This window comes from Oncorhynchus tshawytscha, linkage group LG21, assembly GCF_018296145.1.
Source record: "Oncorhynchus tshawytscha isolate Ot180627B linkage group LG21, Otsh_v2.0, whole genome shotgun sequence".
Taxonomy (NCBI): domain Eukaryota; kingdom Metazoa; phylum Chordata; class Actinopteri; order Salmoniformes; family Salmonidae; genus Oncorhynchus; species Oncorhynchus tshawytscha.
In genome coordinates, this window is record NC_056449.1 from 28,323,012 (window position 1) to 28,394,228 (window position 71,217).

The 71,217-nt window shown below is 42.9% G+C and overlaps 4 protein-coding genes across 7 annotated transcripts in view; 1 reads left to right on the top strand and 3 right to left on the bottom strand.

Moving 5' to 3' along the window:
* Positions 1-3,027: 3,027 nt before the first annotated feature.
* Positions 3,028-25,943, bottom strand: LOC112220545 (MORC family CW-type zinc finger protein 3). Of its 2 annotated transcripts, none has more exons than XM_042303296.1 (16): positions 25,674-25,943; positions 25,450-25,522; positions 18,627-18,759; positions 18,014-18,234; positions 17,615-17,762; positions 16,864-17,026; positions 16,277-16,405; positions 15,949-16,068; positions 15,594-15,697; positions 15,315-15,461; positions 15,049-15,165; positions 10,070-10,147; positions 5,459-5,770; positions 4,100-4,622; positions 3,712-3,881; positions 3,028-3,596 (listed from the first exon to the last, which is right to left on the bottom strand). In XM_042303296.1, exons 1-16 carry the CDS (start codon positions 25,749-25,751, stop codon positions 3,437-3,439), a joined length of 2,676 nt encoding a protein of 891 aa, XP_042159230.1. In that variant the 5' UTR covers positions 25,752-25,943; the 3' UTR covers positions 3,028-3,436. The 2 variants fall into 2 exon arrangements, with proteins under 2 accessions (XP_042159230.1, XP_042159229.1); XM_042303295.1 differs by having other exon boundaries at positions 4,100-4,625.
* Positions 25,070-36,082, top strand: LOC112221134 (synaptonemal complex central element protein 3). 3 transcript variants are annotated; one of them, XM_042303300.1, is made up of 4 exons: positions 33,593-33,790; positions 34,054-34,118; positions 34,634-34,742; positions 34,962-36,082. In XM_042303300.1, the coding sequence occupies exons 3-4, from the start codon at positions 34,634-34,636 to the stop codon at positions 35,132-35,134; spliced, it is 282 nt and encodes a 93-aa protein (XP_042159234.1). In that variant the 5' UTR covers positions 33,593-33,790; positions 34,054-34,118; the 3' UTR covers positions 35,135-36,082. The 3 variants fall into 3 exon arrangements, with proteins under 3 accessions (XP_042159231.1, XP_042159233.1, XP_042159234.1); XM_042303297.1 differs by lacking the exons at positions 33,593-33,790; positions 34,054-34,118 and adding an exon at positions 25,070-25,354; XM_042303299.1 differs by lacking the exon at positions 34,054-34,118 and having other exon boundaries at positions 33,395-33,790.
* Positions 36,083-65,197: 29,115 nt separating this feature from the next.
* LOC112220667 (protein Wnt-8a-like) lies at positions 65,198-67,410 on the bottom strand. Its single transcript, XM_024382499.1, has 5 exons — positions 67,381-67,410; positions 66,918-67,056; positions 66,357-66,482; positions 66,110-66,252; positions 65,198-65,927 (listed from the first exon to the last, which is right to left on the bottom strand). The coding sequence occupies exons 1-5, from the start codon at positions 67,393-67,395 to the stop codon at positions 65,370-65,372; spliced, it is 981 nt and encodes a 326-aa protein (XP_024238267.1). The 5' UTR covers positions 67,396-67,410; the 3' UTR covers positions 65,198-65,369.
* Positions 67,411-67,986: 576 nt separating this feature from the next.
* LOC112220666 (protein Wnt-8a-like) overlaps positions 67,987-71,217 on the bottom strand; it is a 5,646-nt gene continuing 2,415 nt past the window's right edge. The window contains exons 4-7 of the mRNA XM_024382498.2: positions 70,849-70,984; positions 70,514-70,639; positions 70,083-70,225; positions 67,987-69,114 (exon numbers count right to left, since the gene is read on the bottom strand). Of these exons, the coding sequence (XP_024238266.2) occupies positions 68,539-69,114; positions 70,083-70,225; positions 70,514-70,639; positions 70,849-70,984 (981 nt within the window). The 3' untranslated portion in view covers positions 67,987-68,538. The remainder of the gene's footprint in view (positions 69,115-70,082; positions 70,226-70,513; positions 70,640-70,848; positions 70,985-71,217) is intronic.

Here is a 71,217-nt window from a genome sequence, read left to right on the forward strand (position 1 = left end):
TCAGTGGCTAACTGCAAGCATTGCAAAGCAATCATTAGCATGCTATTCAGTGGAGTGGCTGTGTGGTCCCAAGTCTAAGATTAAGGGTCTCTTTTCCAAGTTTAAAATTAAAGTGAGCACAGCACAACAAGGCGAGTCCAAAAAGGTATTGTATGCTGCTGCATAAAGGATGCCAGGGAGATATGTATACTATAGCTAAGAAAGTAATACTAAGTGTATGTTGTGCAGTAAACTGTTAGTAGCCCATGTGCCTCACCCTAATAATTTGGACTAGTTTCACCTCTTAATTTCACTTACTGTCCTGACTTGGTGGTGCACATGTAGCATTTAACCTGTTTTTGAGAAATGTAATCATCGAATATTGTAATAGTTTCATTGTCTGCTTATATGCCCCCTTTATTTATCCTACTGTTCTGACTTGGTGTACAGGGAGAACACTAAGAACGGTCCATGTTCTGAATTCTGCCACTGTACATATCAAAAGTGCTGAACAAATAGTTATATTGACGTCAGTCCTAGCTCGCTCATTAATGTTTTAATCGAAATTATGGATTGCCTCTTATCCGCTTGTCGTCCCCTTATGCCATAGCTTGTACATCTCAATTGCCAGTAGAAACCATATTTGTTTAAGCGAGTCAGTCATATCAGCTGTTTATTTAAAGGCAGTAAATGAGGCTGAATGAACTGCTTCATTTGCCAGACAAGACAGTGGTAAGGTGTTGGGACTACTGCTGGGATTCTGCTGTTAGGGCCTACGTAAAGCTGTCCTAATAGTTTGTGGGCCTCACCGGTCACCGTTATAGTGCAATTAATGTATTGTTTAGTGGCATTCCTGGCATGCAGCCCACTTGGTTTATTTTGCCCCAACAAGATTTACATTCTAAAATCATCACTGGTGAGTTGGGAATGGTGAAGTTAAACATGTCTGTTTCAGAGCTCCTCACAGTAAAAGAGAGTAAAAATGATGGCCACTCTGCCTCCTTGTGGTCAATATTGTCTACTGCAGAATTTGATGAACTTGTGAGCTACTTTTCATTGATGGAATTCAAACACACTTGACAACTTGCTTCAGACAAGAGGGGTAAGGTGTTTAGAACAAAAATGTTGCATGTTCCACTCAAGTCAGACAAAAGATCACACAATTCTGATATCTGATTGATTTTCTTTAAAAAAGATATCCAAGCAAAGAAACAGTAAAACATTGTAACGACAGGGCTGGTTAAGTTCAGGCTTACAGTATTTTGAATTTTTCATGGCACATTCAGATATTAAAATGACAAAACAATTAAACATATTAAAAACAAAATCAATGATTAAACACACACAGTAATATGCTTCTCTCACACAAGCCATGGTCTCTGAATGACACAAGGATAATTGAAGCAGAGACCGCTGCTTACCAATATGGATCCTTCCCATATGATGAAGGTAAAACTTACAGCATAGTAAGCTGATCGGAGGACAGTATTACAACTTTTCAACAACATCTCACACTCAGTGAGTACAGTACACATCTGAACTGTGGCAGGGTCAACTGGAGATAAAGTATTTACAATGTGACAGTCAGTAGGGCTATTGGAGGGTCATCCGTTACAATGTAAGTCAGTGTGTGGATAATGTGCTGTGGACATTGCACCATAGACAGGGGTTCCAGGTTGGTATGAGCAAAGATTCAACATGTTACCTACAGTACTGTCCGTGGCCAAAAGTTTTGAGAATTACAAATATTAATTCAAAGTCTGCTGCCTCAGTGTCTTTAGATATTTTTGTCAGATGTTACTATGGAATACTGAAGTATAATTACAAGCATAAATCTCATAAGTTTCATAAGTGTCAAAGGCTTTTATTGACAATTACATGAATTTGATGCAAAGAGTCAATATTTTCAGTGTTGACCCTTCTTTTTCAAGACCTCTGCAATCTGCCCTGGCATGCTGTCAATTCACTTCTGGGCCACATCCTGACTGATGGCAGCCCATTCTTGCATAATCAATGCATAATCACCCGCCTCTTGAGGATTGACCACAAATTCTCAATGGGATTAAGTTCTGGGGAGTTTCCTGGCCACGGACCAAAAATATCTATGTTTTGCTCCCCAAGCCACTTAGTTATCACTTTTGCCTTATGGCAAGGTGCTCCATCATGCTGGAAAAGGCATTGTTCGTCACCAAACTGTTCTTGGATGGTTGGGAGAAGTTGCTCTCAGAGGGTGTGTTGGTACCATTCTTTATTCATGGCTGTGTTCTTAGGCAAAATTGTGGTAACCCTTGGCTGAGATGCAACCCCACACATGAATAGTCTCAGGATGCATTACCGTTGGCATGACACAGGTCTGATGGTAGCGCTCACCTTGTCATCTCCGGACAAGCTTTTTTCTGGATGCCCCAAACAATCGGAAAGGGGATTCATCAAAGAAAATGACTTTACCCCAGTCCTCAGCAGTCCAATCCCTGTACCTTTTGCAGAATATCAGTCTGTCCCTGATGTTTTTCCTGAAGAGAAGTGGCTTCTTTGCTGCCCTTCTTGACACCAGGCCATCCTCCAAAAGTCTTTGCCTCACTGTGCGTACAGATGCACTCACACCTGCCTGCTGCCATTCCTGAGCAAGCTCTGTACTGGTGGTGCCCTGATCCCGCAGCTGAATCAACTTTAGGAGACGGACCTGGCGCTTGCTGGACTTTCTTGGGCGCCCTTCACAACAATTGAACCGCTCTCCTTGAAGTTCTTGATGATCAGATAAACGGTTGATTTAGGTGCAATCTTACTGGCAGCAATATCCTTGCCTGTGAAGCCCTTTTTGTGCAAAGAAATTATGACGGCACGTGTTTCCTTGCAGGTTACCATGGTTGACAGAGGAAGAACAATGACAGAGGAAGAACAACTCACACCTGTGTTAACGAGATAGTCACTGACATGATGTCAGCTGGTCCTTTTCTGGCAGGGCTGAAATGCAGTGGAAATGTTTTTGGGGGATTCAGTTCATTTGCATGTCAAAGAAGGACTTTGCAATTAATTGCAAATCATCTGATCACTCTTCATAACATTCTGGAGTATATGCAAATTGCCATCATACAAAATGAGGCAGCAGACTTTGTGAAAATAAATGTGTGTCATTCTCAACTTTTGGCCACGACTGTAGACTGGTGAGAATAAGTACTAATGCAGAGTGTGTTTCTAGCGGTCAGAGAGTGAGTTTCTAGCGGTCAGAGAGTGAGTTCCTAGAGCACTGAGAGTGAGTTCCTAGAGCACTGAGAGTGAGTTCCTAGAGCACTGAGAGTGAGTTCCTAGAGCACTGAGAGTGAGTTCCTAGAGCACTGAGAGTGAGTTCCTAGAGCACTGAGAGTGAGTTCCTAGAGCACTGAGAGTGAGTTCCTAGAGCACCGAGAGTGAGTTTCTAGAGCACCGAGAGTGGGTTCTAGAGCACTGAGAGTGGGTTCTAGAGTGGAGACAGTGAGTTGGCATCTATGATCTGCTGCAGGATGCTGTCTACGTCTGGCGTGTCCAGGCTGATGCCCTGCAGGTCCAGGTGGGGTAGGATGGCTGACAGCAGAGCCACCACGTTCCCTCGGATTTTGTGGAGATTCTCCAGCACAATGCTGGGGAATACAGAGAGTAGAAAGTTAAAGAGAATGCAAAGCTAGAGAGCCGATGGATTGTGTGTGTATTTCTGTCTTTCTGTGTGTGTTTCTGTCTCTGTGTGGGTAAACACACCGGGAGCTCTGGTCCCTGGTCACTGGGCTGTCAGTCTGTCTCAGCCTGCTCTGGGGGTCAGCCTTCTCCCTCCTCAGTCTGCCCAGCTCAGGCTGTTCTCTCTGGGGCTGGATGCCATCCACAACCAGCCCTGGAACCCCAGGGCCACTGGGGGACACGGAGCTCTCACACTGTAGAGAAACGAGAGGGAATGGGATAGAGTTCTCTATAAAAGTTTAAATTCAGAAAAATGTACAGCTAGAATACAAGTTTAAACCAATAAGAAGGCTTGGAAATAACCATTTTATAATGTTCTTCATGTATCCTAATGGGGAGAGTACGTCTTTTGATTTCCCTAATCTTGTAAAACAATCAGACCTTTAGGAAATTCACAGTTAAACCTACTTACCTCCATTTGGTCCAGTTTGGTTACCATGGCCACCGGTGTCTCCACCCCCACCCCAGCAGCTGCCTTATCCCCAGAGGGAGCCTCTGTCATCACCATGTTGTCTGGCGTCGCTGGGAGTGCAGTGGACCCCAGTATCCTCCTCAGCCTCTGAGCCTCCTTCTCCAGTCCAGCCAGTCTCTGGACCAGGGCTCCCCTGTCTGATCCAGCCCCCTCAAGGGTCAGAGCCCGGGGCCAGGGGCCCTCCGGACGACTCAGGGGGGACACCACCACCGTCTGGGCTGAGGGGAGGGAGGGAGGCCAGGCAAGGCTGGAGCTGGGCTGAGCAGGGCCTACTCTGGTGGCCCCCAGTAGTGCCTTCTCCCCCTTGGTCTTCTCTGTCTGCCCAGTCAGTGTCTGTGGTTCATTGACGTCTTTCCTAGGTTGTTGCACCTCTTGGACCTCGTCGGCGAACGGGTGTGGCTCCGCCCATGGTTGTGGTCTCTTGTCCATGTCCCTGGGCGGCCATATTGACTTACGCTTGTTTCTGCTGAGAGAAAGAGAGACTGAGTGTGTGTTTGTATCGATCTATATTTGTTTTGTGTGTGTGTGTGTGTATTTGTACAGGTAACTGCCAAAATAAAGGAGACACTTGAATAAATTAGTGATACAAATTATATTGAAAGCAGGTGCTTCCACAAATGTATGTTTCCTGTGTTAATTAAGCAATTAACATCCCATCATGCTTATTTTACCTTTATTTAACCAGGCAAGTCAGTTAAGAACAAGTTCTTATTTTCAATGACGGCCTAGGAACAGTGGGTTAACTGGTCTAGGAACAGTGGGTTAACTGGTCTAGGAACAGTGGGTTAACTGCCTGTTCAGGGGCAGAACGACAGATTTGTACCTTGTCAGCTCGGGGGTTTGAACTTGCAACCTTGCGGTTACTAGTACAACGCTCTAACCACTAGGCTACCCTGCCGCACCAGGCAGGGTAGCCTAGTGGTTAGAGCGTCATGTATAATGTATAAAAATTCTCAGTTGACTACCACGGCTAGAAGAGATCTCAGTGACTTTGAAAGAGGAGTCTCAACGGAGCATAGGCCGTTTAAAGGGCGTGTCTGTGTGTTTTTCAGTCACCAGATCTCAACACAAATGAACACATATGGAAGATTCTGGAGTAGCGACAGACGTTTTTCACCACCATCAACCAAACACCAAATAATGGAACTTCTTGTGGAAGAATGACATCACATCCCTCCAATAGAGTTCCAGATACTCGTAGAATCTGTGCCACGGTGCATTGAAGGTGTTCTGGCTTGTGGTGGTCCAACACCCTATTAAGACACTTTATTTTGGTATTTCCATTATTTTGGCAGTTACCTGTATGTGCGTTTGCATGCGCGTGTGGGTGCGCATGTGTCTGACCCAGACATGGACTGTGCCATGTTGTCCTCCTCATCCTCCAAAGTGGCCACCAGTGTATCCACTGTCTTATTCAGCTCACTGTCCTCAGTCTCCTCTGTGAGCAGAGAAAGGGGGGCATCAGGGGGTAGGGGGCGGAGGAGGACCGGCTCAGATAGAGGGAGGGGTGTATCAGGGGGTAGGGGGCGGAGAAGGACCGGTTCAGACAGGCCTTGGGGGAGGACATGGTGCTTCCGCGGACGGCCTCGTTTTCTGACCAGGCCTTGGTCCCTTTTTAGACACAGAGTGGAAACAGAAGTGAATGGAACAACCGAACTACAGGGCTGAGTACAGTATAGATAAGCATAGTAGAGTAGGCCTAAAGTCTGTTATAAATATAAGGAAAAAAATTCAACTGAAGGAGGAAGTCGGGTCTGCTCTGACACTGTGGTTTTGACCACACCGGATCTCTCACACTTATGCTGAGAATCACAAATGTAAAACTCAGACGGCAAACCACAAACTGACATGCACACAGAGTGCAAATACATGACATTGAATGCACACATGCGTAGCCACACACACAAGCACACCCATGCACACAGACATTAAACAAAGTGCCAGTGCAGACGTTAACTGGCTGTGCATCTGGAGTTGAGGGATGGAGTGAAGAGGATGGTGGAAAGAGAGAGGAGGGTGGACAAGAGAGAGGAGGGTGGACAAGAGAGAGGAGGGTGGAAAGAGAGAGGAGGGTGGAAAGAGAGAGTAGGGTGGAAAAGAGAGTAGGGTGGAAAGAGAGAGTAAGGTGGAGAAGAGAGTAGGGTGGAGGAGAGAGTAAGGTGGAAAAGAGAGTAGGGTGGAGGAGAGAGTAAGGTGGAAAAGAGAGTAGGGTGGAGGAGAGAGTAAGGTGGAAAAGAGAGTAGGGTGGAGGAGAGAGTAAGGTGGAAAAGAGAGTCGGGTGGGGCTGGGAGATAATGGCCAAAATAAGGCCAAAGTATGACGGTATTTTATGTTTTGATTAATAAAAGTTCTACATTTGCTTTATGAGTAGTGCATGACCCTAGGGTGGCAACACATACATTCTAAATTATTTCAATGGGTCTTTCTCCTTTCTGATTGGTTTATACTGTTCAATTCAACTTCAACCTAATTGTTATTATTTCCTGCATTTCCATCAATTTCAGCATTTCCTGCACTCATTTGAGATAATTTCCACACTGCCACGATATGGGCAAAAATACTTGGCCTTATTTTTAACCAAATGTTGCAATTGCAATTTAGATCAAAACACTTGGTTGAACTTTTGGAATCATGGAAATAGAATGATTTTTATAATTCTATAGTTCGAATATAAATAATAGTGGGCACTTTGAATCCAATGTAGTTTGACATGACTACGAATGAAAATGGCATGGACGAGTTATTGTGACAGGGTAGGACCAAGGTGATGTTCAGTGTTTCCTAGGGGACCCTATAATCTTTGGCTACATTAAATATTTATTCATATAGCCAACATATTCATGCTTCACCTATTCCTCTTTGATTTAGAAGATACTTTTGCCCAAACAACATGCTGATTTAAGCCTCTACTAGTACTGGTATCAGGCTGTATTAGCTAGCTACGTTTGCTCTGACTCAGTACTTTTATTCGCTAGTTAGCTAGCCAACTAACTAGAAGATTAGCATTAGTGGCTAACACAATTCAGCTTAACTTGTTAAGAAAATACAAACTACCTGTTTGCAGATGTAAGAAACACAAACTAATATTGTATTATAGAACACTTGTGGATTTCTATTAAGATCAAAGTGGAAACAACATCGTAGTTATCAACATTGACCATGCAGACTGAACGAAAATGTCTCGTGGTCAAGCAACAACAAATGCGCTCCTTGAGTGACAGGGGGAGGCACTAGGTCTGTGTGGAAAGCGGAATGGAGAGAGGGAGGGAGAGGGATGACTCAAGTAGCGGCGTAAACTATAAAAATGGACGTTACACACCGCGTATCACATTTAACAAACCAAACATTAAAATGAGAGTAGAGGAGAGAGTAGAGGTGAGAGTAAGGTAGGGTGAAAGAGAGAGTAGGGTGAAGGAAAGAGTAGGTTAGACATGAGAGTAGGGTGAAGGAGGGAGTAGGGTAGGGTGGACATGAGAGTAGGGGCGGGTGGACTTGAGAGTAGGGTGAAGGAGAGCGTAGGGTAGGTTAGACATGAGAGTAGGGTGAAGGAAAGAGTAGGGGCAGGTGGACTTGAGAGTAGGGTGAAGGAGAGAGTAGGTTAGACATGAGAGTAGGGTGAAGTAGAGAGTAGGGGTGGGTAGACATGAGAGTAGGGTGAAGGAAAGAGTAGGGGCGGGTGGACATGAGAGTAGGGTGAAGGAGAGAGTAGGGTGAAGGAGAGCGTAGGGTAGGGAGGACATGAGAGTAGGGTGAAGGAGAGAGTAGGGACGGGTGGACATGAGAGTAGGGTGAAGGAGAGAGTAGGGTAGGGTGGACATGAGAGTAGGGTGAAGGAGAGAGTAGGGGCGGGTGGACATGAGAGTAGGGTGAAGGAGAGCGTAGGGGCGGGTGGACATGAGAGTAGGGTGAAGGAGAGCGTAGGGTAGGGTGGACATGAGAGTAGGGTGAAGGAGAGCGTAGGGTAGGGTGGACATGAGAGTAGGGTAAAGGAAAGACTAGGGTGAAGGTGAGAGTAGGGTGGACATGAGAATAGGGTGAAGGAAAGAGTAGGGGCGGGTGGACATGAGTAGGGTAGGGTGGACATGAGAGTAGGGTAAAGGAAAGACTAGGGTGAAGGAGAGAGTAGGGGCGGGTAGACATGAGAGTAGGGTGAAGGAGAGAGTAGGGTGAAAGAGAGAGTAGGGTGAAAGAGAGAGTAGGTTAGACATGAGAGTAGGGTGAAGGAGAGCGTTGGGTAGGGTGGACATGAGAGTAGGGTGAAGGAGAGAGTAGGGTAGGGTGGACATGAGAGTAGGGTGAAGGAGAGAGTAGGGTAGGGTGGACATGAGAGTAGGGTGAAGGAGAGCGTAGGGTAGGGTGGACATGAGAGTAGGGTGAAGGAGAGAGTAGGGTAGGGTGGACATGAGAGTAGGGTGAAGGAGAGCGTAGGGTAGGGTGGACATGAGAGTAGGGTGAAGGAGAGCGTAGGGTAGGGTGGACATGAGAGTAGGGGCAGGTGGACTTGAGACTAGGGTGAAGGAGAGCGTAGGGTGGACATGAGAGTAGGGTGAAGGAGAGAGTAGGGGCGGGTGGACATGAGAGTAGGGTGAAGGAGAGCGTAGGGTGGACATGAGAGAAGGGTAGGGTGGAAGAGAGGGTGAAGGAGAGCGTAGGGTAGGGTGGACATGAGAGTAGGGTGAAGGAGAGAGTAGGGTAGGGTGGACATGAGAGTAGGGTGAAGGAGAGCGTAGGGTAGGGTGGACATGAGAGTAGGGTGAAGGAGAGCGTAGGGTAGGGTGGACATGAGAGTAGGGTGAAGGAGAGCGTAGGGTAGGGTGGACATGAGAGTAGGGTAAGGAGAGCGTAGGGTAGGGTGGACATGAGAGTAGGGGCAGGTGGACTTGAGAGTAGGGTGAAGGAGAGCGTAGGGTAGGTTAGACATGAGAGTAGGGTGAAGGAAAGAGTAGGGGCAGGTGGACATGAGAGTAGGGTGAAGGAGAGAGTAGGTTAGACATGAGAGTAGGGTGAAGGAAAGAGTAGGGGCGGGTGGACATGAGAGTAGGGTGAAGGAGAGAGTAGGGTGAAGGAGAGCGTAGGTTAGACATGAGAGTAGGGTGAAGGAAAGAGTAGGGTAGGGTGGACATGAGAGTAGGGTGAAGGAGAGAGTAGGGTAGGGTGGACATGAGAGTAGGGTGAAGGAGAGCGTAGGGTAGGGTGGACATGAGAGTAGGGTGAAGGAGAGCGTAGGGTAGGGTGGACATGAGAGTAGGGTGAAAGAGAGCGTAGGGTAGGGTGGACATGAGAGTAGGGTGAAGGAGAGAGTAGGGTAGGGTGGACATGAGAGTAGGGTGAAGGAGAGCGTAGGGTAGGGTGGACATGAGAGTAGGGTGAAGGAGAGCGTAGGGTAGGGTGGACATGAGAGTAGGGTGAAGGAGAGAGCAGGGTAGGGTGAAGGAGAGAGCAGGGTAGGGTGAAGGAGAGAGCAGGGTAGGGTGAAGGAGAGAGCAGGGCGGGTGGACATGAGAGTAGGGTGAAGGAGAGAGTAGGTGCGGGTGGACATGAGAGTAGGGTAGGGTAGACATGAGAGTAGGGTGAAGGAGAGAGTAGGTTAGACATGAGAGTAGGGTGAAGGAGAGCGTAGGGTAGGGTGGACATGAGAGTAGGGTAGGGTGGACATGAGAGTAGGGTGAAGGAAAGAGTAGGGTGAAGGAAAGAGTAGGTTAGACATGAGAGTAGGGTGAAGGAGAGCGTAGGGTAGGGTGGACATGAGAGTAGGGTGAAGGAGAGCGTAGGGTAGGGTGGACATGAGAGTAGGGTGAAGGAGAGCGTAGGGTAGGGTGGACATGAGAGTAGGGTAGGGTGGACATGAGCGTAGGGTGAAGGAGCGAGTAGGGTGAAGGAGAGAGTAGGGGCGGGTGGTAAAATATTTACTTCTTGTAGGTCTTCTTCGGGTAGCTTGGCGTTAACTCTGCTTCACTCTGCTCGGCTTCCTCTGGCAAAGAGCAGCTCCTGAAATACACACCACAGGTCAGGTGAGGAAGTTCTGAAATACACACCACAGGTCAGGTAACGAAGTACAGTTGATGAGAACAAAGACCACCTCACATGCAAACACACTCATGAAAACTTGAACGCATGCACACTCATTGACTCCATTTCTCTGTCTCTCTGTCTCTCACCCCATCTCCCTCCCTCTCACCCCTGTCTCAGTCTGTGTCAATTCAATTAAATGTTTTTTTTGGGCATGGGAAACATACAGTGTAGAGGTCAACCGATTAATCGGAATGGCCGATTAATTAGGGCCGATTTCAAGTTTTCATAACAATCGGAAATCTGTATTTTTGGGCGCTGATTTGCTGATCTTTTTTTTAATGATCGATTTTTTTTTATATACCTTTATTTAACTAGGCAAGTCAGTTAAGAACACATTCTTATTTTCAATGACGGCCTAGGAACGGTGGTTTAACTGCCTTGTTCAGGGGCAGAATGACAGATTTTCACCTTGTCATCTCGGGGGATCCAATCTTGCAACCCTACAGTTAACTAGACCAACGCAATAACGACCTGTCTCTCTCTCGTTGCACTCCACAAGGAGACTGCCTGTTATGGGAATGCAGTAAGCCAAGGTAAGTTGCTAAGTAGCATTAAACTTATCTTATAAAAAAACAAATAAATCATAATCACTAGTTAACTACACATGGTTGATGATATTACTAGATATTATCTATCGTGTCCTGCGTTGCATATAATCTGACTGAGGATACAAGTATCTGACTGAGCAGTGGTAGGCAGAAGCAGGAGCGTAAACATTCATTCAAACAGCACTTTCGTGCGTTTTGCCAGCAGCTCTTCGTTGTGCGTCAAGCATTGCGCTGTTTATGACTTCAAGCCTATCAACTCCCGAGAGGAGGCTGGTGTAACCGAAGTGAAATTGCTAGCTAGTTAGCGCGCGCTAACTAGAGGGACGGAAGCTATACTGTTACACTGGCAATACTAAAGTGCATATAAGAACATCCAATAGTCAAAGGTTAATGAAATACAAATGGTATAGAGGGAAATAGTCCTATAATTCCTATAATAACTACAACCTAAAACTTCTTACCTGGGAATTTTGAAGACTCATGTTAAAAGGAACCACCAGCTTTCACATGTTCTAATGTTCTGAGCAAGGAACTGAAAAGTTAGCTTTCTTACATAGCACATATTGCACTTTTACTTTCTCCAACACCTTGTTTTTGCATTATTTAAACCAAATTGAACAGGTTTCATTATTTACTTGAGGCTAAATTGATTTATTGATGTAATATATTAATAAGTGTTCATTCAGTATTGTTGTAATTGTCATTATTAAAAAATAAATTATTATTATTATTATTTTTTAAATAGGCCGATTAATCGATATCGGCTTTTTTGGTCCTCCAATAATCGGTACCGGCGTTGAAAAATCATAATCGGTCGACCTCTAATATGGTGCATTTGGAAAGTATTCAGACCCCTTGATTTTTTCCCACATGGTTACATTACAGCCTTATTCTAATGGGTAAAATAAATAAAAATCCTCATCAATCTACACACAATACCCAAAATGACAAAGATAAAAAGGTTTTCAAAAATGTTTGCTAATTTATTAACAATAATAATAAAAAATGATACATCACATTTAATAAGTATTCAGACCCTTTACTCAGTACTGTGTTGAAGCACCTTTGGCAGCGATTACAGTATTGAGGCTCCTTGGGTATGATACTACAAGCTTGCACACCTGTATTTGGGGAGTTTCTCCCATTCTGCTCTGCAGATCCTCTCAAGCTCTGTCAGGTTGGATTGGGAGCGTTGCTGCACAGCTATTTTCAGGTCACTCCAGAGATGTTCAATCGGGTTCAAGTCCGGGCTCTGGCTGGGCCACTCAAGGACATTCAGATACTTGATTCCTGTGTTGTCTTGGCTGTGTGCTTAGGGTCATTGTCCTGTTGGAAGGTGAACCTTCACCCCAGTCTGTGGTCCTGAGCGCTCTGTAGCAGGTTTTCATCAAGGATCGCTCTGTACCTTGCACTGTTCATCTTTGCCTCGATCCTGACTAGTCTCCCAGTCCCTGCTGCTGAAAAACATCCCCACAGCATGATACTGCCACCACCATACTTCACCGTAGGGATAGTGCCAGGTTTCCTTCAGACGTGACGCTTGGCATTCAGGCCGAAGAGTTCAATCTTGGTTTCATCAGACCAGAGAATCTTGTTTCTCATGGTCAGAGTCTTTTTGGAAAAAAAACAAGCGGGCTGTGTGCCTTTGTGCCTTTTACTGGCAAAGGGTCTGAATACTTATGGAAATAAGGAATTCAATAAAAAAAGTGCAAACATTTCTAAAAACCTGTTTTAAAAAAAGAAAATAATAATAATAATAATAATAATAATAATAATATGTATTTGTCAAATGCGCAGAATACAACAAGTCATTATGAGGTATTGTCTGTAGATTGCTGAGTGATTACATTTTTTAAATCCATTTTAGAATAAGGCTGTAATGTAACAAAATGTGGAAAAAGTCAAGGGGTCTGAATACTTTCCGAAGACACTATGTTCAAGAGGGTGGGGCTCAAGCTGCATCCCTGTCTCACCCCCTGGCTCTGTGGAAAGAAATGTGTTTTTTTTTGTGCTAATTTTAACCCCTTACTTGTTGTTTGAGTACACATACAGTGCCTTGCGAAAGTATTCGGCCCCCTTGAACTTTGCGACCTTTTGCCACATTTCAGGCTTCAAACATAAAGATATAAAACTGTATATTTTTGTGAAGAATCAACAACAAGTGGGACACAATCATGAAGTGGAACGACATTTATTGGATATTTCAAACTTTTTTAACAAATCAAAAACTGAAAAATTGGGCGTGCAAAATTATTCAGCCCCCTTAAGTTAATACTTTGTAGCGCCACCTTTTGCTGCGATTACAGCTGTAAGTCGCTTGGGGTATGTCTCTATCAGTTTTGCACATCGAGAGACTGAAATTTTTTCCCATTCCTCCTTGCAAAACAGCTCGAGCTCAGTGAGGTTGGATGGAGAGCATTTGTGAACAGCAGTTTTCAGTTCTTTCCACAGATTCTCGATTGGATTCAGGTCTGGACTTTGACTTGGCCATTCTAACACCTGGATATGTTTATTTTTGAACCATTCCATTGTAGATTTTGCTTTATGTTTTGGATCATTGTCTTGTTGGAAGACAAATCTACGTCCCAGTTTCAGGTCTTTTGCAGACTCCATCAGGTTTTCTTCCAGAATGGTCCTGTATTTGGCTCCATCCATCTTCCCATCAATTTTAACCATCTTCCCTGTCCCTGCTGAAGAAAAGCAGGCCCAAACCATGATGCTGCCACCACCATGTTTGACAGTGGGGATGGTGTGTTCAGGATGATGCGCTGTGTTGCTTTTACGCCAAACATAACGTTTTGCATTGTTGCCAAAAAGTTCAATTTTGGTTTCATCTGACCAGAGCACCTTCTTCCACATGTTTGGTGTGTCTCCCAGGTGGCTTGTGGCAAACTTTAAACAACACTTTTTATGGATATCTTTAAGAAATGGCTTTCTTCTTGCCACTCTTCCATAAAGGCCAGATTTGTGCAATATACGACTGATTGTTGTCCTATGGACAGAGTCTCCCACCTCAGCTGTAGATCTCTGCAGTTCATCCAGAGTGATCATGGGCCTCTTGGCTGCATCTCTGATCAGTCTTCTCCTTGTATGAGCTGAAAGTTTAGAGGGACGGCCAGGTCTTGGTAGATTTGCAGTGGTCTGATACTCCTTCCATTTCAATATTATCGCTTGCACAGTGCTCCTTGGGATGTTTAAAGCTTGGGAAATCTTTTTGTATCCAAATCCGGCTTTAAACTTCTTCACAACAGTATCTCGGACCTGCCTGGTGTGTTCCTTGTTCTTCATGATGCTCTCTGCGCTTTTAACGGACCTCTGAGACTATCACAGTGCAGGTGCATTTATACAGAGACTTGATTACACACAGGTGGATTGTATTTATCATCATTAGTCATTTAGGTCAACATTGGATCATTCAGAGATCCTCACTGAACTTCTGGAGAGAGTTTGCTGCACTGGAAGTAAAGGGGCTGAATAATTTTGCACGCCCAATTTTTCAGTTTTTGATTTGTTAAAAGAGTTTGAAATATCCAATAAATGTCGTTCCACTTCATGATTGTGTCCCACTTGTTGTTGATTCTTCACAAAAATATACAGTTTTATATCTTTATGTTTGAAGCCTGAAATGTGGCAAAAGGTCGCAAAGTTCAAGGGGGCCGAATACTTTCGCAAGGCACTGTATATAATATTGTCGTATGTCTCTCCCCCCCCCCAACACTGTTTTCCATCAATTTGTATAGCAGACCCCCATGGCAAATTTAGTCAAAAGCTTTTTTGAAATCAACAAAGGCGGAGAAGACTTTGCCTTTGTTTTTTTTTTTGTCAATTAGGGTATAGAGGGTGTAAACATGGTCTGTCCTATGGTAATTTGTTTCAAAAACTATTTGACATTTGCTCAGTACATTGTTTTCACTGAGGAAATGTTCAAGTCTGCTGTTAATGATAATGCAGAGTATTTTCCCAAGGTTGCTGTTGACTCATATCCCACGGTAGTCATTGGGGTCAAATTTGTCTCCACTTTTATGGATTGGGGTGATCAGTCCTTGGTTACAAATACTGGGGATGGTGCCAGAGATGAGGATGATGTTAAAGAGTTTAAGTATCGCCAATTTGAATTTGTGGTCTGTTTATTTTATCATTTCATTTAGGATACCATCAACCATCAGCCTTTTTGGGTTGGAGGGTTTGTATTTAGTCCTGTAGTTCATTCAATGTAATTGGAGAATGCAGTGGGTTGTGTCTGTCCGTCCGTCCGTCCGTCTGTCGTACCTGAGCATGGTGTTGGGGTTCTGGCTGCAGTTCCAGTGTTCAGGGGTAGAGCTGTAGTGGCCTTCTGGGACACGCCTCCACTTCAGACAGTCCTCACACTGCAGCCACACTGGACTCCTACACACATGTACAAACACAGCACATTTTGTTATAGGCACACAAGTTAAAACACACACTTTTAATTTCCTCTTTCTTAACCACAAGCCATCCATGTTAACCCTGTACTTGCACTGTGATGTCCAACACATGTCGACCTAAAAACTCACTCCTCCCCTTCCTCCTCCTCCTCCTCATCTGAATCTTCCTCTTCATTCCTCTTCTCTGCTGCCAGGAACTCTCGTTCTCTCGCCTTTTTCTCCATCATCTCATTCCAGTAGTCGTTGAGCTTCAGCCCCAGGGACGACAGGGTCAGCCTGTTTCAAACCACACAAATACAGTGAGGTGTTTCCCATCCAGAACTTAAAATAGCATGTCAATCTGACAATCAGCTCTTCTGGTTCATGATAATACTGACTAATTTATGTGTATGAGTGTGTGCATTTTACCTGTACTCTTTGGTGTATTCAAAGTCTTGCTTGTTGTGAGCCGGCTTCAGGAAGTTGCACTCAATGACACCAATAACCCCGACCCCTGCCCTCTGACCTGATGACTGAAGCAGAGAGGGAGGGAAAAAAGACGAGTGAAGTATAGGTCAAGGAAAAGTAGAGGGAGAGGTGGGGAGAAAGTGCGGTAAATATAGACAGAGTGAGATGTAGAAAGAGGGAGATTTAGAGGGAGAGAGGGAAGATAGGAGCATACTATTGTCTATAACTATTAAATCAAACCCCCATGCAATATCTCATATGTCTTGTTTGTTATTGACAGATAAACTCAACATTACAGTCTTTAATTCATCTGTACCTTGATCTGGTAGCCAACCTTCTCATAGGACTTGATGAGGCGGTTCTTGTGGTACATCATGATGCCATAGTGGTCTTTGTTTTTGCGGTTGAACCCAAAGGTGACCTTAACCCGGTCTTTCTGATAGAAACGGTTAAGGTTAAGTTTAATGGGCGTACGCCAAGACTGAAGCCTGTACAAGTGACCACAGTACTTTGCATCGTTAATATTTAAGCTAATTAAGTTAGGTTAAATTAAGTTATATTACTTACAGAAGACTGATAAACACAATAATTGTTTTTGGAAAGAAATGAACAGACAAACAGATTCTAGTTCTACAGAAGGATACATTGAATTGGGGTTTATAAACGTCATTCTCGATCTGTGACAGGCTCTTGGCAACCAGCTTGGTCTGAACCTTCTTCTGTCGCAGGATGATCTGAGTCCGAGGCTTCAGGTACAAGATGCTGAGGTAGGCCTGTGAGAGTGATAGAGGCACTGCATCTCAGTGCTAGAGGCATCACTACAGACCCTGGTTTGATTCCAGGCTGTATCACAACCGGCCATGATTGAGAGTCCCATAGGGCGACGCACAATTGGCCCAGAGTCGTACGGGTTAGGGTTTGGCCAGATTAGGCCGTCATTGTAAATAAGAATTTGTTCTTAACTGACTTGCCAAGTTAAATAAAAAGGCAAAAAAATTTTTTGACATTTTTGAGGAGGGGACTTCCTGTTCAGAATTCTATTCAAATCATCAAACCTTCCTTTATCACTCTGTATGGCTATGCTGCATTCAAGGTCACAATCCTCTGGTGAATAGAGTTGCAAAGTGACTGAAAAGTTGACAGTGAACTTTCTCTTAACCATCCTAACTGATCTCTCATCACTTACTCTCATTGTAATACATCACTTCATATTTTCTTAGTTAACACTCACCCTCAGGGAGTAGTCCATCTCTGGGATGGTGTGGTCATTCCTCTGCGGTCCAGGAAAGCTCTTCTTCCTGCCTCTAGTCTTGGTCTCCTCTGAGTGGATCTCTGGAATCCGGATGTCAAACTCATCAATCTCGAAATCCAGCTCCGGCTTACCATCTTTGTTCCTGTACGTGATATTGTAGAACTCATTACTCGTGTCAGCTTCCTTCTTCATAGAATTATTATTATTTTACCTTTATTTAACTAGGCAAGTCAGTTAAGAACAAATTCTTATTTTCAATGACGGCCTAGGAACAGTGGGTTAACTGCCTGTTCAGGGGCAGAACGACAGATTTGTACCTTGTCAGCTCGGGGATTTGAACTTGCAACCTTCCGGTTACTAGTCCAACGCTCCACTAGGCTACCCTGCCGCCCCAATTATCAAATACTTATCTGTAATTAATCTTTAATGGGCCACTGATCCCTTCTGCTTTCTGAGATGATACCCAATACGGTTTCATTACTAACAAATGTGTGTAAGTTTCGCTTCCATCCCTCTCCTCGACCCAACCTGGGCTTGAAGCAGGGACTCTCTGAATACAACGACAGCAGTCACCCTCGAAGAATCATTACCCATCGCACCACAAAAGAGGCAAGGGAAACAACTACTGCAAGGTCTCTCAGCAAGTGACGTCACAGATGGAAAAGCTACTAGGGCGCAGCGTTAACTGCTAGCCATTTCACACTGGTTACATATGGGTGTGCATCTTGACCTGCGTATGTTCCAGATGAGGATCTTGGTGCCCTTCTTGGACAGGATGGAGTCAAAGTGCTGCAGCAGCTCCTGCTGGGTGTGGATCAGAGAGTGGGTCAGGATGGCATTCAGACTGGCCTCAGAGTCCTCAGTCACTACCAGCATCTGTAAAACATAGTTAAGGAGAGCAACCAGGATACACACACACACAGGCAAGCACACAGATGCACACACAAACACCTTTTATTTCACTCTTTATAATACACACACATGCATATACTCTCTCTTCCTCTCTGTCTCTCATCCTCGCTCTCAACTTCAATTGCTTTATTGGCATGACAAACATTTTGGAAACATTTCCAAAGCATCAATGGTACTGCATTGGGTCCTCTCTCCCCCTCTCTCTGTGTAAGGATATTGGTCTGTTGGTTGAAGGGCACTATGGGGACGATGACAGCCTGTGCCTTTATAGCCTGTAAGTAGCTCTGGGACAGCATGCCGACGGTCAAACAGCCTCCGTTCTTAGTGAAGATCAGAGCGTCACGACCCAGACGCATGGAGCCAGACTTAAAGCCGTTTCCATAGACACCGATGGCCTGGTGGCTTCCCTTACCAGAACCTTTCTCTGTGAAACCAAAACTGAACAGACAAAGAGAAGGGGTGGGGTGAGATTGCATCGTAAGTTGGAGAGGTGTGTCTGTATTGGTGTGAAGAGAGAAAGTGTGTGTGTGTAGGATGTGTGTTTGTGATATAGAATGAGGGGGAGAAAGAGAACAATTGTGTGTGTTTTCACGTGTTTATGTGAGAGAGAGGGAGAGTGAGCGTGAGAAAAGAATGGTGTGAATGAAAGAAAAGGGACTGTTATGTGTTAGTAACTCATGTTGTTTATGTATGGTTAATTACAGTATAACAGTTCACATAGCAGTGTGTGTGTGTGCGTGTGTGTATAGAGGCTGCAACATGGACGATCAAACAGCAGTGTGTGTGTGTGTGTGTGTGTATAGACAACCGTATGCATGTGTGTTTCTCACCTGAGCATCTTGTGCAGTTTGTTGGGGGTCATGCCGCTGCCATTGTCAGTGAAGGACAGACAGAGCTGCTGTTGCTCCTCCACCACATCTATCCAGATCTGCCTGGCTGTCACTCCCGGGTCTGATGCATTATCTACACAGCACAAAATCAGTCAATCAATCATTAAATGCATCTATAAAGCCATTTCTACATGAAAAACTGTTGTAGAACAAGTTGTAAACATCACACAGTGCTTCACAGGGGTGTACTGTAATTATTCAAATCAGCTGACCAAGTTATCCTGAAGCAGGGGTGTACTGTAATTATTCAAATCAGTTGACCAAGTTATCCTGAAGCAGGGGTGTACTGTAATTATTCAAATCAGCTGACCAAGTTATCCTGAAGCAGGGGTGTACTGTAATTATTCAAATCAGCTGACCAAGTTATCCTGAAGCAGGGGTGTACTGTAATTATTCAAATCAGTTGACCAAGTTATCCTGAAGCAGGGGTGTACTGTAATTATTCAAATCAGTTGACCAAGTTATCCTGAAGCAGGGGTGTACTGTAATTATTCAAATCAGCTGACCAAGTTATCCTGAAGCAGGGGTGTACTGTAATTATTCAAATCAGCTGACCAAGTTATCCTGAAGCAGGGGTGTACTGTAATTATTAAAATCAGCTGACCAAGTTATCCTGAAGCAGGGGTGTACTGTAATTATTAAAATCAGCTGACCAAGTTATCCTGAAGCAGGGGTGTACTGTAATTATTAAAATCAGCTGACCAAGTTATCCTGAAGCAGGGGTGTACTGTAATTATTAAAATCAGTTGACCAAGTTATCCTGAAGCAGGGGTGTACTGTAATTATTAAAATCAGCTGACCAAGTTATCCTGAAGCAGGGGTGTACTGTAATTATTTCCCAGTTTGGGAAACCCTGCTATAGCTTAACCAGAAGGTGTGAAGTAGGTGAACTGCTATCTATTATATTCTTAAAAGGCCTTGTGCAGTCCAAATGATATTTTCCTGTGTTTTATATCATATTGTGCAACAGCTGATGAAACAAACACTGTAAAAGTGTTAACAAATGTGATCAGTGTTATTTCCTGATAGTTGCTGGTTGAAAATACAATCTACACAGGAACTTCTTGTCAGCAAGGGCAGGAGTTTTGGCTTTCCATGGTGACATAGGAATAAGCTGGAATCATATTACACAGGCTCCGCCACCCGCGGCAAGGGCTACAGTCCATTACGGATTACAAAGGAAGACCCAACCGTGATCTGCCTGACGCTGCCTCTATACCAGACGAACTCAATGCATTTTATTGGGTGATCTCGTTCTCTGAGGCCGACGTGAGAAAGGTTTTTAAATCAGGTCAACACCCACAAGGCCCGACAATATTCCAGGACACGTTGTCAGAGCATGCACAGAAGAGCTGGCAGGCATATTCACGGTCTTTTCCAACCTCTCCTTGTCCCAGTCTGTAATCACCACGTTTTAAGATGACCACCATCATTCCTGTCCCCACAGGGGTGTGTGCTTAGTTCCTTCCTGTATTTGCGGTTACCCAAGACTGCGTGGCCACGCACAACTCCATCAAGTTTGCTGACGACATGAGTCAGCCTACAGGGAGGACAGTGACCTGGCAGTGCGGTGCCAGAACAACAACCTCTCCCTCAACGTCAGTAAGACCAAGGAGCTGATCGTGGACTACAGGAAACGGGCATGTCAAAAGCTTCAAAGTCCTCGGTGTCCAAATCATTAAAGACTTAAAATTATGCAAACACACGTGCAGTGTGTTTATCAACAAGATTGATAAATAGCTACACAGACCGAGTTAACCTTGAATCTTGATTGATCTTTTGTTTTTTCGCAGTCACAGGGCCCTACACAATCACACACACACACACTCAATTTTCACATACATTTATACTGACTAGAGGTCGACGGATTAATTAGGGCAGATTTCAATCGGTATTTTTGGGTACCGATTTTATATATATATATATTTTTTTTACACCTTTAACTAGGCAAGTCAGTTAAGAACACATTCTTATTTTCAATGACGGCCTAGGAACGGTGGGTTAACTGCCTCGTTCAGGGGCAGAAAGACAGATTTTCACTTTGTCAGCTCGGGGGATCCAATCTTGCAACCTTACAGTTAACTAGACCAACGCAATAACGACCTGCCTCTCTCTCGTTGCACTCCACAAGGAGTGTTACGCAAATGCAGTAAGCCAAGGTAAGTTGCTAGCTAGCATTAAGCTTATCTTATAAAAAACATTCAATCATAATCACTAGTTAACTACACATGGTTGATGATATTACTAGATATTATCTAGCGTGTCCTGTGTTGCATATATGACTGAGCATGCAAGTATCTGACTGAGCGGTGGTTGGCAGAAGCAGGCGCGTAAACATTCATCAAACAGCACTTTCCTGCGTTTTGTCAGCAGCTCTTCCTTGTGCGTGCGTCAAGCATTGCGCTGTTTATGACTTCAAACCTATCAACTCCCGAGATGAGGCTGGTGTGACCGAAGTGAAATGGCTGGCTAGTTAGCGCGCGCTAATAGCGTTTCAAACTTCACTCGCTCTGAGCCTTGGGGTGGTTGTTTCCCTTGCTCTGCATGGGTAACGCTTCGATGTGGTGGCTGTTGTCGTTGTGTTGCTGGTTCGAGCCCAGGGAGTAGCGAGGAGAGGGACGGAAGCTATACTGTTACACTGGCAATACTAAAGTGCATATAAGAACATCCAATAGTCAAAGGTCAATGAAATACAAATGGTAAAGAGGGAAATAGTACTATAATAACTACAACCTAAAACTGCTTACCTGGGAATATTGAAGACTAATGTTAAAAGGAACCACCAGCTTTCATATGTTCTGATGTTCTGAGCAAGGAACTAAAACGTTAGCTTTCTTACATAGCACATATTGCACTTTTACGTTCTTCTCCAACACTTTGTTTTGGCATTATTTAAACCAAATTGAACATGTTTCATTATCTACTTGAGGCTAAATTGATTTCATTGATGTATTATATCAAAGTTAAAATAAGTGTTAATTCAGTATTGTTGTAATTGTCATTATTACAAATACTTAAAAAAAGAAAAAGTAAATAAATATAAAAAAAAAATTTTTATTATTTTTTTTATTTATTTATTTTTTTTAAATCGGCCGATTAATCGGGATCGGCGTTAAAAATCATAATCGGTCGACCTCTAATACTGACTCTACACAAAACGCAGACACATACAAGCTGCTGCTACTCTGTTTACAGTTGAAGACAGAGGTTTACATACACTTAGGTTGGAGTCATTAAAACTAGTTTTTCAACCACTCACAAATGTTTTGTTAATAAAACTATAGTTTTGGCAAGTCGGTTAGGACATCTACTTTGTGTATGACAGGTAATTTTTCCAACAACTGTTTACAGACATGTTATTTCACTTATAATTCATTGTATCACAATTCCAGTGGGTCAAAAGTTTACATACACTAATTTGACTGTGCCTTTAAAGCTTGGAAAATTCCAGAAAATGATGTCATGGCTTTAGAAGCTTCTGATAGGCTAATTGACATCATTTGAGTCAATTGGAGGTGTACCTGTGGATGTATTTCAAGGCCTACCTTCAAACTTAGTGCCTCTTTGCTTGACATCATGGGAAAATCAAAAGAAATCAGCCAAGACCTCAGAAAAACAATTGTCGACCTCCACAAGTCTATTTCATCCTTGGGAGCAATTCCAAATGCCTGAAGGTACCACGTTCATCTGTGCAAACAATAGTACACAAGTATAAACACCATGGGACCACGCAGCTGTCATACTGCTCAGGAAGGAGACGTCAGAACAACAGCAAAGGACCTTGTGAAGATGCTGGAGGAAACAGGTACAAAAGTATCTATTACCACAGTAAAACAAGTTCTATATCGACATAACCTGTAAGGCCGCTCAGCAAGGAAGAAGCCATTGCTCCAAAACCGCCATAAAAAGCCAGACTACGGTTTGCAACTGCACATGAGGACAAAGATCATACTTTTTGGAGAAATGTCCTCTGGTCTGATTAAACAAAAATATAACTGTTTGGCCATAATGACCATTGTTATGTTTGGAGGAAAAGGGGGGAGGCTTGCAAGCCAAATAACACCATCCCAACTGTGAAGCACAGGGGTGGCAGCATCATGTTGTGGGGGTGCTTTGCTGTAGGAGGGGCTGGTGCACTTCACAAAATAGATGGCATCATGAGGTAGGAAAATTATGTGGATATATTGAAGCAACATCAAGACATCAGTCAGAAAGTTAAAGCTTGGTTGCAAATGGGTCTTCCAACTGGACAATGACCCAAAGCATACTCCAAAGATGTGGCAAAATGGCTTAAGGACAACAAAGTCAAGGTATTAGAGTGGCAATAACAAAGCCCTGACCTTGTGGGCAGAACTGAAAAAATGTGAGCGAGCAAGGAGGCCCACAAACCTGACTCAGTTACACCAGCTCTGTCAGGAGGAATGGGCCAAAATGCACCCAACTTATTGTGGGAAGCTTGTTGAAGGTTACCTGAAATGTTTGACCCAAGTTAAACAATTTAAACAATGCTACCAAATACTAATTGAGTGTATGTAAATTTCTGACCCACTGGGAATGTGATGAAATAAATAAAAGCTGAAATAAATAATTGTTCTATTATTCTGACATTTCACATTCTCAAAATAAATGGTGATCCTAACTGAGCGAAGACAGGGAATTTTTACTAGGATTCAATGTCAAGAATTATGAAAAACTGAGTTTAAATGTATTTGTTTAAATGTATTTGGCTAAGGTGTATGTAAACTTCTGACTTCAACTGTATCTTATATCCTGTTGCCTAGTCACGTTTACATTTGTCATTTAGCAGACGCTCTTGTCCAGAGCGACTTACAGGAGCGATTAGGGTTAAGTGTATTGCCCAAGGGCACAGACAGATTTTTCATATAATCGGCTCGGGGATTCAAACCAGCAACCTTTCTGTTACTGGCCCAATGCTCTTAACCACTAGGATACTTGTCGCATAGTCACCTTACCCCTAGACATATCTACCTCCATCACTGCAGTATCCATGCACATTGTAAATATGGTATTGGAACTGGCCCTATATATACACTTACTTGTGATCTTCATATTTCTTATATTTATTTTCCTATTATTACATTGTTATTGAATTGCTGGGTTTTGAGTTTGTAAGAAATGCATTTCACTGTATTTGTGTATGTGACAAAACTTGAAACATCTCCAGGCGGTAAATTGGTTAATAGACAAATAACCAAGAGCATTTCAAACCTCTCTGCCAATAACTAGTTTTCAGTGTTCCCTCTCCATTCAGACCACTCCGACAGTCCTAACAAAAATCTTTCTTGAGAAATAGTTAAAACTATTTTAGCCTATTTTAATGGAAATCTATTACAGTAAGGTACTTAATTGTTACACAGAAATGATTTCATATTGATATAAAAACAGCTGCATTGGGCCTTTAATCAAAGTCACAACACAATGGGCTTGTTTGAGTTGAGAAGTGGGGGAGCCGAAAGTCGGACACGGATGTGGTTTTGCAACAGGAAGGCTCGGTGCAACATGTCAGTGTTGCCATGGTTTCTAAAAGGTTATATGTAATGTCAAAATAAATACATCACCAATCCCCATATCACACACTCAAAAACTGTAAATATAGGTGTACATTGTACTAACAATTGGTGAAAGAGAGACTCAAATATCATGTTCAACTATACAAGAATCGCAGCAAAGTTAGTTCCTGTTTAGTTACTTCTTTGGTCACGTTTGTGTGGGTCAAACAAAAACATCCTAATGATTAGTTGACAATTGCCTTCCACAATTCAGGTGATGGCTGCAGGATGAAGTTGAAGAGCAACTGCGGAAATTTGCAGGCGACTGCAGACAACTTCATGACCATTGGTTACGTGGTTTTTGTAAAGTATAAGCTATCCTCATGTAGGCAGACCATTTTTATCCCCATAACGCAACACACTTTGGAAGGTGGTGACCAACAACTTGACAAAAGTGATCTGCTCCAAACAAGCCCAGTATGTATCTTCAGTGCTTGACTAAAGTAGGTGCCGGTACTGTTTATATTCAGGTGCAGGAGCTCCACAATACTTTGGAGCTAATATTCTAAGAGGAACAGGAGCTCAAGCAGTAGCAAATGTGAGGTGCTGGTACTCAGCTACACGAGATCCTGCCCAAGTCAAGAACAGCGTATTTTAACCAAATGCAAGTCTCCAGTATACACCTCACTTGGGGTTATTCCAAGCATGCAAATCGTAGGCTTTTACAAACCAACAGACAATGCACACGGCACCAACCAACTTGCCAATTCCAACCAATGAAACCAATGATCATGCACAGAGTGGAGGTTTCTCAGCGCTGACTGGTTGAAACACATCTACAGATAAAAACAAACAGGAAATAAAACATTCTACGCGCATTACAAGTGGTGTTACGGTGTTGATACTGCGTCGAGAAAAATATGTTCTGCATGCCTGGCAAGCGACGTCATGTCATACAAGTTACTGTAGGCAGAACTTTTTCCTCCAAGTTATGGCACTTCATTTATTATACTTCCATTTTATAACTAAAGTTAAGTATATGCGACACATATTGCGATGGGAAAAGAACAGGTGGATGATAGACTGTCGATGAAGAGCGCGCACCACAGACATGGCGTCTATAGTATTTTTTTTTTTAACGCGGAAGCCATGTCACCAGTAAGTTTTTACGCACACACATTTGCAACGTTCCTACCTCCAGCAGAAGGGGAAATGAAAACACAGAAAGTATCAAAATTAAAGTTGTCTGTTACCTATTAGTTCTGCAACTGCGCTGAAAGGCCACGTATGACTTGTTGAATTACTATTCAGGAAGGACGGACTCATCTGCAAAAAAACAACAACTTCGATATTTAGTAATTTTCTTTATAATAAAAACAAAACGTCAGCAACCAATATAGACTATAATAACGAATACAAATGCAATAGCTCATAACCCGTTTTTGTACAATAAATAACTGATTTAAAAAATACATACGGAACTGAGACGAATCCCATGCTCGCTAAGCCTCGCCATGTTTTTACAGTGAAAGCCAGTTGCAGGCAAACGACACATACGTCAAAGACAGTAGAGTTTAAACTCTGTGCCTACGTAGTGAGTAGCGACAGGCCACACGCGCAGGTCTGTCTTGCCGCGTTCACATTCTAGCCGGAACTAGGAAACTCTGAAATGTACGACTTGCTATCCTAGTCATACCAGGGTCCTGTTCAACCAGATAGCACGTCGGAAATGTTAGAGTTTCATAGTTCCGACTAGTACATACACGCGGCATCTGTTCAGCCCACCGGGGGAGGTCGTCACTAGCTTCTACCACATGGTCATAAACCACGCCCATTTCGACAATTTGTTTTAAAAATGTTTTAAATAACCCTAACAGTAACCACACAGCTAATCCCCCGGGGAGTTGCAAGGTGGTGCACCTGCTTTTCCCCCCCGGTGTTTTAACGTATGGTTTCAAAGTTCAGAAAAGCCTTCGCAGAATAGAATAACAACTTCTATCGACAATGAGAGTGCCAAAGTAGTAAGTGTTGGTGTGGTCTGAAACTAATAGTGTAGTGACGGAAACCCCACACTACGCCCCTAGTGCCGCACAGAAGTAGTTTTTTAAATCTGCCTTTTTAAAATAAAGGTGAGTTTGGTTTGTACAAACAAAACCAGGGCTGTGTGTTCTAGTCTAGTGGACATTGAACCTTGACCTTACAGTTTTATCTCCTGGGTATTGAAACAGACCACAGAATGTTGCACCATTCAGCCATACAAACAACTTCCTCTAGTCCAGCGATTCACACAACAAGTGGGCGTATAGGACCCCCAGGGGCCTCAGATAACATTCAGGAGATCCCTTAAAGCAGGGTCTCTGGATAAAATGATCACATTGAAAATAATAGCCGCATTGCCAAAATATCTCACATTTGAATGGAATAACTGTTTTACAGACATTAAAACATTGTCCAATTTCATATACAGTGCATTCAGAAAGTATTCAGACCACTTCCCTTTTTCCACATTTTGTTACATTACAGTCTTATTCTAAAATAAAACATTTTCCTCATCAATCTACACACAATATCCCATAATGACAAAGCGAGAACAGCTTTTTAGATTTTTTTTTCAAATGTATAAAAAATAAAAACAGAAATACCTTATTTACATAAGTATTCAGACCCTTTGCTATGAGACTCTAAATTGAGCTCAGGTGCATCTTGTTTCCATTGATCACCCTTGAGATGTTTCTACAACTTCCACCTGTGGTAAATTCAATTGATTGGACATGATTTGGAAAGGCACACACCTGTCTATATAAGGTCCCACAGTTGACCGTGTATGTCACAGCAAAAAAACAAGCCATGAGGTTGAAGGAATTGTCTGTAGAGCGCCGAGATTTGATCGCGTCGAGGCACAGATCTGGGGAAGGGTACCAAAAAAATGTGTGCAGCATTGAAGGACCCCAAAAACACAGTGGCCTCCATCATTCTTAAATGGAAGAAGTTTGGAACCACCAAGACTCTTCCAAGAGCTGGCCGCCCGGCCAAACTGAGCAATCAGGGGAGAAGGGCCGAGGTCAGGGAGGTGACCAAGAACCCAATGGTCACTCTGACAGAACTCCAGAGTTCGTCCTTGGAGATAGGAGAACCTTTCAGAAGGACAACCATCTCTGCAGCACCACCAATCAGGCCTTTATGGTAGAATGGCACCGAACGACTCTCAGACCATGAGAAACAAGATTCTCTTGTCTGATGAAACCAAGATTGAACTCTTTGGCCTAAGGGCCAAGCGTCACGTCTGGAGGAAACCTGGCACCATCCCTACAGTGAAGCATGGTGGTGGCAGCATCATGCTTTGGGGATGTTTTTCAGCGGCAGGGACTGGGAGACTAGTCGGGATTGAGGGAAAGATGAACCAAGCAAAGTACAGAGAGATCCTTGATGAAAACCTGCTCCAGAGCACTCAGGACCTCAGACTGAGGTGAAGGTTCACCTTCAACAGGACAATGGCTCTAAGCACACAGCCAAGACAACGCAGGAGTTGCTTCTGGAAAAGTCTCTGAATGTCCTGGAGTGGCCCAGCCAGAGCCCGGACTTGAACCAGATCGAACATCTCTGGAGAGACCTGAAAATAGCTGTGCAGCGAAAATCCCCGTCCAACCTAACAGAGCTTGAGAGAATCTGCAGAGAAGAATGGGATAATCCTCCAAATACAGGTGTGCCAAGCTTGTAACTTTATACCCAAGAATACTCAAGGCTGTAATCACTGCCAAAGGTGCTTCAACAAAGTACTGAGTAAACACTTATGTAATATATATATATATATATATATATATATATATATATATATATATATATATATATATATATATATATATTATTATTTTTTTCTTTCTTAAAAAATGTCTAAAAATCTGTTTTTGCTTTGTCATTATGGGGTATTGTGTGTGGATTGATGTGGAAAAAATACAATTTACTCCATTTTAGAATAAGGCTGCAACTTAACAATATGTGGAATAAGTCAAACGGCGTGAATACTTTCTGAATGCTCTGTATGAGGTGTTCCATGTCATTTCAGCAAGCCATGACACCCACCATCAGATTGTTCTGAAATTGTTTCTGTAGTTAGAAAGGCAAGATTGGCATTCCTGAAACATTATTTTGTTGAAATGTTATTAAGTCTCCAAGAAATTTGATTGCATCGAAATTGGCTATTTAAAATGTATGGGATTCAGATAATATTAAATAAATATAGTACCAACGTCCAATTTGGAACAAACTTCTTCCTACAAATGAGTATGACGAATCCCCCAAAAACAGTCTAAAGACACCCACGGACCCTGACACCCCATGCCAATCCAACCCCAACAAACAGTATACAGTATCATTTCTCTATGTTTGACAAATAGTATGAAGCTGCGGCTTGGAGTATTTCTTCTCCATACTATGTAATGTCTTCCCTGTGAATCTGGTAATGTGTTTTTCAATAACTAATTGAAGTCACTTGCTTTATTTACCATAAAGTAGTGTGATAGGACCAGGTGTTGACCAGTAGATGCCGCTGTTCCTGCTATATATTGTGTTATTGACTGTACGTTTGTTTATCCCATGTGTAACTCTGTGTTGTTTGTGTCGCACTGCTTTGCTTTATGTTGGCCAGGTCGCAGTTGTAAATGAGAACTTGTTCTCAACTGGCCTACCTGGTTAAATAAAGGTGAAATAAAATATTAAATAAAACAATTCAATATCACCACACTTTTATCCATTTTGCTGTGCCTGGTTTCCTTAAAGCATCTTAAGGTTAAGGCTAAATTAATCTTAGAACAATGGGATCCTATTGTTCAACAATGCATTTAGCCTTAAGATGATGCTTTTGGGAAACCGGCCCTAGTCTCATGTGTTTATTAAATACATCACAACATTTCCTTTGCAACTTTGGGTAGGACATCAAATCGTCCTCACAATTCAAGCTTGTCCTCCATGAAAGCAATTCAGTTTGTCCCCCCTTTGTGTGTGGTTAGTCCCTTCACAGTCTGGATTAGGTATTGTTAGATTATTCTTGGTGAAGAAATTAACCACACATTCTTCCTAGTCAAAACAGTTTGAGCATATATTATGACGCTTTTGTTAATTTTAGTGTTCCACAGGGCTTTTTCCGCTGTTCGTGTACATAAAAATTTTTCCTGGGGCAATTCGAAGTTCGGTAGCTGAAGTGCACTACCTCAAGTGTTTGCTGTCATTCAATGAGAGACGACTAGTTTTCATGCAGTTTTTCACATGAGAAATACAGCACAAAACATCTTAGTTAGATGTAAAAATTACGTGATTAAGACCTCTGCATTAATTAAAGATTTCTTGATTATGAGGCAGTGTACTGTATACTGGCTATGTTGTTGCTATGGCATCTCAATAGGAACAAACAGTAATGTTGCTGTTTTTTCAAATATTTCAAGCGAAGGTCTTTTCAGGGAGTATGCGAGGCACAGACATTTTCTTTGCCTACCTTGTTCTGCTAGGAGCAAACAGAACCTAGTATGCCGGCAGCTTTAAGCTACAGTAGTTGTAATGGTTTCAATGTTATGGTGTCTAAGGGTCTTCAATGGTAAAATTCCCAAACACACACGGTATAGTATTTTGTGCATGGTAAGGGTGCTGGGTTCTATTAAAGTTGTCACAATATTTGAGTCCCTAGCCCATTTTTCCATCAAAGTTTTGGGCTTGTAGGAAAAGTCTTTATATGAGAATTGCACCATAGGGATCGCATTAGAGAGCAGCCACTTGTTGGACTATTCAAGTAGAGTTGGTTTGAAGAATTAGGTTGCTAAGAGATGGACAAACTGAATTGCTTTCATGGGGGACTGGCATGAACCGTGAGGATGACCACACAATCAGTAGCGGGTACAATCACTAGGGAAGACAGAAAAAGCCATTTTACAACCTATTTGTTGTGATAATTACACTGTTTGCTCTATAACCGGTTAGTTCATATGCCTTGCGACTGTGATATATAGGTCAAGACAATAAGAAGACACCGTAGCTGAATAAATACAACCACACCTTTGTTTCATCACAAAACTGGAGAGCAACCTCTGTCTGGTGAAGTCCACAAAGCATATTGCATGTAACTAACATTTACAGTGCATTCTGAAAGTATTCAGTCCCCTTGACTTTTTCCAAATGTTGTTACATTACAGCCTTATTCTAAAATGGATGAAATCCGTTTTTTCCTTCATCAATTTACACACGATACCCCATAATGACAAAGCAAAAATATTTTTTTAGAAATGTTAGTAATTTATTCAAAGTAAAACAGGGGCCTCCCGAGTGGTGCAGCGGTATAAGGCACTACAGCAGACCCGGGTTCAATCCCAGGCTGTGTCTCACCCGGCCGCGACCGGGAGACCCATGAGGCAGTGCACAATTGTCCCAGCATCGTCCGGGTTAGGGGAGGATTTGGCTGGCATGTTCTTGTCCCATCGTACTTTAGTTACTACTTGTGGTGGGCATGCGTGCTGACTTCGGTCGACGCATTGGTGTGGCTGGTTTCCGGGTTTAGCGAGGCGTTTGTCAAGAAGTAGTGCGGCTTTGCGGGATCGTGTGTCGGAGGACGCATGGCTCTCGACCTTTGCCGTCCATACGGGAGTTGCAGCGATGTAACAACCAATTGCATATTACGAAATTGGGTTTAAAAGGGGTAAAAAAAAGGTATTCAGATCCTTTACTCAGCACTGTGCTGAAGCACCTTTGGCAGCGATTACAGCCTCGAGTCTTCTTGGGTATAACATTACAAGCTTGGCACATCTGTATTTGGGGAGTTTCTCCTATTCTTCTCTGCAGATCCTCTCAAGCTCTGTCAGGTTGGATGGGGAGCGTCGCTGCACAGCAATTTTCACATCTCTTCAGAGATGTTTGATTGGGTTCAAGTCCGGGCTCTGACTGGACTACTCAAGTACATTCAGAGCCACTCCTGCGTTTTCATGGCTGTGTGCTTAGGGTCGTTGTCTGTTGGAAGGTGACCCTTCACCCTAGTCTGAGGTCCTGAGCACTTTCATCAAGGATCTCTTTGTACGGAAGTGCTTTGATTTGATTTGATTTGACCTTGCTCCGTTCATCTTTCCCTCAATCCTGACTAGTCTCCCAGTCCGTGCCGCTGATAAACATTCCCACAGCATGATGCTTCCACCACCATGCTTCACCGTAGGGATGGTGCCAAGTTTCCTCCAGACGTGACGCTTGGCATTCAGGCCAAATAGTTAAATCTTGGTTTTATTAGACCAGAGAATCTTGTTTCTCATGGTCTGAGAGACTTTTAGGTGCCTTTTGGCAAACTCCAAGTGGGCTGTCATGTGCCTTTTCCTGAGGAGTGGCTTCCGTCTGCTGCAGAGATGGTTTTCCTTCTGGAAAGTTCTCCCATCTCCACAGAGGAACTCTGGAGCTCTGTCATTGTGGCCATCAGGTTCTTCGTCACCTCCCTGACCAAGGCCCTTCTCCCCCGATTGCTCTGACATGCACTGTCAACTGTGGGACCTTATATAGACAGGTGTGTGCCTTTCCAAATCATGTCCAATCAATTTATTTTACCACAGGACGACTCCAATCAAGTTGTTGAAACATTTTAAGGATGATCAATGGAAACAGGATGCACCTGAGCACAATTTCAAGTCTCACAGCAAAGGGTCTGAATACTTACGTAAATAAGGTATTTCTGTATTTTTTGTAATAAATTTTGCGCTAATTTCTAGAAACCTGTTTTCGCTTTGTTATTATTAGAATAAAGCTGTAAAGTAACAAAATGTGGTAAAAGGGAAGGGGTCTGAATACATTCCGAATGCACTGTATATAAAAAAGTATGTGGACATCCCTTCAAATTAGTGGATTCAGCTATTTCAGCCTCCCCCATTGCTGACAGGTGTATAAAATCTTGCACACAGCCATGCAATCTCTATTGGTAAACATTGGCAGAAGAATGGCCGGCCTTACTTAAGAGTTCAGTGACTTTAAACATGGCACCGTCAAAGCCCTTATCTGTGGTATACTGGCCATATACCACAAACCTCCAAGGTACCTTGTTGCTATTATATACTGTTTGCCAACCTAATTAGAGCAGTAAAAATAAATGTTTTGGCATACCCGTGGTATACGGACTGACATACCACGGCTGTCAGCCAATCAGCATTCAGGGCTCGAACCACCCAGTTTAAAATTACAAATAGTTTGTAGACTGCATATTGACAGCAAGAAGCCCAAACAGATATGTTTGACTAAAACATAATCATTTCAAACTTTACTTACGTTTGTATACAATCGCTTGTCTCTCTTTTATGTGTGGGAATACGTGGGAACAGAGTTCTTAAATTAAAATCATTTGGAGCTCATTTCCTGGAGTTTTTAAATTAAATTAAACAATTTAACCCGCGGGCCACCAGTTGGGGAACCCTGATCTAGTGGAAAGCCTTCCCAGAAGAGTGGAAGGTGTTATAGCAGCAAAGGGGGTACCAACTCTATATTCATGCCCATGATTTTGAAATGAGGTGTTTGACGAGTAGGCGTCCACATACTTTTGGTCATGTAGTGTATTTTCATATTCAGACAAATCTATCGGTTTTCTACCCAAAGTTGCAAAGGATCAGTGTCATCTAGTAGTCAGAACCTTGCATTTTCACCCTACTTTATGGTAAATATCAAATCAAATCAAATGTATTTATATAGCCCTTCGTACATCAGCTGATATCTCAACGTGCTGTACAGAAACCCAGTCTAAAACCCCAAACAGCAAGCAATGCAGGTGTAGAAGCACGGTGGCTAGGAAAAACTCCCTAGAAAGGCCAAAACCTAGGAAGAAACCTAGAGAGGAACCAGGCTATGTGGGGTGGCCAGTCCTCTTCTGGCTGTGCCAGGTGAAGATTATAACAGAACATGGCCAAGATGTTCAAATGTTCATAAATGACCAGCATGGTCAAATAATAATAATCACAGGCAGAACAGTTGAAACTGGAGCAGCATTCAACTCCAATTACTAATTTCTCTGAACAGGGGAAAAAAATAAATCTCCAGATTCACATGGGCATACATTACATAGTATGGAGAAGCAATACTATAAGCCACAGCTTCATACTACTTGTCAAACATAGAGAGCCAACCGATACTGAATACTGGTTGTTGGGGTGGGATTGGTGTGAGGGTCCATGGCTGTTTTTTGTATATTTTGGGGGGATTCCTTCGTGTCTTACTCATTGGTAGGAAGATGTTTGGTCCAAATCAGACGTTGGGTACTATATTCATTGAATATTATCTGAATTCTATAAATTAAAATGGTCAATTTGAGTGCAATCAATTAGCATAATTTCTCAGAGATCAAATTATATTTAAACAAAATCATGCTTCAGGAATGCTAATCCTAACTACAGAAATTATTTCCGAACAATCTGAGATTGCGGGGGTCGAAATCCTCTTTTTTGTGTTTTTTGAGGTGGAACAACCCGTAGATTATTGAATATAAGGATAAGGATTTTTTGTTGGGCGATCCACTTTCAAATGCTTATCAATTAATGGGCCATTGGCTCCAGCACATGACAGGCTGGGTTCGATTTGTCCCTGGGAAATTCCATGGTAACAGAATTATGCTGAGACTCATTTATCACTTTGAATTGTATACCAAACAAAAACCATTGATTTGAAAGTTTAACAAACCACATAACTATGCACAAGGACTACTTTTAACAATTTCCACAGAATAAAATTCGAGGGAGATTTTATAGCAGAGCAAAGTTTTCATATCTGCAGTTTTCCCAGTAAAATATGTTTTTACTAAGTAAATTGTTCGAAGTAATAATTTATTTATTGGCATGACGATCCGCAAATGTGTTCCTCAGTGCGCGCGCAATCTTTGCTAACAAACAAACCAAGACAAAAGGAAGAGACTCCTAGCTAGAGCATTGTAAGTATTTTTTTCTAGATTTTTAAATATTCATAACTAAGAAGATTCTTATTTTATTAAGGTACTCGAAATTGTGTTATTTAAACCAAACTTGATACAATCTCACAGACTGCTTCATTTGTTTGGATACATTTTAGCAACGGTTTGCAGTCAGCTAGCTATCGTTAGCTAGGGAATTTAGCTAGCTAACGACATGGACCTGTCAATCAAATGTCGCCAAAATAAAACGGATTTGAAAACGTATTAACTAGTTTATCCACGGCCATACCTTATACTTATTTACCATATACGTGTTTTTATGAATCCATGTTATGTACAACGTAATGCACTGAATTTGTAATTGTATTTGAATGTGAAATGAAAATAAAAATTATTTAAAAAATAAAACGTATTTATACCAATCATTTTGGTACGTTCATGAATCATTTACAGTGTGGTTACTTTTGGTTGCAACAATTACAGTAACGTTATTAGTTAGTGTTTCGAATTTTAATGATAATATATGGGGTTTGTAGATGGCCGCTTCTCCTTCATCCTGCGACCATCAAGAGGACTGGGGCGAAGAGATGATGGAGTTGAACAAGGATTTAGAGAGAATGATTGAAGACGTGGAAAATATATCAGGTATGGTAACTAGCTTTATTAAGCATCTGTATGATGTACCTATTGTTATTCTGAGAACTCTCCACCACCATTCAATTTACTACCCTTTTTTATTACATTTAGAAAAGGGAATTACACACATCCATTATCTAAATTCCGCCTTGTGTTTTAAATCATACTCTGTACGACCCAATACTGACACCAACTGCCCTATCCCTCATCTCCCCTGTGGTTTCCCAGTACAGCTGACGTGGATGGCCTATGACATGGTGGTGCAGCGAACCAGTCCTGATCTGGGGGACTCCATTCGTCGGCTGGAGGAAGAGTTTCTCCGCTGCAGGGCTGTCATCTGTGGCTCCCCTGGGGAACAGGAGCCGAACCAGGGGCAGGGAAAGGACCAGGGGATGGGATAGGAACCCGGGACAGGGGCAGGGAAATGACCAGGGGATGGGATAGGAACCGGGACAGGGGCTGAACCAGGGGCAGGGAAATGACCAGGGGATGGGATAGGAACTGGGACAGGGGCAGGGAAAGGACCAGAGGATGGGATAAGAACTGGGACAGGGGCAGGAAAAGGACCAGGGGATGGGATAGGAACTGGGACAGGAGCTGAACCAGGGGCAGGAAAAGGACCAGGGGAGGGGATGGGATAGGAACTGGGACAGGGGCTGAACCAGGGGCAGGAAAAGGACTAGGGGATGGGATAGGAACTGGGACAGGGGCTGAACCAGGGGCAGGAAAAGGACCAGGGGATGGGATAGGAACTGGGACAGGGGCAGGGAAAGGACCAGGGGATGGGATAGGAACTGGGACAGGGGCAGGGAAAAGACCAGGGGATGGGATAGGAACTAGGACAGGGGCAGGGATAGGAACTAGGACAGGGGCAGGGATAGGAACTGGGACAGGGGCAGGGATAGGAACTGGGACAGGGGCTGGGATAGGAACTGGGACAGGGGCTGGGATAGGAACTGGGACAGGGGCTGAACCAAGTTATGTGGATGAAGTGTCCTAGACCTGTACATACCACCCCCATCCCACTGACAGATGTGATTGGCAATGATTCACCAGGATTATCTGATGTTCTGAAATGGACCTGAATCCAAAGATAGTAGCCTGCGTCCTATCCTGTATGCTTGTCTACAATGTTGTTGCAGTTATATGTAGACTAGTCTCATCTCTAGCAGCAACCACTGCCCCACAATGCATGCTGTCTAAGCTGAGCAGCAGGCTGTTGTATGGTGCTGTTGTATGTAGGTTATTGTTTTGTGTTATGTACCTTTGGACAGGGTGTTCAATTAGCTTTAGTGTTGTGTTCTGAATTTGTGGTTTGGTCAAGTAATAAGATAAACTTGAATAGCGAATATTGACTGTCAGCTTGTTTATTGGGATGCCAAAAGGAGTTGGTAAAATGTGCATACACGTGTTGACATTCTACATATTGATAGTCACATCCTAGTTGTACCCCCAGCAGTCATGGTACTGTAGAGTTGTACATAAGTCTTACCGTTTCTAAAGCCTTTATCTCATTCTTCATGTACGCTGAACAAAATGATATAAACACAACAATTTCAAAAAATGTATTTACCTAGGCAAGTCAGTTAAGAACAAATTCTTATTTTCAATGACAGCCTAGGAACAGTGGGTTAACTGCCTTGTTCAGGGGCAGAATGACAGATTTGTAGCATGACAGATATGTACCTTGTCAGCTCGGGGATTTGAACTTGCAACCTTCCAGTTACTATGTCTCAGCAACAAGACCTCACACAGAGAGGGCTGTGGGGGAAACATGACAATCTAATAAAGATACATAGACAATCTAATAAAGATACATAGACAATCAATACAATTACATTATGACGTCATTCCCAAAGTGTTTGGCTTATTGACAACACTACAAACAACAAGAAAAATAACATTCCTCATTATGGGCAAGAGTGCACAAGCGGTTTATCCAATATGCCTCTCTTTAGAGAAGTAATTTATCCCCATCTCCTCCCCTACCTGGCCTTCACAAATTCAATGCCCATATAACGTAGGCAGATTATGCAATAGTCATGTAAACACCTTACTCTGCTTATCTTAATCAGTGTAAGGTCAAAATTGAGGTAAGCATATGCCAATGGTTTTCTGAGCAATCTTTTGAATTATTAGGACATGTACACACCTTTATCAGTGTTCCAGTGGTGTATTTGATCTGCGCATGTGCTAGCACCAGCTGAGAGCTTCCCTCTTTATTGCGAGTGAAGTGATTTCGGAACAACTGAATGTAGCGCAGTCGAAGTAGTTTTCACATACAAACGTTATATGTCCGAACTCAGAGTATGCTTACCAAAAATAACATGTTTGCTGTGGTAGAACGTTTTTTTTGATTGCCGATTTTCTGCATTTATCAGAGTGCCATCAGGTAGGTAGCCTGATTTCAGATGTATCCATGCAAACAGGATTATTAGGGGAATTGTTCTTCTTGCAAAGCATGTCAACGTTTTAATCAAACTATTATAGTAATCTGATTATCCACAATCACATTATTGTGTGCATGTAACTGTACTCAAAGGCTGTGCGAAGTTGTTGGATATTGGTGGGAACTGGAAAACGCTGTTGTACACATTGATCCAAAGCACCCCAAACATGCTCTTTGGGTGACATGTCTGATGAGTATACAGGACATGGAAGAACTGGGACATTTTCAGCTTCCAGGCATTGTGTCCAGATCCTTGCTACATGGGGCTGTGCATTATCATGCTGAAACATGAGGTGATGGCGGTGGATGAATGGCACGACAATGGATCTCGTCCCGGTATCTGCATTCAAGTTGCCATTGATAAAATGCAATTGTGTTTGTTGTCCGTAGCTTATGCCTGCACATTCCATAACCCCACTGCCACTATGGGGAACTCTGTTCACTACAGTGACATGAGCAAACCGCTCGCCCACACAACGCCATACACTCTGTCGGTCATCTGCCCAGTACAGTTGAAACGGATTCATCCTTGAAGATCACACTTCTGCAGCATGCCAGTGGCCATCACAGTTGAGCATTTGCCCACTGAAGTCGGTTACGACGCTGAACTGCAGTCAGGTCAAGACCCTGGTGAGGATGTCAAGTGCGCAGATGGGTGGTGGTTTCGGACAGTTTGTGCAGAAATTCTAAGGTTGTGCAAACCCACAGTTTAATCAGCTGTCTGGTGGCTGGTCTCAGACAATCATGCAGGTGAAGAAGCCGAATGTGGAGGTCCTGGGCTGGAGTGGTTTACACGTGGTCTGCGGTTGTGACGCCGGATGGACTGACTGCCAAAATCTCTAAAACGACGTTGGTTTATGGTAGACAAACATTGAATTATCTGGCAACAGCTCTGGTGGCCATTCCTGCAGTCAACATGCCAATTGCACGCTCCCTCAACTTGAGACATCAGTGGCATTGTGCACATTTAGAGTGGAATTTATTGTCCTCAGCACAAGGTGCATCTGTGTAATGATCTTGCTGTTCAATCAGCTTCTTGAAATGCCACATCTGTCAGGTGGATGGATTATACACTAGTAGATAAAGGAGAGGGTTGAGAAACACTAGTAGATAAAGGAGAGGGTTGGGGAAGACTGTAGTAGTTTTAGGAGAGGGTTTAGTAACACTAGTAGATAAAGGAGATGGTAGAGAAACACTAGTAGATAAAGGAGAGGGTTGAGAACATGTAGTAGATAAAGGAGAGGGTTGGGGAAGACTGTAGTAGTTTTAGGAGAGGGTTTAGTAACACTAGTAGATAAAGGAGATGGTAGAGAAACACTAGTAGATAAAGGAGATGGTTGAGAAACACTAGTAGATAAAGGAGAGGGTTGAGAAACACTAGTAGATAAAGGAGAGGGTTGGGGAAGACTGTAGTAGATAAAGGAGTGAGTTGAGAAACACTGTAGTAGACAAAGGAGAGGGTTGGGGAAGACTATAGTAGATAAAGGAGAGGGTTGAGAAACACTGTAGTAGACAAAGGAGAGGGTTGGGGAAGACTATAGTAGATAAAGGAGAGGGTTGAGAAACACTGTAGTAGATAAAGGAGAGGGTTGAGAAACACTAGTAGATAAAGGAGAGGGTTGAAAACACTAGTAGATAAAGGAGAGGGTTGGGGAAGACTGTAGTAGTTTTAGGAGAGGGTTTAGTAACACTAGTAGATAAAGGAGAGGGTTGAGAAACACTGTAGTAGATAAAGGAGAGGGTTGAGAAACACTGTAGTAGATAAAGGAGAGGGTTGAGAAACACTAGTAGATAAAGGAGAGGGTTGAGAAACACTAGTAGATAAAGGAGTGAGTTGAGAAACTCTAGTAGATAAAGGAGTGAGTTGAGAAACTCTAGTAGATAAAGGAGTGAGTTGAGAAACTAGTAGATAAAGGAGTGAGTTGAGAAACTCTAGTAGATAAAGGAGAGGGTTGGGGAAGACTGTAGTAGATAAAGGTGTGAGTTGAGAAACACTGTAGTAGACAAAGGAGAGGGTTGGGGAAGACTGTAGTAGATAAAGGAGAGGGTTGAGAACATGTAGTAGATAAAGGAGAGGGTTGAGAAACACTGTAGTAGATAGATAAAGGAGAGGGTTGGGGAAGACTGTAGTAGATAAAGGAGAGGGTTGAGAAACACTAGTAGATAAAGGAGAGGGTTGAGAAACACTGTAGTAGATAAAGGAGAGGGTTGAGAAACACTAGTAGATAAAGGAGAGGGTTGAGAAACACTAGTAGATAAAGGAGAGGGTTGAGAAACACTGTAGTAGATAAAGGAGAGGGTTGGGGAAGACTGTAGTAGTTTTAGGAGAGGGTTTAGTAACACTAGTAGATAAAGAAGATGGTAGAGAAACACTAGTAGATAAAGGAGAGGGTTTAGTAACACTGGTAGATAAAGGAGAGGGTTGAGAAACACTTTAGTAGATAAAGGAGAGGGTTGAGAAACACTAGTAGATAAAGGAGAGGGTTGGGGAAGACTGTAGTAGATAAAGGAGTGAGTTGAGAAACACTGTAGTAGACAAAGGAGAGGGTTGGGGAAGACTATAGTAGATAAAGGAGAGGGTTGAGAAACACTGTAGTAGAAAAGGAGAGGGTTGAGAAACACTAGTAGATAAAGGAGAGGGTTGAAAACACTGTAGTAGATAAAGGAGAGGGTTGAGAAACACTAGTAGATAAAGGAGAGGGTTGAGAAACACTAGTAGATAAAGGAGAGGGTTGAGAAACACTGTAGTAGATAAAGGAGAGGGTTGAGAAACTCTAGTAGATAAAGGAGAGGGTTGGGGAAGACTGTAGTAGATAAAGGTGTGAGTTGAGAAACACTGTAGTAGACAAAGGAGAGGGTTGGGGAAGACTGTAGTAGATAAAGGTGTGAGTTGAGAAACACTGTAGTAGACAAAGGAGAGGGTTGAGAAACACTAGTAGATAAAGGAGAGGGTTGAGAAATACTGTAGTAGATAAAGGAGAGGGTTGGGGAAGACTGTAGTAGATAAAGGAGAGGGTTGGGGAAGACTGTAGTAGATAAAGGAGTGAGTTGAGAAACACTGTAGTAGACAAAGGAGAGGGTTGGGAAACACTGTAGTAGATAAAGGAGAGGGAAGACTATAGTAGATAAAGGAGATGGTAGAGAAACACTAGTAGATAAAGGAGAGGGTTGAGAACATGTAGTAGATAAAGGAGAGGGTTGAGAAACACTAGTAGATAAAGGAGAGGGTTTAGTAACACTAGTAGATAAAGGAGAGGGTTGAGAAACACTGTAGTAGATAAAGGAGAGGGTTGGGGAAGACTAGTAGATAAAGGAGTGAGTTGAGAAACACTGTAGTAGATAAAGGAGAGGGTTGAGAAACTCTAGTAGATAAAGGAGAGGGTTGAGAAACACTAGTAGATAAAGGAGAGGGTTGGGGAAGACTGTAGTAGATAAAGGAGTGAGTTGAGAAACACTGTAGTAGACAAAGGAGAGGGTTGGGGAAGACTGTAGTAGATAAAGGAGAGGGTAGAGAAACACTAGTAGATAAAGGAGAGGGTTGAGAACATGTAGTAGATAAAGGAGAGGGGTGGGGAAGACTGTAGTAGTTTTAGGAGAGGGTTTAGTAGTAGATAAAGGAGGGGTTGAGAAACACTAGTAGTAGTTTTAGGAAGGGTTTAGTAGTAGATAAAGGAGGGGTTGAGAAACACTAGTAGATAAAGGAGAGGGTTGGGGAAGACTGTAGTAGTTTTAGGAGAGGGTTTAGTAACACTAGTAGATAAAGGAGAGGGTTGAGAAACACTGTAGTAGATAAAGGAGAGGGTTGAGAACATGTAGTATATAAAGGAGAGGGTTGAGAAACACTGTAGTAGATAGATAATCCATCTACAGTGTTTCTCAACCCTCTCCTTTATCTACTACAGTGTTTCTCTACCATCTCCTTTATCTACTAGTGTTACTAAACCCTCTCCTAAAACTACTACAGTCTTCCCCAACCCTCTCCTTTATCTACTACATGTTCTCAACCCTCTCCTTTATCTACTAGTGTTTCTCAACCCTCTCCTTTATCTACTACAGTGTTTCTCAACCCTCTCCTTTATCTACTACAGTGTTTCTCAACCCTCTCCTTTATCTACTAGTGTTTCTCAACCCTCTCCTTTATCTACTATAGTCTTCCCCAACCCTCTCCTTTATCTACTAGTGTTTCTCAACCCTCTCCTTTATCTACTACAGTGTTTCTCAACCCTCTCCTTTATCTACTACAGTCTTCCCCAACCCTCTCCTTTGTCTACTACAGTGTTTCTCAACCCTCTCCTTTATCTACTACAGTCTTCCCCAACCCTCTCCTTTATCTACTAGTGTTTCTCAACCCTCTCCTTTATCTACTAGTGTTTCTCTACCATCTCCTTTATCTACTAGTGTTTCTCAACCCTCTCCTTTATCTACTACAGTGTTTCTCAACCCTCTCCTTTATCTACTAGTGTTTCTAAACCCTCTCCTAAATCTACTACAGTCTTCCCCAACCCTCTCCTTTATCTACTAGTGTTTCTCAACCCTCTCCTTTATCTACTAGTGTTTCTCAACCCTCTCCTTTATCTACTACAGTGTTTCTCAACCCTCTCCTTTATCTACTATAGTCTTCCCCAACCCTCTCCTTTGTCTACTACAGTGTTTCTCAACTCACTCCTTTATCTACTACAGTCTTCCCCAACCCTCTCCTTTATCTACTAGTGTTTCTCAACCCTCTCCTTTATCTACTAAAGTGTTCCCCAACCCTCTCCTTTATCTACTAGTGTTTCTCAACCCTCTCCTTTATCTACTAGTGTTTCTCAACCATCTCCTTTATCTACTAGTGTTTCTCTACCATCTTCTTTATCTACTAGTGTTACTAAACCCTCTCCTAAAACTACTACAGTCTTCCCCAACCCTCTCCTTTATCTACTACAGTGTTTCTCAACCCTCTCCTTTATCTACTAGTGTTTCTCAACCCTCTCCTTTATCTACTACAGTCTTCCCCAACCCTCTCCTTTGTCTACTACAGTGTTTCTCAACTCACTCCTTTATCTACTACAGTCTTCCCCAACCCTCTCCTTTATCTACTAGTGTTTCTCAACCCTCTCCTTTATCTACTAGTGTTTCTCAACCCTCTCCTTTATCTACTACAGTCTTCCCCAACCCTCTCCTTTGTCTACTACAGTGTTTCTCAACTCACACCTTTATCTACTACAGTCTTCCCCAACCCTCTCCTTTATCTACTAGAGTTTCTCAACCCTCTCCTTTATCTACTACAGTGTTTCTCAACTCACTCCTTTATCTACTAGTCTTCCCCAACCCTCTCCTTTATCTACTAGTGTTTCTCAACCCTCTCCTTTATCTACTAGTGTTTCTCAACCCTCTCCTTTATCTACTAGTGTTTCTCAACCCTCTCCTTTATCTACTAGTGTTTCTCAACCCTCTCCTTTATCTACTAGTGTTTCTCAACCCTCTCCTTTATCTACTACAGTGTTTCTCAACCCTCTCCTTTATCTACTACAGTGTTTCTCAACCCTCTCCTTTATCTACTAGTGTTTCTCAACCCTCTCCTTTATCTACTATAGTCTTCCCCAACCCTCTCCTTTGTCTACTACAGTGTTTCTCAACTCACTCCTTTATCTACTACAGTCTTCCCCAACCCTCTCCTTTATCTACTAGTGTTTCTCAACCCTCTCCTGTATCTACTACAGTGTTTCTCAACCCTCTCCTTTATCTACTACAGTCTTCCCCAACCCTCTCCTTTATCTACTACAGTGTTTCTCAACCCTCTCCTTTATCTACTACAGTCTTCCCCAACCCTCTCCTTTATCTAGTAGAGTTTCTCAACCCTCTCCTTTATCTACTAGAGTTTCTCAACCCTCTCCTTTATCTACTACAGTGTTTCTCAACTCACTCCTTTATCTACTAGTCTTCCCCAACCCTCTCCTTTATCTACTATAGTGTTTCTCAACCCTCTCCTTTATCTACTACAGTGTTTCTCAACTCACTCCTTTATCTACTAGTCTTCCCCAACCCTCTCCTTTATCTACTACAGTGTTTCTCAACCCTCTCCTTTATCTACTAGAGTTTCTCAACCCTCTCCTTTATCTACTACAGTGTTTCTCAACTCCTCCTTTATCTACTAGTCTTCCCCAACCCTCTCCTTTATCTACTACAGTGTTTCTCAAACCCTCCTTTATCTACTAGTGTTTCTCAACCCTCTCCTTTATCTACTAGTGTTTCTCAACCCTCTCCTTTATCTACTACAGTGTTTCTCAACCCTCTCCTTTATCTACTAGTGTTACTAAACCCTCTCCTTTATCTACTAGTGTTTCTCAACCCTCTCCTTTATCTACTAGTGTTACTAAACCCTCTCCTAAAACTACTACAGTCTTCCCCAAGGCCTCTCCTTTATCTACTACATGTTCTCAACCCTCTCCTTTATCTACTACAGTGTTTCTCAACCCTCTCCTTTATCTACTAGTGTTACTAAACCCTCTCATTTATCTACTAGTGTTTCTCTACCATCTCCTTTATCTACTAGTGTTTCTCAACCCTCTCCTTTATCTACTAGTGTTTCTCTCAACCATCTCCTTTATCTACTAGTGTTTCTCAACCCTCTCCTTTATCTACTACAGTGTTTCTCAACCCTCTCCTTTATCTACTAGTGTTACTAAACCCTCTCCTAAAACTACTACAGTCTTCCCCAACCCTCTCCTTTATCTACTACATGTTCTCAACCCTCTCCTTTATCTACTAGTGTTTCTCAACCCTCTCCTTTATCTACTAGTGTTTCTCAACCCTCTCCTTTATCTACTACAGTCTTCCCCAACCCTCTCCTTTGTCTACTACAGTGTTTCTCAACTCACTCCTTTATCTACTACAGTCTTCCCCAACCCTCTCCTTTATCTACTAGTGTTTCTCAACCCTCTCCTTTATCTACTAGAGTTTCTCAACCCTCTCCTTTATCTACTACAGTCTTCCCCAACCCTCTCCTTTGTCTACTACAGTGTTTCTCAACTCACACCTTTATCTACTACAGTCTTCCCCAACCCTCTCCTTTATCTACTAGAGTTTCTCAACCCTCTCCTTTATCTACTACAGTGTTTCTCAACTCACTCCTTTATCTACTAGTCTTCCCCAACCCTCTCCTTTATCTACTAGTGTTTCTCAACCCTCTCCTTTATCTACTCGTGTTACTAAACCCTCTCCTTTATCTACTAGTGTTTCTCAACCCTCTCCTTTATCTACTAGTGTTTCTCAACCCTCTCCTTTATCTACTAGTGTTTCTCAACCCTCTCCTTTATCTACTACAGTGTTTCTCAACCCTCTCCTTTATCTACTAGTGTTTCTCAACCCTCTCCTTTATCTACTAGTGTTTCTCAACCCTCTCCTTTATCTACTACAGTCTTCCCCAACCCTCTCCTTTGTCTACTACAGTGTTTCTCAACTCACTCCTTTATCTACTACAGTCTTCCCCAACCCTCTCCTTTATCTACTAGTGTTTCTCAACCCTCTCCTTTATCTACTACAGTGTTTCTCAACCCTCTCCTTTATCTACTACAGTCTTCCCCAACCCTCTCCTTTGTCTACTACAGTGTTTCTCAACTCACACCTTTATCTACTACAGTCTTCCCCAACCCTCTCCTTTATCTAGTAGAGTTTCTCAACCCTCTCCTTTATCTACTAGAGTTTCTCAACCCTCTCCTTTATCTACTACAGTGTTTCTCAACTCACTCCTTTATCTACTAGTCTTCCCCAACCCTCTCCTTTATCTACTATAGTGTTTCTCAACCCTCTCCTTTATCTACTACAGTGTTTCTCAACTCACTCCTTTATCTACTAGTCTTCCCCAACCCTCTCCTTTATCTACTACAGTGTTTCTCAACCCTCTCCTTTATCTACTAGAGTTTCTCAACCCTCTCCTTTATCTACTACAGTGTTTCTCAACTCACTCCTTTATCTACTAGTCTTCCCCAACCCTCTCCTTTATCTACTAGTGTTTCTCAACCCTCTCCTTTATCTACTAGAGTTTCTCAACCCTCTCCTTTATCTACTACAGTGTTTCTCAACTCACTCCTTTATCTACTAGTCTTCCCCAACCCTCTCCTTTATCTACTAGTGTTTCTCAACCCTCTCCTTTATCTACTAGTGTTTCTCAACCCTCTCCTTTATCTACTAGTGTTACTAAACCCTCTCCTAAAACTACTACAGTCTTCCCCAAGGCCTCTCCTTTATCTACTACATGTTCTCAACCCTCTCCTTTATCTACTACAGTCTTCCCCAACCCTCTCCTTTATCTACTAGTGTTACTAAACCCTCTCATTTATCTACTAGTGTTTCTCTACCATCTCCTTTATCTACTAGTGTTTCTCAACCCTCTCCTTTATCTACTAGTGTTTCTCTACCATCTCCTTTATCTACTAGTGTTTCTCAACCCTCTCCTTTATCTACTACAGTGTTTCTCAACCCTCTCCTTTATCTACTAGTGTTACTAAACCCTCTCCTAAAACTACTACAGTCTTCCCCAAGGCCTCTCCTTTATCTACTACAGTGTTTCTCAACCCTCTCCTTTATCTACTACAGTGTTTCTCAACCCTCTCCTTTATCTACTACATGTTCTCAACCCTCTCCTTTATCTACTACAGTCTTCCCCAACCCTCTCCTTTATCTACTACATGTTCTCAACCCTCTCCTACATAGGGATCTGTCAGACAATCCACACCCTCCCCTACCTAGGGAATTGTCAGACAATCCATGCTGTTCTAGCCCTGCAATGCCACATGCAGTTCATCTAATCAACAAATCAACTGTTCTTAAATAAAAGCCCTACATTTTGGTAGACTCAGTCCTTTTGATTTAAACCTATTTTAAAAAAGTGCACAGAGCTAGGACAGCTTTGTGAAATAGACATGTTTATTTTACAGTGTGTTTAAAAAATATATATATTTTCTTCTGTTCAGTGTGGGCACAGCTGAGATGGTGTGACGTGATCGTGTGACTTCAGCCACCCAGTCAAGATGGCCTCTCTGAATAGAGTGGAACAGGGGGTGGGTGACCTGGTCAAACATGACCTCATGCTGAGGAGTGAGGGAGAAGATGAGGAATGTATGTGTGTGTGTGTGTGTGTGTGTGTGTGTGTGTGTGTGTGTGTGTGTGTGTGGGAGAAGATGTGTGTGTGTGTGTGTGTGTGTGTGTGTGTGTGTGTGTGTGTGTGTGTGTGTGTGTGTGTGTGTGTGTGTGTTGAAAGCATGGAGCCAAAAGAACTGGACAGGGACCATCAATTGTCCACATATTCACACTTGTAATAAACCAATTTTTCTCTCAGGTTAATAATGATTACAACCTAAAAATGACAGATGAAGATCCGTATATACAACTTCACTACATTTAGCTTACAACACGCAACTTCATAACATTTAACATTATAACATGAAAATAACGACCAGTATAATATGTACAACACTACATTTAACTTACAACATGCAGCTTCATAACGTTAACCTCATAACATGAAAATAAACCCTCCATGGTGAATTGGCTTAAGATGGCGCCAACAGAGAGGCCGCCTCGCTTCTAGTCCTCAGGAAACTTTGCAGTATTTTGTTTTTTTTAATGTATTATTTCTTACATTGTTAGCCCAGAAAACCTTAAGTGTTATTACATACAGCCGGGGAGAACTTTTGGATATCAGAGCGACATCAATTTACCAGCACTACGACCAGGAATATGACTTTCCCGAAGTGGATCCTTTGTCCGAACCACTCAGGGCATTTGAACTGATTCCAGAGGCTCACCCAAAACAACGTCACCTCAGAAGAGGAAGATGGAGCGGCCTTCTGGTCAGACATTGGAGGCGCGCACATCACCCACTGCTTCCGAGTATATTACTTGCCAATGTCCAGTCTCTAGACAACAAGGTAGACGAAATTAGGGCAAGGGCTGCTTTCCAGAGAGACATCAGGGATTGTAACATACTCTGTTTCACGGAAACATGGCTCTCTCAGGATATGCTGTCGGAGTCGGTACAGCCACCGGGATTCGTGTCGCGCCAACGGAAATAAACATCTCTCCAGGAAGAAGAAGGGCAGGGGTGTGTGTTTCATGATTAACAACTCATGGTGTAATTGTAACAACATAAAGGAACTCAAGTCCTTTTGTTCACCTGACCTAGAATTCCTCACAATCAAATGCGACTGCATTTTCTCCCAAGAGAATTCTCGTCGGTTATTGTCACAGCCGTGTATATCCCCCTCAAGCCGATACCATGACGGCCCTCAAGGAACTTCACTGGACTTTATGCAAATTAGAAACCATATATCCCGATGCTGCATTTATTGTAGCTGGGGATTTTAACAAAGCAAATTTGAGAACAAGGCTACCTATATTCTATCAGCATGTTGATTGTAATACTCACGCTCGCAAAACACTGGATCACTGCTACACTAACTTCCAGGATGCATACATGGCCCTCCCCCGCCCTCCTTTTGGCAAATCTGACCATGACTCCATTTTGCCCGAGATAAGGACTATTCAACGATGGTCTGAACAATCAGAATCCACGCTTCAAGGTTGTTTTGATCACGCAGACTGGGACATGTTCTGGTTAGCCTCAGAGAATAATATCGATTTATATGCTGATTCGGTGAGTGAGTTTATAAGGAAGTGCTTGGGAGATGTTGTAACCACTGGATGTTGTAACCACTGTGACCATTAAAACCTACCCTAACCAGAAACCGTGGATAGATGGCGGCATTCGCACAAAACTGAAAGCGCAAACAACCGCATTTAACCATGGAAATGTGACTGGGAATATGGCCGAATACAAACAGTGTAGTTATTCCCTCTGCAAGGCAATCAAACAAGTGAAATGTCAGTATAGAGACTATGTGAAATTGCAATTCAACGGCTCAGACATGAGACGTATGAGGCAGGGTCTACAGACAATCACGGACTACAAAAATAAAACCAGCCACGTCACAGACACCGTCTTGCTGCCAGACAAACTAAACACCTTCTTTGCCTGCTTTGAGGATAATACAGGGCCACCGACGCGGCCCTCTACCAAGGACTGTGGGCTCTCCTTCTCTGTGGCCGACGTGAGTAAGACATTTAAACGTGTTAACCCTCGCAAGACTGCCGGCCCAGACGGCATCCCTAGCCGCGCCCTCAGAGCATGCACAGACCAGCTGGCTGTTGTGTTTATGGACATATTCAATCTCTCCCTATCTCAGTCTGCTGTCCCCACATGCTTCAATATGGCCACAATTGTTCCTGTACCCAAGAAGGCAAAGATAACTGGACTAAATGACTACCGCCCTGTAGAACTCACTTCTGTCATCATGAAGTGCTTTGAGAGACTAGTCAAGGATCATATCACCTCCACCTTACCTGACACCCTAGACCCACTTCAATTTGCATACTGCCCCAATAGGTCCACAGACGATGCAATCACCATCACACTGCACACTGCCCTATCCCATCTTGACAAGAGGAATATCTATGTAAGAATGCTGTTCATTGACTACAGCTCAGCATTCAACACCATAGTACCCTCCAAGCTCATCATTAAGCTTGAGGCCCTAGGTCTCAACGCCACCCTGTGAAATCAGGTCCTGGACTTCCTGACGGGCCGCCCCCAGGTGGTGAATGTGGGAAACATCATCTCCACTTCGCTGATCCGCAACACTGGGGCCCCACAAGGGTGCGTGCAAGTTTTCAGACAAAACTGAAATGGTCCACTCACATAGACAGTGTGGTCAAGAAGACGCAACAGCGCCTCTTCAACCTCAGGAGGCTGAAGAAATTTGCCTTGTCACCTAAAACTCTCACAAACTTTTACAGATGCACAATTGAGAGCATCTTGTCGGGCTGTATCACCCTTGGTACGGCAACTGCTCCACCCACTTTAATAATGTTTACATATCTTGCATTACTCATCTCAAATGTATATACTGTATTTTATACCATCTATTGCATCTTGCCTATGCCACTCAGTCATTGCTCATACATATGTGTATTCTTATTCCATTTCTTTACTTAGATTTGTGTGTATTAGGTAGTTGTTGTAGAATTGTTACAGTGCCTTGCGAAAGTATTCGGCCCCCTTGAACTTTGCGACCTTTTGCCACATTTCAGGCTTCAAACATAAAGATATAAAACAGCTCACTGAGCTCGAGCTGTTTTGCAAGGAGGAATGGGAAAAAATGTCAGTCTCTCGATGTGCAAAACTGATAGAGACATACCCCAAGCGACTTACAGCTGTAATCGCAGCAAAAGGTGGCGCTACAAAGTATTAACTTAAGGGGGCTGAATAATTTTGCACGCCCAATTTTTCAGTTTTTGATTTGTTAAAAAAGTTTGAAATATCCAATAAATGTCGTTCCACTTCATGATTGTGTCCCACTTGTTGTTGATTCTTCACAAAAAAATACAGTTTTATATCTTTATGTTTGAAGCCTGAAATGTGGCAAAAGGTCGCAAAGTTCAAGGGGGCCGAATACTTTCGCATGGCACTGTAGATATTGCTGCACTGTCAGAACTAGAAGCACAAGCATTTCGCTACACTCACAATAACATCTGCTAACCATGTGTATGTGACCAATAACATCTGCTAACCATGTGTATGCGACCAATAACATCTTCTAACCATGTGTATGTGACCAATAACATTTGATTTGATTATTTGGTCACCTAATACAAATCTGGTTCCTTCTCTTCTCCCTACCAGCTTCATTATTTCAGATATCTCTTCCCTTGTACACCTTTTTTATTTGTTTGTCCGTTATTTAACAAGGTAAGTCATTGAGAACACACACACACACACACTGTGTCTCCTGCACTGCTGGTTCTGGTCAGAGTGGTGGGTGTAGTGGTCTATCATCTCCTTCACTCCTGGGAAACTCTGCATCAGCAACACAGCAGCAGCATAGATTTGAAATAGTCATTGGTTTGTTTGTGTTAGCAGGTTGGCATTTATTGTTAAGAACTCTGCAGAGTGTTCACTAGCTGGCACAACCACAAAATCATAAAATTGGATGTTAAACCTAACCCTAGCCTCAACCCTAACCACACTGCTAACCCTAATGCCTAACCCTAACCTTAAATTAAGACCAAAATGCTAATGGTGATGTCACCAGGCAAGCCAAAACTCCATCCCACAAAAACAGGCTGAAATTTCAGGTGGCCTTTTCAAACAGCTCGTACACTAAAAGGGCATCATTTTCACAATTTCTACATATTGTTCCTATATCATATTGTGGAAATGTATATAAAACACAGGGACATCTTGTTTTTGACTACACTGAGCCATTAAGGCATAAGTCAACAAATGGGTGTTTATCTGTGCACAGCCAATAAACCCTACAGCCCGAGTCCCTGATCTGTTTGTAAACTGTAACCTGCTTTAGACAAAAGCGCCTGCTAACTAGATGACCAATTTTTAATTGCCTTTGCATGCTAAGCTGAAAACCCTTGAATTCCCCTGGCTGGTCTAGTGGTGATGACACCGAAACACAGTGTTGGCAAAGTATTTCATCCGGCCTAGTCACTTTTGACATGACCTCTATCTTTTCCCACTGTCATTCTCTCTCACTATCTGTTCAATAATAATTGAAAAAAAGAAGTAGACTTCTTTTTTTGTGAGAGGTTCCATTGATGGAGCAGAGAGGAGGCTGTTTGTTTACCTCGCTACCCATGAGGCCAGTGCCCAGGTGTTATGTGTTGCCTTGGTGACGTATCTGAATGTTGTAGACCTTGCCTTGGTTCAGCACTATGAGGGTGTAGGATTGCTCAGAAGAGCCTTGGAACTGACCCACACCAGAAACACTCCACCCTGAAACACACACAGCTACATTGATACACACTGTGTGTGTGTTAGTGAGGCCCACCAGGGGAGGGGATTCCTGACCTTGTTAACCCATCTGAGAGATGCTTCAGCCTGGCCTCTGGTCACTAGTCTTCCATACCACCCAATGTCCATGGGGAACAGCAACCGACCAAAATTGTTAGAATGCAAAATAGAAAAAAAACAGTGTATCTAGAATCTAGATCCACCAACACTCTAGACCAGTTGTGCCTGGTTGTGCTTGGTCGGTTTTGTAGTGTTTTGTGTGTGGACCCTAAAAGAAGAATGAAACCATGGCCCAAATGTTTGCATACTGCAACAGTGCCATCTAGTGGCATCAGACCCCTACCGTTTCTTTCATGTTACAATCCATCCATCTCTTACCCTCCTTTCTTTCTGAAATCAATCGTTGTTAATTTAGCTTCCAACTCTCTCCCTCTCTCTGTCACTCTCTCTTGCTGGTTTTACCCTAGCACTACACAGCTGATTAAATAATCAAAGCTTGATGATGAGTTGGTTATGTGAATCAGCTGTGTAGGAAAAACCAAAATGTGCACCCAGGGGGGGGGCCCCAGGCCTGAGTTTGGGAAACCCTGGTTTAGCGGTAGATCAAGCTCACCGATGTAAAATTAGAACAGAAAATCAGGACAGATTACATTTTAGTCATTTAGCAGACACTCCTACATACTGGGACAATCAGTGCATTCTATGAGGTAGCATTCAACTAAGGTAGGTAAAACTATATAATTAAAATGACTAGAACGGACGGACATGGGCCTAATCTAATTCAATGGTACCTTAGTTAAAACAACCTATCAGATCATACCTCTGCAACATCTTTAAATGCTTATCCCCCAGCCCCTTCTGTCCCCCTGATTGACCGAAGCAAGAAGCCTGGACAGTCTGCTCCCTCCAAGAAACAACCTCCTCACCATCACCTTAACATCTCCTACAAGTTACGATCTGTCAACTGTCTGTTGCCCTGTTAATTTAGTTTCCTAGTCTGTTTATTCAGGTCAAGTCTTTTCAATTCAATATTAATACCCAAGGGGCAATTAGAAAGGCATTGTCAGTGTGTGGAGACCCATTATGCTATATACTGTAGTTGCCTGGCAAAGACAAAGAAAAGTCAGCTTCGGTAGGAACAGATAGCCACCATTATGGATACTATTGACTAGTAGGTTGAGAATGCAATGTGTTGCCTAACTTCTATCTTTCTTGTCTGTTTGGTGACTACCCACGGTGTCCAGGAGAGGACAGTCCATTCAGCTCTCCCCAGCCCGCCATAGTGAAGCCACTAAAGGCCCCAAAGCCACCAGACTATTCTAACGGGTAACCTAACCTTGACCTCTCCATTCCCATTAACCCCTTGGCTGTACCTCAACAGTCTAAAGGTGCTCCTTCCCCTTCTCAGTTTTACTATTGAAAGACAGTCTTGATGACAACAATGAAAGGAATTGTGTTTTTACCGGTTCAAGTTCGCTCAGTAAATTCAGAGTGAGAATTAGAGGAGAATAATTGAGATGAAGATCAAGCCAATAGTCCTAACAGATTGTACTAGAATATTTTCTCTACCAACAGATCCAGGTCCAGTAAACCTCCTACTCCTCCTTCTCACCCTCCTTCAAATGTCCCCAACACAAAAACAGGCACTTGGAAGGTGAGCGAATAAATCAATCAAACACTGTTTTTACAGTATATCAGTAGTTACATCAGCAGAGCCTTTATGAAAAAAACACACAAAGTTTTAATGATGAGAATTGATAAACTGCATGTAATTAGCGTCACTGGCCACTAGATGGCTCTGTTGCAGTATGCAAACATTTGGGCCATGGCTGCATTCTTTTAGGGTCCACAAACAAAACACAACAAAACCGACCAAGCACAACCAGGCATAAAAAACCCATAGATAGAGTGCCTATGAATTGAAAAGCATTCAAAAACAGGTGTAATGACCGGTGTGTGCGGTCTAGAGTGTTGGTGGATCTAGATTCTAGATACAATGGGGTTTTTTTCTTTCTTATTTTGCATTCCAACAATTTTGGTCGGTTATTGTTCCCCACTCATGGGACCCTGGGTGGTATGGAGGACTAGTGACCAGAGGCCAGGCTGAAGCATCTCTCAGATGGGTTAACAAGGTCAGGAATCCCCTCCCCTGGTGGGCCTCACTAACACACACACAGTGTGTATCAATGTAGCTGTGTGTGTTTCAGGATGGAGTGTTTCTGGTGAGGGACAGTTCCAAGGCTCTTCTGAGCAGTCCTACACCCTCATAGTGAATGTGTGGCTTGGTACCAATGTCATGTCAAATTTAGAGAGATGTGCTATATATAGAGATCCATCATTTTGGGGTGGCAGGTAGCCTAGTGGTTAGGGCCTTGGGCCAGTAACTGAAAGGTTGCTGGATTGAATCCCTGAGCTGACAAGGTCAAAGTTTGTGATACTGCTCCTGAACAAGGCAGTTAACCCACTGTTCCTAGGCCATCATTGTAAATAAGAATTTGTTCTTAACAAACTTGCCTACTTAAAGAACATTTAAATCATGCTTTTTTCTTTCTCTGCCTTTTCATAAGAAGATTCAACAGCTTTTTCATGGCTACACTTACTCCAGCATCAGACACACCACATCACGGTTATTATAAACCACTGACTGATACAGTACACGCACGCAGCGAAGCACATCCCATGGGCATGTGTGACACGTACTCCTCAGCCTGAAGTGTCCCGCTTGCGTCACCTCCTTAGCTAGCGTTTGAGGTGTCGCGATCGGCTAAGACTCTTGAGGGAGGATGGTCACGTGTGTTTGCGAGGCAGAGGTCCTGAGTTCGCACCAGGTATGGGTTGAAGTGGTACTCGCTAAGCAAGCAGCGCGACGTCCTTTACACGCACACGTGACCATGTCCAAACCAACGGTATTTATATGTGGGTGACTATAATTTCCACCCTCTGTGACGGACCGATTAAATGGTCTCATTAAAATACTTTCAAGGAGGTTTTTGTGTGGTAGACTTATTTAAGGGACCAGAGTTGCTTCACAATTGTTACTTTATCTGAATATGAATTCAAATAGTTTTGACTTTGGACTTGAATATCGCTCTCTTCTGTAATGTTAGAGTTACAGCATAGATCATTAAATAAATGTAATTGACCATCTTATTTTTATCACAGAAAAAATATATTAATGAAAGCAAGAGCAAGAGCAACTGCACATACACACACCTACATACAAAACCAACGAACCCTCACGCACCCACAAATACACACACACACATTCTCAACACCAGCACAACCCCTCACACCAATGCACACTCACACACCAGTGTTATGTTTGAGACCGATTCAAGACCAAGACTGGAGAACATCGAGTCTGAGTCAAGACCAAGACCGGGGGGGACCGAGTCAAGACCAAGACTGGGAGGGACCTAGTCAAGACCAAGACGGGGAGGACCGAGTCAAGACCAAGACGGGGGACCGAGTCAAGACCGAGACTGGAGAACATCGAGTCTAAGTCAAGACCAAGACCGGGGTGGACCGAGTCAAGATCAAGACGGGGGGGGCCGAGTCAAGATCGAGACTGGGAGGGGGACAAGGGGTCTGAGATCGAGTCAAGACCATAAAAATGTGAGTCCAATTCAAGTCTATGATTGGAATTTTGTCAAATCAACACATAGTAAGAGTTGAAAACGTCCAGTATTTCTGTGTTCATATTTCATAACAACATATGGATTCTTTAGACATTCAGAATAGTGACAAAATGCATGTTGAGGAAAAATAGAGCCACTCTACAAATCATTACTAACACAGAGAGGAACAATGGGCCTTCTACAACTTCAGATTTGTAAAATACGCTAAGGATTTACACTGTAATGATTATAATAATATGTTGTAATAATAATAATAATAATATTATTTTCAATTATGTTATAAGGACACAGGGTGAGACCCAGATGCAGACATGGGAGTCAGATGGTTCGAGTCTCTGATATTTATTATAATCCAAGGGGCAGGTAAGAGAATGGTCGTGGACAGGCAAAAGATCATAAACAAGGTCAGAGTCCAGGAGGTACAGAGTGGCAGGCAGGCTCGAGGTCAGGTCAGGTCAGGCAGGCTCAATGTCAGGTCAGGCAGGCAAGGGTCAAAACCGAGAGGACTAGCAAAAACAGAGAAAAGGAAAAAGCAGCAGCACGGAATAACACGCTGGTTGACTTGACAGACAAGACGAACTGGCAACGGACAAACAGGGAACACAGGTATAGATACCCAGGGACTACTGAGGAAAACAGGTGACACCTGGAGGTGGGTGGAGACAATCAAAAAGACAGGTGAAACAGATCAGGGCGTAACAGATGTTCTGATTTAATCTCAGTTTTTGTTGGAAAGTAAAGAGTTAACACTGCTGATCTCTGGAGATAAATCTAGTTAGCTAGGCCATCAGAAGCTAGATAAAGGCATCTGCTATTCAACTCTATTAGTGCAAAATTTGGAGTGACAGAGGAATCAAGCAATCACATTTTGACTTCATGGGTGGGACCGTTGTTTTTACAAAAATGTATAGAAACTTCTGCCTTATTGAAGGCCAACAGGTCACTGCGCAATAGCGAGCAGTAATTTTCCCACGGTCTAGCTAGCTAGCTTTTGTTGTCGGCTAGTTTGCAGCAGCTGCAGCAGGTGTTATCAAAGAAGATGTTGTTGCTAATTTGTTAGCTTCTCCCTTTTCAAGAATAACTTAACTTTCAAACTATCATCATCTGGTGAGTGGAACTGTGTTATTTATTGGAGCGCGTTTGCTGTTGTTAGCCATCTTTTATCAAATAACTAACTTGTGTGTGACACATTTTTGCATTTTAAAGGAACTGAAAGCATTTTAGCAACATGAAATATTGTTCAAATCTGTTCATATACACCCCCAGGAAGAATGACACTTTTTAAAACAGTTTCTGACAAGCGACCACTGTAGATATGGTCCTTTTCACGTTTTCATAAATGAATAGAATGTTTGGGAATGATGTAAACTAAGGCCATTTGTGAAACTTCTATAGTAATATAGGGTTGGAAAGCAACCGTGTGTTTGGACAATTAAGACACTGCCGTAACTACAACCGAATAAGAACATCTGTCTTGTCAAGGACCGGAGTCTACACAGACCGGTGCGCTTTAGCCAATCAGAGCTACAGTAGGCCTTTATACAAACAAGCCATTTGCCACACGAGTCTGCCATCATTCACTTTGAACTGTACTGTGCGTTTACAGGCAGTTACAACAGCCCGACTTTATATCATTAGAACGCATTCACCAAAAGCAACAAAATATTACCAAATTAATTTCTGCAAATACAGTGGAGCAAAAAAGTATTTAGTCAGCCACCAATTGTGCAAGTTGCCGCACTTAAAAAGAAGAGAGAGGCCTGTAATTTTCATCATAGGTACACTTCAACTATGACAGACAGAATGAGAAGGAAAAAAATCCAGAAAATCACATTGTAGGATTTTTAATTAATTTATTTGCAAATTATGGTGGAAAATAAGTATTTGGTCACCTACAAACAAGCAAGATTTCTGGCTCTCACAGACCTGTAACTTCTTCTTTAAGAGGCTCCTCTGTCCTCAACTCGTTACCTGTATTAATGGCACCTGTTTGAACTTGTTATCAGTATAAAAGACACCTGTCCACAACCTCAAACAGTCACACTCCAAACTCCACTATGGCCAAGACCAAAGAGCTGTCAAAGGACACCAGAAACAAAGTTGTAGACCTGCACCAGGCTGGGAAGACTGAATCTGCAATAGGTAAGCAGCTTGGTTTGAAGAAATCAACTGTGGGAGCAATTATTAGGAAATGGAAGACATACAAGACCACTGATAATCTCCCTCGATCTGGGGCTCCACGCAAGATCTCACCCCGTGGGGTCAAAATGATCACAAGAACGGTGAGCAAAAATCCCAGAACCACATGGGCGGACCTAGTGAATGACCTGCAGAGAGCTGGGACCAAAGTAACAAAGCCTACCATCAGTAACACTACGCCGCCAGGGACTCAAATCCTGCAGTGCCAGACGTGTCCCCCTGCTTAAGCCAGTACATGTCCAGGCCCGTCTGAAGTTTGATAGAGAGCATTTGGATGATCCAGAAGAAGATTGTGAGAATGTCATATGGTCAGATGAAACCAATATATAACTTTTTGGTAAAAACTCAACTCGTCGTGTTTGGAGGACAAAGAATGCTGAGTTGCATCCAAAGAACACCATACCTACTGTGAAGCATGGGGGTGGAAACATCATGCTTTGGGGCTGTTTTTCTGCAAAGGGACCACGACGACTGATCCGTGTAAAGGAAAGAATGAATGGGGCCATGTATCGTGAGATTTTGAGTGAAAACCTCCTTCCATCAGCAAGGGCATTTAAGATGATACGTGGCTGGGTCTTTCAGCATGACAATGATCCCAAACACACCGCCCGGGCAACGAAGGAGTGGCTTCGTAAGAAGCATTTCAAGGTCCTGGAGTGGCCTAGCCAGTCTCCAGAACTCAACCCCATAGAAAATATTTGGAGGGAGTTGAAAGTCTGTGTTGCCCAGCAACAGCCCCCAAAACATCACTGCTCTCGAGGAGATCTGCATGGAGGAATGGGCCAAAATACCAGCAACAGTGTGTGAAAACCTTGTGAAGACTTACAGAAAACATTTGACCTCTGTCATTGCCAACAAAGGGTATATAACAAAGTATTGAGCTAAACTTTTGTTATTGACCAAATACTTATTTTCCACCATAATTTGCAAATAAATTCATTAAAAATCCTACAATGTGATTTTCTGGATTCTTTTTCTCATTTTGTCTGTCATAGTTGAAGTGTACCTATGATGAAAATTACAGGCCTCTCATCTTTTTAAGTGGGAGAACTTGCACAATTGGTGGCTGACTAAATACTTTTTTGCCCCACTGTACTATATGTAAACACCACAGGAATCCTCAATAGAACTTTAAAGTCCTATTGATCAAACAACCAAGAAAAGGTAGTCTCTCACTCTCAGTTATGCACATCAACAACAACAAGATCAACAACTAATGCTAGCCAGAGTAAGATGAGCTCAAATCTAACGAAGGAACATTAGATAAACCCTATCAAACTTTTTCAGTTAGTTGGCTGTCAAAATTGCACTGATGAAAGATGGGGAACGGTAGCCTTCTCGTCCTTCTGCAGCTTGCCTGACAATGCATGCTTGTCCCAACCAAGCACCCAAACTAACTGGCTTAAGTTGGCTAGTTTGCTAGCTAGCTACACTACCAGTCAAAAGTTTTAGAACACCTACTCATTCAAGGGTTGTTCTTTATTATTACTATTTTCTACATTGTAGAATAATGGTGAAGACATCAAAACTATGAAATAATACATATGGAATCATGTAGTAACCAAAAAAGTGTATTTGAGATTATTCAAATAGCCAACCTTTACGATTGATGACAGCTTTGCACACTTGGCATTTCTCAACCAGCTTCACGAGGTAGTCACCTGAAATGCATTTCAATTAACAGTTGTGCCTTCTTCAAAGTTAATTTGTGGAATTTCTTTCCTTCTTAATGCATTTGATCCAATCAGTTGTGTGGTGACAAGGTAGGGGGGTTATACAGAATATAGCCTTATTTGGTAAAAGACCAAATCCATATTATGGCAAGAACAGCTAAAATAGCAAAGAGAAACGACAGTCCATCATTACTTTAAGACATGAAGGTCAGTCAATACGGAACATTTCAAGAACTTTTAAAGTTTCTTCAAGTGCAGTCGCAAAAACCATCAAGCGCTATGATGAAACTGGCTCTCATGAGGACTACCACAGGAATGGAAGACCCAGAGTTACCTCTGCTGCAGAGGATACATTTATTAGAGTTACCAGCCTCAGAAATTGCAGCCCAAATAAATGCTTCAGAGTTAAAGTATCAGACACATCTGAACATCAACTGTTCAGAGGAGACTGTGTGAATCAGGCCTTCATTGTTGAATTGCTGCAAAGAAACCACTACTAAAGGACAACAATAAGAAGAACAGACTTGATTGGCCCAAGAAACACAAGCAATGGACATTAGACCGGTGGAAATTTGGCCTTTGTTCTGGAGTTCAAATTGGAGATTTTTGTTTCCAACTGCTGTGTCTTTGTGAGACGCAGTGTGGTTGAACGGATGATCTCCACATGTGTATTTCCCACCATAAAGAATAGAGAGGAGGTGTTATGGTGTGTTTTTTGTTGTTGTTGCTAGTGACACGGTCTGTGATTTATTTAGAATTCAAGGCACACTTAACCAGGATAGCTACCACAGCATTCTGCAGCGATACGCCATCCTATCTGGCTTGGGCTTAGTGGGACTATCATTTGTTTTTTTCAACAGGACAATGAACCAACACACCCCCAGGCTATGTAAGGGCTATTTTACCAAGAAGGAGAGTGATGGAGTGCTGCATCAGATGACCTGGCCTCCACAATCCCCCGGCCTCAATCAAATTGAGATGGTTTGGGATAAGTCGGACCGCAGAGTAAAGGAAAAGCAGCCAACAAGTGCTCAGCATATGTGTGAACTCCTTCAAGACTGTTGGAAAAGCATTCCAGGTGAAGCTGGTTGAGAACATTTCAAGAGAGTGCAAAGCTGTCATCAGGGCAAAGGGTGGCTATTTGAGGAATCTCAAATCTAAAATATATTTTGATTTGTTTAACACTTTTTTTGGTTACTACATGATTCCATATGTGTTATTTCAAAGTTTTGATGTCTTCACTATTATTCTACAATGTAGAAAATAGTAAAAATGAAGAAAAACCCTTGAATGAGTAGGTGTTCTAAAACTTTTGACAGGTAGTGTACTTCCAGACACAAATGAGAGAACACTTCACTCTGACCATTTTACTCATCGTAGCAGAGCTGGTTAGGCTGTTTACATGTTATCTAGAGCGATCTTGACTAATTATTACTTTTTTTGCCTAAAATGACTGACAACGGTCATATTTAGTGGGTGATGCTCTTTCGTAAATTCATCAGTTGTTCTTCGCTCTAGCACACTCAGACGAGAGTGCTCTGAAATCGGAGTAGATAGCCAGAGTGAATTTGCGAAAGCAAGAGATATGCTAACTGGATAACAGTCATTCAAGTTCTTTCTAGCTAACCAAATGACACCTGCGTCTCTAGCTGTGTATAGCCACCGAGAAACGATATGAGGGAAAAAAGTAATTCACTCACCCACTCCTCCAATGACATGACATCCTCCTAGCAGCTAGCTATCTAGCTAACGTTAGGCTCCGTGTTTTTAGCTTGCTACATAAATAGATATGCTAGCCTATTAGCCACGTTATAACTGACTTGTAATCATTGCCCTTGCTAGTTTGATTGTATTGACATTCCCAGCATAAACTGGGAATTTTATATTTTTCAATGATATTATGATTGTCTGTTTATTTCATATCTGCAAAGTAGTTAAAACGCTGTAGTTCCACTTTAAACTTGGTTCATTTGTGTGCTAAACTTGAAATGCTTTTTTTGCAATGGGAAGTAATAGGTGTACATTTCAATTGGGGAATGCTTAATGGTTGTGTTTTTGTATTCTTATGATTGGGACCTACTAGCTTATTATGTCCTAGTTTATGGACTGCTTATCCTTTAACATCATGCTGTGTGTGACTGCTGTTTTTCCATCGGCCCTATGCAGTGGTGTAGCGGTGCCTGGTCTGTATGGAGGAGTGGGCCAAAATCCCTGCTGCAGTGTGTGCAAACCTGGTCAAGAACTACAGGAAACATGTGATCTCTGTAATTGCAAACAAAGGTTTCTATACCAAATATTAACTTCTGCTATTCTGATGTATCAAATACTTATGTCAAGCAATAAAATGCAAATGAATTACTTAAAAATCATACAATGTGATTTTCTGGATTTTTGTTTTAGATTCCGTCTCTTACAGTTGAAGTGTACCTATGATAAAAATTACAGACCTCTACATGCTTTGTAAGTAGGAAAACCTGCAAAATCGTCAGTGTATCAAATACTTGTTCTCCCCACTGTTGGTGGACAGATAAATACTTAGCATTAGTTTACTGACGATGCTACTGTTTCTACAGGGCTCCCTGGTGTCTCTTTAACTGTCAGTTCAGCGGAGGAGGCAGTGTGAACTTCAGTTTGTCACCCCTAACTTTCCTGTCACAGGCGGTCAAAAGAGTAAGTCTTATAGGCCACAGAGGATGTAAAGAAGAGAAGAGGGAGTGGCCCACTCGTCCCTGGTCTAAAGTAGTGCACTATATAGTGAATAGGGTGCGATTTGGATGCAAACCTAGAGCTAGTCTGCTTCACTGTGTACGCCTATAGACTTCTCTATTCTTAGAAGGTGATGATGAGTGGAAAAATGTATCACTACCCATGTGATTTTAAGTGTTATAGAAGATCATCTGTAATATCAATATGTCGCAAACCAGATCTAAGGCCATTATAATTGGTCTTCTCCCTCTGCATCAGACTGGCTGCTATGTGTAGTAACTCAGCCTGCTTAGATATAACATTACATTTCAGACTAATAGGTGTCATCAAACACAGTTGCTAGTCTCTCTTTCGACCCTCCTCTTGTAAGATTGTTTAGGGACAGAAAGACAGTTTGCGCCTCCATTACTATATAGTAGGTTGAGTTGAATATCTGCCCAGCAACAGTGATTATTAGATGACATGTGATTGTGTCCTGAGTCTCTACGCGTTTAAATAGACAGTCCAATTCTGATATTTTAACCAATCGGACGAGCTCTGAAAAAGACAAGATGTCAAAAGATCTGATATGATTGGTTAGTGGGACCAATCAGTGGGAAAAAGTTCAGAATTGGGCTGAATGTCTAAACGCAGCCTATGGCTCAAATTATGTTTTATTCAGCCTGTTTCCTGTATTTGATGTCTTATTCAGCCTGTTTCCTGTATTTGATGTCTTATTCAGCCTGTTTCCTGTATTTGATGTCTTATTCAGCCTGTTTTCTGTATTTGATGTCTTATTCAGCCTGTTTCCTGTATTTGATGTCTTATTCAGCATGTTTGATTTGATTTGCCTGAATTTGAAAACCAAACGCATAGAAATAAAATGACATGAATGTAGCTCTAAACTCCATATTATATTCTTCACACTCCAATATGGTGGCCGAGCATCCCACTTGGATCATAGCATTTAAATTAGAATATCTATTGTACTGCATTTCTAGCTACATGGACCTGGCCTGCAGACTGTTGTGATGGCACAGATAGCCAGCCCACCGTGCAGCCCACTGCTGTGTCTGGTATCTCACACTAAGGTGAGAGAGGAGGGGATAGAGGAGGGATGGCTGATCAGTGAACCCCCAGGCATGCAGGGCTGTCTAGGTATGAATACATACCCCTGGGGGGTCTTAACAAAGGCTGCCCCCCAGCCTCCAGGCTCCACCATATTGAGACATTCCTTCATACGGTTGCAGCTGAATGGCACCGTATTACCTATACTGTGAACTGCATTTAATCAGGGCCCAGCTCTGGCTAAAAGTGAACTGAATAGGTAATAAAGTATGTGAAACCTAAGTTAGCCTATAGAGAACAGTGTTACAGTGTGTTGGTTGGTTGACTCTCAGGGACTCTAGAACAGTGTGTTGGAGGTTTGACCCCCGGTGCCTCTAGAGAACAGTGTTACAGTGTGTTGGTTGGTTGACTCTCAGGGACTCTATAGAACAGTGTGTTGGAGGTTTGACCCCCGGTGCCTCTAGAGAACAGTGTTACGGTGTGTTGGTTGGTTGACCCCCCCAGGGGCTCTAGGTTACAGTGTGTTGGAAGTTTGACCCCGGTGCCTCTAGAGAACAGTGTTACGGTGTGTTGGTTGGTTGACCCCCAGGGGCTCTAGGTTACAGTGTGTTGGATGGTTGACCCACAGGGCCTCTAGAGAACAGTGTTACGGTGTGTTGGTTGGTTGACCCCCCCAGGGGCTCTAGGTTACAGTGTGTTGGATGGTTGACCCACAGGGCCTCTAGAGAACAGTGTTACAGTGTGTTGGTTGGTTGGTTGACCCCCCAGGGACTCTAGGTTACAGTGTGTTGGATGGTTGACCCCCAGGGCCTCTAGAGAACATTGTTACATTGTGTTGGTTGGTTGAGCCTCTAGAGAACAGTGTTAGTGTGTTGGTTGGTTGAGCCTCTAGAGAACAGTGTTAGTGTGTTGGTTGATTGACCCCCAGGGCCTCAGCAGGTCTCCGCTGTGTCACTAATGTCACACAGAGATGTCAGATGGTCCAGCACCACCAGAATACATTTTTTGGTGTAATTCCTATTTCTGAATGAGGCTTAAAATACAGGATACAATCTTGCACATGATGTGCAAAACACAGGGCATGGCCTACAACAATTACTTAATTGACATGTTATATGTCCCTAATAGGTTGATTGAGTCTTAATGGAACACATTACTTGAGTGGGGTAGTCAGTAAAATATACTATTGAAAGCATGCCTCCTCCCATATCATGATCTATATCTCCCCTCCTTCTCTTCTCCTCCCACAGCCATACCTCCCTCTCCACAACCACACTCCCCTTCTCTTTCCCACTCAATTCAAATTGAATTCAATTTAATGGGCTTTATTGGCATGGGAAACATATGTTTACATTTCCAAAGCAAGTGAAATAGGTAATTAACAAAAGTGAAATAAACAATAAAAAGTGTACAGTAAACATTACACTCACAAAAGTTTCAAAAGAATAAAGATGTTTCAAATGTCATATTATGTCTATATACAGTGTTGTAATGATGTCCTGTATTTGATGTCTTATTCAGCCTGTTTCCTGTATTTGATGTCTTATTCATCCTGTTTCCTGTATTTGATGTCTTATTCATCCTGTTTCCTGTATTTGATGTCTTATTCAGCCTGTTTCCTGTATTTGATGTCTTATTCACTCTCTCCCTCTCTGCCTCCCACCAGCCAGACCTCCCCCTCTCAGTCCTCCTCTCCTCCCCGAGGCAGACCCCTGGGTGGGGTAATATCCTTGCCATCAGTCACTGATCAGGGACCCAGTGGCAGGTTTATGGCATGTCCAGCAGAGAGGGAGAAATAGGGGAGGGTTGAGAGAATGAATGAGTGATCTACAGGGGAGAGGAGAGAGACAATGGAATAGTATTCTGCTATGTTTCTCCTGGTCATGCTCTCTTTCGATCTCTCTGAAAACCGTTAAATGTATTTTAGTGTCACATAAAATCATTGCAACAAATAGAGCGCATCATAGTCGTCGGTGCATGTTCATAGCCAATCAAAACAATGTCCTTCTAATAATTTAAATCAAATCAAATTGTATTTGTCACATACACATGGTTAACAGATGTTAATGCGAGTGTAGCGAAATGCTTGTGCTTCTAGTTCTGACAATGCAGTAATAACCAACAAGTAATCTAGCTAACAATTCCAAAACTACTATGCAGTTTGTTTTTTTAGGTACAATTGAAATGTTCCTGAAACGCATGTTGCCGATAACTACCATCCAGATTGTAGCATCTATCCAAAAGATGGAGTGCAGCTTTTAAGTGACGATTACTTCAAGCATGTGGCTAGGTTACGCAAAATGCTGCTCGCCATCTTTCATAATAGGCTACAATTAATTACATTGAGATGCATTCCTGACCATAGTCTTGTCTTCACAATGTAGCGTTCCACTTTGATTTATTGTGATGCAGTTGCATTAACTTTTCAAGTGTGACAACGTACACGGTCACAGCAGTGTCCCGGATTACCATGGCAAACACCTATAAACACACTGGTAAGGAGGCTTCCTTCAAAAGGCTTGATCCTCATTCCGATCCTTAAACATGCCGTCGATACAACGTCCACATCAAAGCGCTGTTAAATCAACGCTGAACCTGAGCCCTGGTGGAGGTGTGAACGGCTACATGGTAACAATGCCCTTCTAGTGTATTCACCACTGCCTGCCTATTCACCTAATATTTTACTGAGTGTTTTTAGTCTTGTTCTAATTAGTTTTACAGAAGGATAAAATGCAGTCATTGAGCAAAAATAAATACATTTTCTTAACTGTTTATTCATCAGAAGAATTGTATGTAGTCCCATAAATAATAACTGAAGCAAAAACAACGAAGTATATTTTATATTTGTTTATTAAATATTTCCAATGAGTCACATACATAAATATATAATTTACATCCATATAGGCCTACAATAAGACAAACGTGGGTGGGTGACGGGGGAAGTGCAGAACATTTCACATAATCACGTGGAGGACAGTCTGTGAATAAAGATAGATTTGAAATAAGACAAAAACTCATGATTTAACATTTGCCATCATAATAGTTTGCATAGAATAAAACCACAGGCCTCCCTCTTTTCATTCATTTAGGTCCTCGGTATCTCCTCCTGTAGTTGTGTCCGTGGCCTCCCTCTCTTCTGGCACACACGTGTTTGACCATCACTTGATAGCAGTTCTCACACTTGACCGTGCAGCACCATTGGAACTTACAGTTACAGCTGCTGACTATCTCTGTCCGCCTCTCCTCCACCCTCAGGCCACACTCATGGCACAGTCGGCGGCAGCTCCTCTTCTCCCACTGGTTCAAGCCCTCGCCTTGCTGCAGGCACTCCCTGCCCTCAGTACCGTGAAGGCCCAGGCTGGCGTTCTGACTGCAGTAGTCCGGAGATTCCTCCAGGTAAATGAGCTCCGTTCGGGCGATGCTGCTGAACGCGTCCGCAATGGCGCCCCTGTTGTCGGCGCTGTTCCCCGACCTCATCCGCCTCTTGTCCATTTCCAGTTTCTGCGCCTGGTCGTGTTTGATTTTGAGGTAGTTGCCGATGTCTCTGAAGTCAGACAGCTGCATCCAGCAGGTCTGAATGGAGCAACTCTCAGACATACCGTGGCACCTGCAGATGCGCTTCATGGTGGCTTTCACCGCCTAATCAACAGACAGAAAATGGGGTTATAGTGGGTATTAACTCAAATGTGATTGAATTGAAGCACACAACCAACGCGTCACAACATGGCCAAATAATGTGTAATAACAAGATTAACCAATGCGTAATACCATGGTCAACCCATGCGTAACGCCATAGCTCTCCATGGAGCGAAATAACTCACCAGTCTCCCGGCCTCGTTGTTATGAAGGTTGACAGCCGCCCGTGAGTCCTGGCCAGTCTCAAGCGCGTCCACGTACTGTTTTGACATCCTTTCCCCAAAGTCCAAGTTATCACTGCAGCCGCCCCACAACCACCCACGCCCCCCTGTGGACAGGAGACAAGCAAAAACATGTATGGGCACACATAGCAGGATGCAAGAATATTATCACCTTCAGGTCTACTCTCTCGGTGTTGTGTGTGTGTGTTACCAATTTGACCATTTCTCGAGCCGTCACAGCCGCAGTTGTCCAGGTCCCCGAGACTACAGTTGCGGGTCAGTGTGTACATGACACCTGCTGCACTGATCGCGTGCACGAATGAGGTCTCGCTCGTAGCTACAGAAACAGACATCAAACGTATAAATATGTATTCAAATATTTCACAATGTCAGGTAATTATCAATTCATTTTTATGCATTATGTAGCCAAAGCCTCGAACACACCTACAACGTTATGTATAAAATGGTACTCTGCATAATCTGGATATGTGTGCAACAAAAGCTCAACATTCACCTTCTGCTACCATTTCTGTCAAGCCATCTACTCATACATTCGATTTATCCAACATATGCACGACACACAACGCACTGCAACGGTCTCTGCAACGCAATGCTGCAAGGCAAACGCAGCCTTCCATTGGAAATTAATGGACTTCTGGTGAAGCAAAACGAAATAACACTGTAGGTGTGATCAAGGCGTTAGGGCTTCTCAACTCGCATACATGACATTTTATGCATTAGATTTGACTTATTGGGCATCAAAGCTCTGTACCGCTTCGAAGGCCTTTATGAGTTGACAGTTGGAGCGCACTCTCCGGGCAGTTCCACCTGTCCCAAGCAAACTGGTGTTTACATTCCTGGATCCCGCTCTGCGCGCCCACTTGCACGCTACTAGCATACGTCAGATAGGCCTGAGGGGCACATGGATACAGAGAGGGAGAGAGCATGTTAAATCCACTATTGAATATCCTAAAAAAATAAAAAATAATCATCCAAGTGACATTTGGATGAGGTTAATAATTTCCTGATACTTTTGAATACCCGTTAAATTGTGATGAAAATGCTATTAAAGTAGGCTCATTACGCACTACTGAAACGATCCTATTGAAAGACCATCAATGTTTCGTGCACTCATGATGCCAGGAGTACCTTTTGGGAATCTTTGCATAATAGTTTGGAGCACTTGTTTTCCCTAAGGTTACTTATAAAGCAAACAATTCGAATACAAATCTTACCTTGGGTCCAGTCATCAGAAAATTGTTCACGGCCCTGAAAGAAATAAGAAAATTTAGCCTGAAACAACCTTTTCAAACCGAGACACTAGCTAAATGAAAGCTAAAAACGTTATAAATAAAATGGTGTTAGAAGTGGGGTCTTACCAGGCATGTCCAAGAAGAGTTTTGTGGAGAAGGAAAAGCACCAGGAGCCAAAGGAACGAACAGAAGACCATTGTTAGTGTTTTTACCTCCGAAACTAAGGGAGAGATCTGGGAATGTGATGAGGACACGCAGCTTTCACCTTTTAATTTAAGAGAAGGAATCAGAAACAAATGGGAACCTTGTCCTTTGTCTCGGGGTTCCGAGGACGCTGATTGGACAATGGCCACATAAATAAGACTGGAGGAAACGCCTATTGGGAACTTCAAAGGGTGTCAGGACAAGACAGTTTATTTTCTTCCCTCAGGCGATGACACCAGCGGCCAGATTAATGAGATGATCCCAGCCTCCCGTGGAGACCTCGCCCTCAACACCATCAATAAACAAAAACAGACTGCCGAATCAGAATATTGAAAGCGACAAACTTCGTCGGAAAGGGAAGTAAATTCAGAACAGTACTCGAAATAAGATTCAAATATTTAATATGCAATTCCCCGTACAAAAATAAAAACGTGATAATGACACTTAAAACAATGTCATAATTAATATAAAAGAGGACACACCGAATGTACGCATAAGCCTCTAACCCATTTAGACAACCATATTTCTCCTTGTACACCCCCAAAGTGACAAGTAAACTTAAACGTGCATTAACAAAATAACATTGTGATGATAGACATTTATCAAAGGAATATATATATTTTTTAGAACATATCACATATCTATTCGATTGTCAAAATGTTAGCCTATAAAGTGCATTTTTAATGAGGGACAAAAGTGGAAATAGTTTGTCATCCGATGTGGGATGGATGAGAATATGTTGATCATAAACAAGTTACAGGAGAAATCACGTGTAAAATGTTTGGGTAACAACATACAAGACATACAATCCCAGACAGATGAACATGGATAAAATTAACTGTAATAAAACATGTTTTAAATAGCGAATATTAAAATAAACTGTCCCCTTCATAGTTATCCTCAAGTATAGATAACCACAGACTGTGCAGGCGCAAATCAACTGCGCTGCACGCGAGGCCTTCTCCCACTTTTCCTTGTGCTGTTCTGAGGCCTGCGCACTCTCTCCCTGCGCCCGCAGTAGTATTTGGTCACGACCTGCGTGCACCGCTCGCACTTGACCGTGCAGCACCAGTGAAACTTGCAATTACAGCTGCTGACTATCTCAATCCGCCTCTCCTCGACCCTCAGGCCGCACTCATGGCACAGCCGGCGGCAGCTCTTCTTCTCCCACTGGGAGAGGTTATTTTCCCCCTGCAGACACTCCCTCCCCTCGGTTCCCTGGAGCCCCAGGCTCTTGTTCTTGGTACAGTAGTCTGGAGATTCCTCCAGGTAAATGAGCTCCGTCCGGGCGATGCTGCTGAACACGTCCGCGATGGCGCCCCTGTTGTCCGCGCTGTTCCCCGACCTCATCCGCCTCTTGTCCATCTCCAGTTTCTGCGCCTGGTCGTGTTTGACTTTGAGGTAGTTGCCGATGTCTCTGAAGTCAGACAGCTGCATCCAGCAGGTCTGAACGGAACAGCTCCCGGAGACCCCGTGGCACTTACAGGCTCGCTTCATGGTCGCCTTGATCGCCTAGAGAGAGCTTCAGTCAGTTATGGATTCAATAATATCTCAACAGTTCATTTGTAAGTTTATGTTCGATCTGACAGGCTAAAAATAACGAAAAACTCCACAACGAATCTAAATGATAACCAAAATAGTTATCCAGTCCAAACAGATGACATTGGCCTGCAACTGTACATAACAACTTACACGAACAGTATACACATATAGGCCTACCAAAGGCAGTATAGCCTGTATGAGACCGGCAGTATAGCCAGTATGAGACTGGAAGTATAGCCTGTATGAGACCGGCAGTATAGCCTGCATGAGACCTATAGCCTGTATGAGACCGGCAGTATAGCCAGTATGAGACTGGAAGTATAGCCTGTATGAGACCGGCAGTATAGCCTGTATGAGACCTATAGCCTGTATGAGACCGGCAGTATAGCCTGTATGAGACCTATAGCCTGTATGAGACCGGCAGTATAGCCTGTATGAGACCTATAGCCTGTATGAGACCGGCAGTATAGCCAGTATGAGACTGGAAGTATAGCCTGTATGAGACCGGCGGTATAGCCAGTATGAGACTGGAAGTATAGCCTGTATGAGACCGGCGGTATAGCCAGTATGAGACTGGAAGTATAGCCTGTATGAGACCGGCAGTATAGCCAGTATGAGACTGGAAGTATAGCCTGTATGAGACCGGCGGTATAGCCAGTATGAGACTGGAAGTATAGCCTGTATGAGACCGGCAGTATAGCCAGTATGAGACCGGCAGTATAGCCTGTATGAGACCGGCAGTATAGCCTGTATGAGACCTATAGCCTGTATGAGACTGGCAGTATAGCCAGTATGAGACTGGAAGTATAGCCTGTATGAGACCGGCAGTATAGCCTGTATGAGACCTATAGCCAGTATGAGACCGGCGGTATAGCCTGTATGAGACCTATAGCCAGTATGAGACCAGCGGTATAGCCTGTATGAGATCTGTCACTCACAAGTCTACCAGCTTCATTGTTGTGCAGGTTCACAGCTGCGCGCGAGTCGTGCCCGTTCTCCAGCGCATCCACAAACTGTTTGGACATCTTCTCCCCAAATTTCACGTTATCACTGCAGCCCCCCCAAATCCAACCCCTACCACCTGGAGAGAGACAAGGCAGGGTTAGTCTATGTAATTATGTCCATGTCCAAATATTACTGCTCTTATTTCTGTCAAATTTCAGTGTTGTCTTCTGCGCGCCCATTTTCGGTTCTGTGCGTAATGGTGTAAATGTGCGCATTTCTTCTGCGCGCCCATTTTCGGTTCTGTGCGTAATGGTGTAAATGTGCGCAATTCTATTATTTGAGCATATAATACATGGTCACATAATTCAAATAGGTTGCTACACTCAATGTTATAAAGTCAGATGGTAATGGTATATAAACTCACCTATCTGCCCAATATTGGAGTCATCACATCCACAGTTATCAAAATCCCCCATACTACAGTTCTTGGTGAGAGTGTACATCACCCCCGCAGCACTGATGGCGTGGACGAAAGACGTCTCTCTTGTGGCTGGAATTGAAAGAGATCATGGTTGTCAATGTTATGGTTAACACATACGGTAAGCGTGATGACATTGGTAAATATTAGACGCTTGTAAATTGCTATGCGTAATTTCCTCTGACATACTCACTACAAGCCTAGTCTATTTGCCATTGGAAAACATTTATTTCGAGGGATTAGGTAGCCTATAGCATGCTGTATCGTAAAAATATTCTCACCACTGCGCAGTCCATGAGTTGATAGTTGGAGCGCGCTCTCCGGGCAGTTCCACCTGTCCCAAGCGAACTGGTGTTTGCATTCCTGAATCCCGCACTGTGCGCCCACCTGCACGCTACTGGCATACGTCAGATAGGCCTGAGGGGCACACGGATACAGAGACAGAGTAAATCACAGGTTCTCGTACTTTATCAGGATTGAACCAGACATTTAATGTGTTATGTGTTTTCCAACTTGGCCTCCGTGTTTGAGCTATTCATTTGTTGTTATTAGAAAACACATTTCCCGTTAAGTTACAGCGAAAACATTTGCAACGTAAACCATAAGGGATATTTTAACCAAGCAGTCTAAGTGCACGAGCCCAAAAAGTA

Coding starts and splice junctions, on each gene's coding strand:
- LOC112221134 (XM_042303297.1), top strand. CDS start 25,253: ATGGGAAAAGAACAGGTGGATGATAGACTGTCGATGAAGAGCGCGCAC. Junction 25,355..34,633: donor ACGCGGAAGCCATGTCACCA/GTAAGTTTTTAC, acceptor TGGGGTTTGTAG/ATGGCCGCTTCTCCTTCATC. Junction 34,743..34,961: donor AGACGTGGAAAATATATCAG/GTATGGTAACTA, acceptor GTGGTTTCCCAG/TACAGCTGACGTGGATGGCC.
- LOC112220545 (XM_042303295.1), bottom strand. CDS start 25,751: ATGTGTCGTTTGCCTGCAACTGGCTTTCACTGTAAAAACATGGCGAGG. Junction 17,763..18,013: donor GCCCTTCAACCAACAGACCA/ATATCCTTACAC, acceptor ACTATGTTTTAC/AGATGCTGGTAGTGACTGAG. Junction 17,027..17,614: donor CTCATCTGGAACATACGCAG/GTCAAGATGCAC, acceptor TATCACGTACAG/GAACAAAGATGGTAAGCCGG.
- LOC112220667 (XM_024382499.1), bottom strand. Junction 66,483..66,917: donor TCATAAAGGCCTTCGAAGCG/GTACAGAGCTTT, acceptor CTGTTTCTGTAG/CTACGAGCGAGACCTCATTC. Junction 65,928..66,109: donor ACAACGAGGCCGGGAGACTG/GTGAGTTATTTC, acceptor TCTGTTGATTAG/GCGGTGAAAGCCACCATGAA.